This window comes from Dipodomys spectabilis, unplaced genomic scaffold, assembly GCF_019054845.1.
Source record: "Dipodomys spectabilis isolate Male_0828 unplaced genomic scaffold, ASM1905484v1 ptg000188l, whole genome shotgun sequence".
Lineage (NCBI taxonomy): Eukaryota > Metazoa > Chordata > Mammalia > Rodentia > Heteromyidae > Dipodomys > Dipodomys spectabilis.
The window spans coordinates 3,836,485-3,897,432 of record NW_024870865.1 but is presented as its reverse complement, the minus strand read 5'-3'; the positions used below and the strand labels follow the sequence as shown (position 1 = coordinate 3,897,432).

General features: G+C 53.7%; 2 protein-coding genes across 4 annotated transcripts; one reads left to right on the top strand and one right to left on the bottom strand.

Annotated features, from left to right (window-relative positions):
* Window positions 1-532: 532 nt before the first annotated feature.
* Window positions 533-34,192, bottom strand: Clcn6 (chloride voltage-gated channel 6). The gene is made up of 23 exons (XM_042695776.1): window positions 33,968-34,192; window positions 33,180-33,239; window positions 24,728-24,793; window positions 24,385-24,450; window positions 21,090-21,156; window positions 18,082-18,188; window positions 16,920-17,046; window positions 15,315-15,382; window positions 14,060-14,118; window positions 13,217-13,349; window positions 12,634-12,747; window positions 11,935-12,101; window positions 11,312-11,438; window positions 7,480-7,606; window positions 7,089-7,242; window positions 6,254-6,413; window positions 6,058-6,164; window positions 5,158-5,344; window positions 4,305-4,462; window positions 4,061-4,217; window positions 3,274-3,381; window positions 2,571-2,696; window positions 533-1,947 (listed from the first exon to the last, which is right to left on the bottom strand). Exons 1-23 carry the CDS (start codon window positions 34,052-34,054, stop codon window positions 1,867-1,869), a joined length of 2,613 nt encoding a protein of 870 aa, XP_042551710.1. The 5' UTR covers window positions 34,055-34,192; the 3' UTR covers window positions 533-1,866.
* Window positions 34,193-34,342: 150 nt separating this feature from the next.
* Window positions 34,343-51,710, top strand: Mthfr (methylenetetrahydrofolate reductase). Of its 3 annotated transcripts, none has more exons than XM_042695740.1 (12): window positions 34,343-34,426; window positions 37,429-37,677; window positions 38,883-39,121; window positions 39,831-39,941; window positions 43,522-43,715; window positions 44,698-44,948; window positions 45,141-45,275; window positions 45,404-45,584; window positions 45,790-45,972; window positions 46,945-47,046; window positions 48,400-48,519; window positions 48,751-51,710. In XM_042695740.1, exons 2-12 carry the CDS (start codon window positions 37,442-37,444, stop codon window positions 48,967-48,969), a joined length of 1,971 nt encoding a protein of 656 aa, XP_042551674.1. In that variant the 5' UTR covers window positions 34,343-34,426; window positions 37,429-37,441; the 3' UTR covers window positions 48,970-51,710. The 3 variants fall into 3 exon arrangements, with proteins under 3 accessions (XP_042551674.1, XP_042551673.1, XP_042551675.1); XM_042695739.1 differs by lacking the exon at window positions 34,343-34,426 and adding an exon at window positions 37,034-37,164; XM_042695741.1 differs by lacking the exon at window positions 34,343-34,426 and having other exon boundaries at window positions 37,513-37,677; window positions 38,866-39,121.
* The last annotated feature ends 9,238 nt before the right edge of the window (window positions 51,711-60,948 follow it).

Genomic DNA, 60,948 nt, shown 5'->3' with positions numbered 1-60,948 from the left:
CAAGTTTTGAACGTTGCCAGAAAAGCAAGAGCAGTGAGGCAAACACACTGGCTAAGTTCCATTTTGTTGGAAGTACCATCCCAAACACACACCAGGCTACCACAGAGGCCGGAAGTGGAAATGTCAGTTGTTTTGGCCAAAACAAGCAAGGGGAGAACTGGAGGTGATGCTGTGGGTCCTGAGGGCCCGGGGAGCTTCCTGGGCTGGGGGAGGGGGGAGAGTGAGCGTAAGACCCCCCAGGCCTGGCCGGGACCAGTCTCTCCCAGGCTGCATGGGGCCAGGCCCATGCACCCAGGCTCTCGGACTTCTATGGTTTGAAAAACATGAAATGAGCCGGAAGCTGGTGGCTCACACATGTAATCCTAGCTACACAGGAGGCTGAGATCTGAGGATCGAGGTTGAAAGCCAGCCCGGGCAGGAAATTCCCTGTGAGACTCTTATCTCTAATTAACCACCAGAAAACTGGAAGTGGCGCTGTGGCTCATGTGGTAGAGTGCTGGCCTCGAGAACAAAAGCTCAGGGACAGCACCCAGGCCCCAGGACTGGCAAAAAACAAAACGACAACAAACATGAAATTCAAACAAAAGCTACCGTGAGTCCCAGAGGGTGGCTGCCACAGGGGAGAGGATGGGACACGCTGACACACATGTGGAAGGGGAGGAAGATGCGTGACAGCAACCTTAACCGGACGCCACGCAGTGCCCACGCGCGGCCAGCAGCCTGAGCTGGGCTTGGCCTGTGCCAGGGCGCGGCACGCTGCACGCTCCTCAAGCTCCACACTGGCCCTCGAGGCTACTGACCAGAAGGGCGGCCTTCTTCCCTCCCTTCCCTTCCCTTCCTCCCTCCCATGGCCACCCACCCTGTCACATACCTTTGGCTCAGGACAGCCTGCTGCCGGTCTGTAAAAACGGCCCCTTCCCTGGTGCTCGCAGTTTGGTCTGGGGTGCCCAGCTCCAGTTAACTTGGGGAGCAGGGTCGAGGCTAAGCTGTGGCTGCCCTACCACGGAGGAACTGGGAACTAAGAAAGCCCAGAAGTCATGGGAGTGAGAGGGTTGGGGAGACCACGGCTGTTTGTGAATGGTGAGGGGGGGTGGTGGTGTGACTCTCGATAGGACTGGAATCTGGAGACTGAGAGTCAGATCTCCGTGCTCTGTGCTTCTGGCTGATGGTGGCTCCAGGGAGACTTGGGCCATGGGGAAGCTTGGGACGAGGGGGTTGTGGGGGTGGGAAGAGGTGGATCACTGCCCTTCATATGGATCAGAGAAGCTGCTAAGAGGCTGTGTGTGGGAGGCCTTGGGCTCAAGCCCCAGGACCACAGAGGAGGAGGAGGAGGTGGAGGAGGAGGAGGAGGAGGAAGAGGAGGAGGAGGAAGAGGAGGAAGTGGAGGAAAAGGAGTTGTTCCAAGAGAGGCCTCCCTGTTCACAGGGGCTTTCTCCAAGCCCAATTTCCAAACTCAGCAATGGACTTCATGGAAAACAGCCCCGCAATGTTCACCTGGGCCCAGGCCATCCAGGATATAAGGCAGCAGCTGGGCACTCCAGGAGAGGAGGAACGGCAGGGCAGGAAAGATACGCAGGGCCCGGCCTGCCTTCCACCCCTGACCCTGGCTCACGGGGGTTGGGCAGGCCTGTGCCGACACCGATGCAGAAGCACAGGGAGCAACGGGGGCCTGTGGAGAAGCTGGAAGAGCCCAAGCTTCCAGTTCAGGCCCATCTTCAGGATCTCTGGCCAGCGTAGTGCTTGATGATTCCAGGCTTTCTGGGCAAGGGCGTACCTGGGAACCTCCAGGCTGGAACAGCCCAGCCACCTGTGGGGCTCTCGAGTGAGCATGCGCCTGCCAGGCGGCTTGGGGAGGGGGCCGCAGACTCAGAGGGTCTGGTAATGCTGCCGCAGCCGGGCCTGCAGAAACTCGTATGTCAGGTTGTGCCGGGTAATGATCCCTACGATCTAGAACAAGAGAAAGGTCTCAAGTTGTGTAAAGTCATGTCCCACAGATGCTCTGGAGAGTGATTGCATTTTTTTTTTTTTTTTTGGTCGGTCGTGGGGCTTGAACTCTGGGCCTGGGCGCTGTCCCTCAGCTCTTCAGCTCAAGGCGAGCACTCTACCACTTGAGCTACAGCGCCACTTCCGGTTTTCTGGTGGTTTATTGGAGATAGGAGTCTCACAGTCTCTCCTGCCCGGGCTGGCTTTGAACCGCGATCCTCAGATCTCAGCCTCCTGAGTAGCTAGGATTACAGGCGTGAGCCACCAACGCCCGGCCTGAGTGATTGCATTTTTAGGACAACCAGAAATATAAGGTGCCAGGCATGGTGGCACACACCTGTAACTCAGCACTTGAGTGCTGGGCACCGTGCACCCAGCCTAAGCATTTTGTTCTAAACCCTCTTGTTAGTGCTACAAATCTCCATGAATAGGTAGGAAACAACAGGGTAGGTCCGGAGTGAGGACACTGTAACTCAGTCACAAGTCACAGTAAGGCAAGAAGGCAGCATGGCACCCTGGCGCCACCTGCTGGCCTTCTGGGACAGAGGCGGCCCAGGCAGAGGGCCAAGGGGTGTGGTTAGGCTCACCTCTCCCACTGCGTTCACTACAGGCAGGTGGCGGAGGCCCATGGTCCTGAACAGGTTGAAGACTTGGGAAACGTGAGTGTTGGGAGAGACGGTGAATGGGGAAGGGTTCATGTATGGGGTGACATCCTGCAGAAGAGACAGCAGGGGTCAGCTGCAGCCCATGGACAGCGCCTCACCACAACCATCCCAGACAGCCCACGGACAGCCCCTCAACCATCCCAGACAGCCCACGGACAGCCCCTCACCACAGCCATCCCAGACAGCCCACAGACAGCCCCTCACCACAACCATCCCAGACAGCCTACGGACAGCCCCTCAACCATCCCAGACAGCCCACAGACAGCCCCTCAACCATCCCAGACAGCCCACAGACAGTCCCTCACCACAACCATCCCAGACAGCCCACGGACAGCCCCTCAACCATCGCAGACAGCCTACGGACAGCCCCTCACCACAGCCATCCCAGACAGCCCACAGACAGTCCCTCACCACAGCCATCCCAGACAGCCCACGGACAGCCCCTCAACCATCCCAGACAGCCCATGGACAGCCCCTCAACCACAACCATCCCAGACAGTCCACAGACAGTCCCTCAACCACAGCCATCCCAGACAGCCCACAGACAGTCCCTCAACCATCCCAGACAGCCCACGGACAGTCCCTCACCACAGCCATCCCAGACAGCCCACGGACAGCCCCTCACCACAATCATCCGAGGGTTCAGCAGCGTCAGGTCCAGGTCATGGATGTCGGGGTACCGTGGGTAGTCCTCGGCCATCTCAGCATAGGAAAGGCGTGGCTGGCTGGCACTCTGCAATCCCAACCAAGACGAGTGTCCTTGCCAGGGGAGGCAGGGCTGGCGTCCCCCTTTGCCAGCCCTGCTGCACATCTCCCTCCCCATCGCCATGTGGGGATCTTCCTGGGCCACCCGTCACTGCTCTGTGCAGGCCTGTCGGACCACAGGCCTCAGGCCGGAGCCTGTGGACAACTTGCCCAGTCGCCTACTGTGGACAGCGTGGGGGCCCCAGGCAGGGGTGTGTGTGTTCCTGGGTGGCACAGGGTGTGTGTGTATGTTCCTGGGTGGCACAGGGTGTGTGTGTATGTTCCTGGGTGGCACAGGGTGTGTGTGTATGTTCCTGGGTGGCACAGGTGTGTATATGTGTGTGTGTTCCTGGGTGGCACAGGGAGGTATGTGTGTTCCTGGGTAGCCCAGGTGCATGTGTGTGCATGTGTGTGGTCTTGGGTGGCATAGGTGTGTCTATATATATTCATGAGTGGCAGGTGTGTGTGCGCACATATGCGTGGTCTTGGGCGGCATAGGTATATGTTCCTGGGGGCACAGGAATACTAAAAAGTCTACCTGTGAGAGGAGAGAGCCGGTGGAGGGGCCCCCCCTTTCTGGGAGTGAAGCACGGTGATTGGATATGCCCAGCCCATGGGCAGGCAGAGGTCCGGGAGCCCGTGCGGCCCAGGGCCTCTGGGTCACTCACCGACTGGCTTTCCGAGTAGCACACGCCCCGGACGAGCAGGGTGACGAGCTGTGAGCGCAGGACGAGGCCATGGAAGGTCAGCGGGCGGAAGCGCTCCTCCATGGTCCAGTCTTCGCTCGGGGACTGGTCAGGGTATAGGTTGGGGTAGGGGGTGTATCTGTTACACAAAAACCAGACGCTGCCTAGCACACCCTGGGCCGGGCTGCTCCCTCGGTGCTGCGGGCAGCGCGGGCGCGGGCCCCACCTGCGCTCCAGCATCTGCTGCAGCAGGTCCTCCTTCTCGGCTGGCTCCTCGGGGGCCGCGTGCTCCTCGCACATGTTGCGCAGCTCACTCGACGGGTAGGACTTCATGGACTGGCTCCGCTTGCGCTGCTCGCCCGCGCGCGTGAGGATGCTGGACTTCTGAGGAGGGGCGGGCATAGGGGCAGGCTTCGCAGGGACGCCGCATGGCTCTGCCTGGCACACACACCCAGCGGCCACTGCCCAGCCCACAGATCGGAGAACAACGGGGGTCTAATGCAGAACTGGACAGGAGCTGTCAGAGACCCAGGATGGCTGCCAACCCTGTGGCTTCTTTCCTATTCTGTACATTGCATCATACCTAGTTAAAAGGTCTCCTCAATCTATGTGCAGAGAGCTGCACTAGCTTGAGAGCCTCAAATCCTGACTAGATTTCTTTTGCTTGGGAACAATTCTTCCCAATAAGTACACATATAAAATTGTTGCGGTGCCAGTGGCTCACACCTGTAATCCAAGCTACTCAAGAGGCTGAGATCTGAGGATCATGGTTCAATGACTGCCTGGGAGGAAAGTCCCTGAGACTCTTATCTCCAATTAACCACCAGAAAACCAGAAGGGGTGCTGTGGCTTAAGTGGTAGAGCGCTGGCCTTGAGCTGAAGAGCTGAGGGACAGCGCTCAGGCCCAGAGTTCAGACCCCATGATTGACCAAAAAAAAAGATCCTGTGGGATGTCTTGGACGGATAAGGCCCATCTGTGCCGTGAATCTATGCCGTCGCAGCAGCAAGGACACAGCCAGTCAGGGTTACCCAGTGGGTGTGGCAGCATTGCGCGGGAACACCAAGGCCTCTTTTTCTACCTTGAACTTGATGTTGTTGCTGATGAGCTGGTTGCCCTTCATGAACTCCCTCTCATTGCCCCGGTTCTCTGTGACCACTGGGAAGGCGTGGTGGACCGTGGTGCGTAGGATGCTGACCAGAGACTGGATGCGAGTGTGCGGGTAGACGTATGTCAGGTTGGGCTCCATGATGTCGCTAGCTCTCAGCCTGGGGAGGGGGGGGGGGTGTGAACCAGGCAGCCTCAAGAGCAAGCCCACTGGGAACAAGCTCAGGGGGTGGTGCTGGTTCCCCCTCCCTTCTGCAGCATTCCATTCCCTTCTCACATGCTGTTCCCTGTGCCATGTTGTCATGCTGGTGGGCCGTGGGCTTTTACCCATGCCCCCCCCCTCCCCAGGAGAGCCAGAGGCCTGCGGGAGAGCTGGCCAGCCTCCTGCACACTGCACACTACCCGCTAGGTATCACCATTAAACTGCTAATGTTACTGGAACTGAAATCTTCATCTTGGGGTCTCCTTTGGATCAGGGAATGGCACACCCCAGCTCACAGATCAAATTCAGCCCTGCTCACTCAGCCACAGTATTTTCCTGCTCAGTAGTGACAGAGATGCACCAAGCTGACCATAGCTGCTTCGTGGCGCTGCGCTAGCCCATCGGGGCAGCCTGCTGTCTAGACAGGAGGCTGCAGGGTCTGTGGGATCGCCCAGGCCAACTGTGGGGCGCATGTTGGGTGTGCATGCAGCAGGCCGGCCTCATTCCCTGCCTCAGTCTCCATCCGTCACTGACCAGATCCAGACGCCTGGCTGCACCCCCTCAGCCTCGCCCAGCCTCTTAGCCCCTCTGGTCCCAACTCTGGTCCCCACCTGAGCTGCTATGCTGGAGAACAATGTGCCTTCCCACCCCAACCCCAGACATGGGCCTTACTTGTCCATCTCCACCTCGGTCTCCCACTCCAGGAGTGGCACGCCCCGCAGGCCCACATGGATGTCATAGATGCCCTTATTGAAAAAGTCCCCTGTCCATTTGGCTACCTGAAACACAAAGCAGCAGCCTGAAAGCAGGCCCTGTGCGCTGGGCTTGGCCCCGAGCCTGCAGGGAGCGTGTGTGGGGGAACACGCACCATCAGGGTGATCATGATGGGAAGCCCATAGGTGATTTCGTTGGTCGACTCGATCAGGATGACCGTCAGGCTGATGCTCATCCGGACCACGCCGCCCAAGAAGGCCGCTGCACCAATCAGGGCAAAGGTCCCTGAGTAGATGTGGCCCAGTCCGATGTAGCTGGTGAAGAAGCACACGGAGATGGGCTGAGAGTCTTAGTTGCACCTGTTTATCTACAGCCGCCACGCCTGTGCCTGTGTGCACAAATGTGTGTATTCACATATACTTATGCACATATACTCTCACACATAAACTTTTTTTTTTTTTTTGGTGCTGGCCCTGGGGCTTGAACTCAGGGCCTGGGTGCTATCCCTGAGCTTTTTTTTTGCTCAAGGTTAGTGCTCTTGAACCACAGCTCCACTTGTAGCTTTTTAGAACTGAAGATAAGAGACTCACAGATGGGCTGGGAAGGTGGTTCAGTGGTAGAGCGCTTGCCTTGCATGCATGAGGCTCTGGGTTCGATTCCTCAGCACCACATAAGCAAAGAGAAAAAAGCCGGAAGTGGCACTGTGGCTCAAGTGGTAGAGCACTAGCCTTGAGCTGAAGAGCTGAGGGACAGTGCCCAAGCCCCATGACCAGACCCCCTCCCCCCCAAAAAAAGAGACTCACAGACTCTCCTGCCTGAGCTGGCTTCAAACCTCCATATGCAGATCTCAGCTTCCTCAATAGCTAGGATTACAGGCGTGAGTCACCAGCACCTGATCCTCACACATATACTTAGACTCACATGCACCTCTGTGCACATATACACACACTCACACATATACACTCTCACAACACACATACACACTGTACCTTTTCAGGACATTGGCAACAAGGCGCCCAAAAGCTGCCCCACACAGCAGAGAGGGCACAAACAGACCACTTGGAACAGAAATGCCGTAAGTCCAACAGGCAAGCAGGAAATAGAGAATGAAAAACAAGGCCAGGGTGACGGGGCTGAAGGTCCCTGCAAGGGAAGACCAGACTGAGATGCAGGCCTCCAGGGCCACCAAGACCCAGCACGCTATCCTCCTCGCAGGCCCTTCCACAGCCTGCCCCAGGCCCCCTCCCAGCACAGGGGCAGGGGCTGCTAGTTGCTGTGTGGCTGGGATGATACAGGAAAAGCCTGAAGTCACTTGGAGGGAAGGGTGAGGCTGGCCAGTGGGAGCCCAAGCCCCGCTGGGCTGGGGCAGTGCAGACTTACCATCCTGGTGGAAAAGCTGGAGAATGGCTGACTCCTGAGGATTGAAGAAGAGTGTGGCCATGTCATTGTACGTATCATTGGGACAAAAAAACGTCTTGATACTTGAATTTACATCTTCTGATGTGACCTAGAAAGCAGGAGTTAAGAAGTCAGTCTAAGTGGATGCCGGTGGCTCACACCTGTCATCCTGGCTACTTAGGATGCTCAGATCTGAGGATCACAGTTCAAAGCCAGCCCAGGAAGGAAAGTCTGTGAGACTCTTATCTCCAATAAACTACTCAGAAAAGGATAGAAGTGGCACTGTGGCTCAAGTGGTAGAGTGCTAGCTTTGAACACAAATAAGCTCAGGGACAGTGCCCAGGCCCTGCGTCTAAGCCCCAGGACCAGCCAAGGGAAAAAAAAAAAGAGGTCAGCCTAAGGACACCTGACCAGGACTCTGTGGTCTCTAGCAAGGTCAGAAGTCAGCTGCACAGCTTTGCCTCTGCTTACACTGGCAGCAGTGAGGAGTGAACGTAGTCAATGTATTTAATACACACTATGTAAGAAGTGAACTATGTGACTTGTGGGCAGGGACGGGGGAAGGAGGAATGCAGAAAAGCAAAGGAAGGAGTAACATTGTCCAAGAAGCATTATACTCATTATCTTACTTACGGAATTGTAACCCCTTTGTACAACTCAATAATCACAATAAACAAAATTGGCTGGGCACCAGTGGCTCATGTCTGCAATCCTAGGTACTCAGGAGGCAAAGATCTGAGAATCACAGTTCAAAGCCAGCCCAGGCAGGAAGGCAGGAAAGTCAGTGAGACTCTTTTTTTTTGCCAGTCCTGGGGCTTGAATTCAAGGCCTGGGTACTGTCCCTGAGCTGCTTTTTGCACAAGGCTAGCACTCTACCACTTGAGCTTGGCTTTTTCTGTTTATGTGGTACTGAGGAATCAAACACAGGGCTTCATGCACGGTAGGCAAGCACTTTACTACTAGCCATATTCCCAGCACCAGTGAAACCCATCTCCAATGAGCTACTCAGAAAAAGCCAGAAGTGGCTCTGTACCTCAAGTGGTAGAACACTAAGCCTTGAGCACAGAGAGGCTCAGAGTTCAAGCCTTGAGTTCAAGCCCTAAGACCAGAAAAAAAAAAACTGAGCAAACCCAACAGTAGTTGACCATGATGTTGAACTCTGTATTTTGATGTAGAGTGAACTAACCATTACAAAAACCTTCTATCACAGTTCACTGTGGACATGGCCTGCTTCCTCTCTTGGGCTGATGGCTGGAACCCCCATGGGAAGAGTTCAGCAGGTGACAGACAGGTGTCCAGGCCACTGCTAAAAGGCCTTACCTAACAGCCTTTGCCTTGAACTTTCTGGGACAGAAACCCACCTTGTCACGAAACTTGGTGGCTGTGCCACACTCTGGCAACCCCTCCTCTAACCCCATCTGGAGACTGGAATCCGAAGGGAAAAAGGGAACCAACTTGCTCCCCACCCTCCCAGCCTTGGGCTCTCACCGTGGTTCATGGGAGGGCGTCTGGTTTTCTAGCAGACAGTGCTCAGGGGCCATGCGTCACACCCACGGCTGTCCACGCGAATACAGAATGGCCTTACAAAGATTAAGAACATGCATCTGACTCCACTGATGACAGCGTGGAGGCGCTCTGGGTGGGCACCGTGACACTGGGCAATGTTTTAATAGCATGACCCCAGGTGAAGCTGACTGGGCCACACAACAGGATTCAGGCTGCCACAGGGGGCAGAATGGAGCCCTGCTGGCAGAAGCTGGTGAAGGAGAAATGTGTGCCACATTCTAGCATCACAGAGCAGAGCAGAGCTGAGCCCCAGCAGCAAGGTTGCAGTGGCGGGCAGGGTTTCCCAAAGCACAACTGGAGGAACCAGTCCTGAGGACCTTCTGGAAGATCTCGTGTCAGCTGCACTGAGAAGCAGGACAGCACTTCTTGGAAAAGCCGAGCAGACTTGAAAATTACGTGGCTTTGCCACCTACTCTGCCAGGGACAGCATTTCATGTCTCATCTACACAGTGACAGCAAAGCCACCCTCATGCCACATGCTATTAGCTAAGGGACCTGGGCCAAGACCTCTCTTTGCCTTGGTTTCTTAATATGTAAAGTAGGAAGAGCTGGTCTAGCCAGTGCCTGAATGAGTCCATGTCTTTAATGGGCCCGTAGAGACTGAGGTCTGGCACACAGCCACACTTCCTGGAACAATGTGCTAAGGAGGTCTGCTTGGTCTAGGTCAGCCCACAAGACCACAGGCACAGAATGCAGCTTGATTTTTTTTTCTGTCTGATTTTGGAGACAGGTTTCACTCTGTAACCCAGGCTAGCTATGCTTTGGCCTCACGAATGCTAGGATCACCAGCAGGAGCCACTATGCCTGGCACAGAATGCTTCTGTGGTTGTTTTTGAATGTTCCAGAACAGAACACACTTGGAAAACTACTGGTCTCATGACACAGACCTAGGGAATAACTGGGGCAGGGGCCAGCAAGCTTCCCTGGAGAGCAAGGCAGTGTCCTGTACATTTTGCCACCACACAGTGTAGCCATCTCCCTTCCCCCGGCCATCTGAAATGTAAACAGCCCTCAGTTCGGGCAGCACAAGCGAGCAGCTATGAGGACTGGGTGGGGCTGTGGCCTACTGACCCCAGCTCTAACGTGTCTAGGGCTGCACGCCCTGTTCCTGGGACACTGAAGAGGCAGTTCTCCAAGACAAAGGACTGGGGGGGTCGGGACGGGGAATGTCTGAAAGACTCACATGACCAGTTAAGAGCAACAAAAAGAATGTGGAGAAGGCTTAGCAGCTGCCACCCTACAGGCTGGACACATGGCTGTTTCTCAGACCCACCAGTGGCCAAAGCACACAGGGTAGTCAGCCCCCATGCCAGCTCCTGTGCCCTGCTCCCCAAGGAAAGACCCTTGGAAAATGAAGGGGAGACAGGAACACAGGATACTTCCACAAGAGCCAGGAGACACCAGGAAAAGGTTCATGGGTCACCCGGACACCAACGTTCCTTTGTGTGTGTGTGCACACACATGTGCACACCAGTACTAAAGCTTAAACTCAGGACCTGGTGGTTTAGCTTGGCTTTTGTGCTCAAGATGGTGCTCTACTACTTGAGCCACATCTCTACTTCTGGCATTTTTTTTTTCCTGGGTCCAGTCGTGGGGCCTGAACTCTGGGCCTGGGTGCTGTCCCTCAGCTCTTCAGCTCAAGGCTAGCGCTCTACCACTTGAGCCACAGCGCCACTTCTGGCTTTTTTCTTTTTGCTTATGTGGTACTGAGGAATCGAACCCAGGGCCTCATGCATGCAAGGCAAGCATTCTGCCACTGAGCCACCTTCCCAGCCCCTACTTCTGGCATTTTTATGGCTAGTTGGAGATAAGAATCTCATGGACTTTTTTTTTTGTCTAGGCTGGCTTTGAACCTTGATCCTCAGTTCTCAGCCTCCTGAGTAACTAGGCTCACAGGCTTGTTTACCCAGTGTTAAGAGTGACTCACACTCTCAAAGGCCAGGTGGTGGGTAAGGAGGCCTGCTCAGTGGTCCTTGCAGGCCTGGAATAGGAGAGTGAGCAGTCCAGAGCCCCAGCTCGTTTCTGACAAGTGTTTCCTAGGGAACAGCTCCCTTCCCACACAGCCAGATTCATTCACAAAGGCAGACCAAGAGCCAGACTCATTCACAAAGCGGACCGGCAGAGGGTGTCTGTGTACAACCTCTCAGGTAGAAAGATGGTGCACAGTCCCCTCTCAGCCACCTGCTACCTAACACCTAGGAACAGCAGGCTCTGGTGAGGGTGAAGGCAGCAGGTGTGTCGGGGCTACCTGGAGCTGGACGGAGCCGTTGCCGATTTGACCCGCAGAGGACATCTCTCGGCATTCTCCTAATACCATTGAGGCCACAAACACCACCACGGTGGTTACCAGGGACACCAAGAGGCTCTCCAAGACTCTAGGAAGCAGAGCACAGCTGTCACAATCCATAATGACACTTGGCCGGAGGAAACACACCCTGCGGCCCCCTCCCACCAGGGCACTCCCATCAGCCCCTGGCCAGCCCACACTGGCTGCATTACTGCTGCGTCCCAGCAATCTGCAGTTCAAAATGGGCAGTCAATCAAGCAGGTGACCATATCCACATACTCTTTCCACAGAATTAACTGGCCTCCACAGTACATCCTCGGCAAGAGTGGCCTCCACAGGGCTACAATGACCCTCCTGACTTGGTCTTGTTGCCACCAAGAGATCGTAAGAGGTGGGCGTCAGCCAGCCACCCGGACATACATGAAGTGCAGGCTAGGCCTCATGTCCTGTCTGGCCAGCAAGGTGGATTTGGGAGCCTGTGTTCATTGTTGTGGGGGAGGCAGGAGCTGTCTCTTGGGAAAAGAGGGCCCCTGAGCCGGGCTCAGGGAGCTACAGCAGGCCGGGGGAGGCAACTACGCAGATACCTGACGAGCTTAGGTTTCGGGTGCACGTTTCGCATCCGGTACTTTGCAAGCCTCTTGTTCAGACAGTTGAATGTGGCTCCTAGGAGGCCCCCAATGACCCCCATCACGACGAAGAACCCCAAATCCATAGCTGTCCAGAGATGACATTTTTTATCAGAGTCAGAGCACTGAGAGAAGGGGGAAGGGAGGGAGAGAGAAAAACCAGAGTGGCCATGTGAACAAGAAGGGACAGAGAGAACACAGAAACGAGAATGGGGCTGCCGCCAGGTGCCGGTGGCTCCCGCCTGTAATCCCAGCTACTCAGGAAGCTGAGATCTGAGGATCATGGTTCAAAGCCAGCCCAGGCAGGAAAGTCTCGTCTCTAATTAACCACCAGAAAAACTGAAGTGGTGCTGTGGCTCAAGTGGTAGAGTACTCATCTTGAGCTGAAGAGCTTGTGGGATAGCACCCAGGCCCCAGAATTCAGGCCCCATGACCGACCAAACAAACAAACAAACAAACAAGAATGGGCTGCCTTCCCTTCTCTGAGAGCTGAGGCCCTGTCCGAATCCTTCCCACGCTGAGCATGGCACGTGTGGCAATACTAGACAGACGCCTCACTAGAAGCTGTACCTGGCCTCTGACCACCTGTGTGGTCCTTCACCTAAGAGCCAGTTTCATGGGTCAGGCAAGGAATACTGGGAGAAAAGACAGGCATACCTTAAACTCGCCAAAGCTCAGCAATCCTGGGAGCTGGAAGGAGCCCCAACTTCCAAACTGAACCCCAGAACGGAAGAAGTTCAGGGTGAAGGTGGCAGACATAGAGCAGAAGAGCTGGGGACAGTGACAAAAACAGGGCACAACTGTGACAGGTCTTCCTCTCTCCCTCGAAGCTCAGCCCCACAGCTCCACGGCTCCCCCCCCCCCCCCCCCGCACCGCCCCAGGCCTGCAGACACGGGGCTGGGATGGGGATGGATCCACTTTGGGAGACAATGTGGAAACAGGCCCTAAGATGGCCTCCTCCCACTAGCCTTCCATGAGAGCCCTTTGAGAGCAGATACTGTGTCAAGAGAAAGGACTGCTCAAGGGAGATGGGTTCAAGTCCTGACCCTAGATGACGGCCACTTTGTGCTTTCGTCAGATGGCTCACAAAAGACGGTGGCCATCTGCCGTGGGGCGGCAGTGCTGACACGGAAGGATGAAAGCCACGGAGGGGAGGCTCGGGCGGCTCTCACCCTCCAGCCTCCCCAGAATGATGCCCAGGTGGGTTCTGGGGTGCGGTTTCCTCTGGTATCTCCTCACCACTTTCCACGTGAGCCCTTGGTTCCAGAAGGACGAGCCCTCCTCCAGACTAAACAAGGTGCCTCCAATGGGTGCCCCGAAAGCGGCAGCCACCCCTGCGGCTGCCCCGGCTGAGACGAAGTCTCGCTTGTCTCTGAGGAAAGAAGAGAGGGTGGGTGAGGGCTGGGGATGGTTAATCCAGAAAAGAGCCCTCTGCTGCAAGCACTTCCCACCTCGCCCCGTCTGAATCACACAAACACATCTGCACGTGTCCTTTCTTGGTTGGTTAGCAATCTTAGACCAGGCTTCATGCTCTGAGATGCTTCTAGGCCTTTTGGCAAGAAACAATAAAAGCCATGATGCGCTGGGTGCTAGTGGCTCACACCTGTAATCCAAACTATTCAGAAGACCGAGAGCTCAGAGCTGTGATTCAAAGCTAGCTCAGGCAGAAAAAGTATATCAGACTCTTATCTTCAAGTAAAAACCTAGAAGGAGAGCTGTGTTTCAAGTGGTAGAGTGACAGCCCTGAACAAAAAAACTCAGGGACAGCATTCGGGCCCTGACTGGCATTAGTATTGGCGTTTCTCTCTCATTCTCTCTCTCATTCTCTCTCTCTCTCTCTCTCTCTCTCTCTCACACACACACACACACACACACACACATGAACGCGCGCATGCGCACAGACATGTGCACACACGCACATACACACAGAGCCATGATGCCAGCTTGGTATTTGGCTCCTCTGTCAGTGGGTGTGAGTGCCACTGGCTGCAGAGGCTGCTCTGAGCAAGGCTAGGGCAAGCACTGAGCCTGGCCTGACATGACCATCTTTTGCATAAACACTAAGTCCTCATGTTTCCATACCTGTCGCTTCGGAAATAAGGGAAGTTAAACTGGATCTTCCGCAAGGAGATGCTCTGAAACTAAAACAGGAAACAGAAACAAAACAAAATCAGAGCAGGCCCACCAGGATGGAAGCTGCAGGACCCCACTGCATGGGGGGGCTGCAAGAACAAGGTGACCAGAACAGCAGTGTGAAGAGAAGGAAGCCACCTCCTGCGGGAGGAGCTTATGTTTCCTGCCCTTAAATTTCTAGGCCTTTCAGAAATTGCATTTTGTACAAAGTCAACAAATCAGAAAGAAAAAGGGGAAAGAGCTGAGCAAAGGACTGGGAGGAGCCAAAAGCTGCTGCATAAGATGGAGTGAGTTCTGTTCAAGGATGTTGGGAGGGAAGGTCCCAAGACGGAGTTAGCTCTGCCCCAAGAGCCACTCCCCAATCAGCACCACACATCCTGGCCCCAAGTCTGCCTCCTTCACACTTCGGGGAGACCTGGCACTTGAAGTGTCATTGAGAGAGTTGAGAGATTTCCCCTGGAAGAACCTTCTTTTCTGCACCTCAACAACTCACGACCACAGTTAACAGTTCACATGGACTTGACTGAACTTGTAGCTCCAAAACCTAGAAAAGCCTTTCTGAATGGAAGCTTTGAAGCCCCAAGCAGGTTCTTCAACCTGTCTGAGCCCGAGTTTCCATGCCTGAGAATGGGTGGCTGTGAGGAGAGGGGCTGATCTGCACAGGATGTGGCAGCACACTGGGAGCACACGGAGGGCAGCTGTTACTGTGCAGGCACTACATCAGGTGCAATGAGTCTCCAGCAAGTCCTAGACCTCTGCAGCTCCTGCCTCCCGGTCAGTGGCACTGTGGAGATGACCCACCAAGCCGCCAGGAAGGCTTTCATTTCTTTTTTTGTTGGTTGTGGGGCTTGAACTCTGGGCCTGGGTGTTGTCCCTAAGCTCTTCAGCTCAAGGCCAGTGCTCTACTACTTGAGCCACAGCACCACTTCCATTTTTCTAGTGGTTAACTGGAGATAAGAGTCTCATGGATTTTCCTGCCCAGGCTGGCTTTGAATCGTGATCCTCAGATCTCAGCCTCCTGAGTAGATAGGATTACAGGTGTGAGCCAGCAGTGCCTGGTTTTCATTTCTTTATGTCACAGGTTTTTTTCCCTCCTAGGACTCGGCAGGGCTTTGACACCCGTTTCTGTGGGCACCCCAAGTGACATCCATGGGGTGAAGTCACACTGGGCAGCTCCTGATAGACTTGCCCTGGCAGCCCTTACCTGAGGAAGGCCAGCTCCCACCACGGCTCCGCTGTGGATCATGGGGCCCTCCTTCCCCACAAAGAGCCCTGGGAAAGTGAGAGAGAAGCAGTCAGCACTGAGCACCTGTGGCTCAGGAGACCCTTGCTTTACAACACAATTACAAAACAGATGAGCAGATGACTTTCTAAGACAATGCCAAACTCCCTTTAAATCTTGCTATGAGAGAAAATACTCTTTATTCTTGAAATTCCAGGCCAGCAAAGCATAGCCGGGGTCACAGCTACTCCATGCCTGTCTCTTTAGTCTGAGAGCTGAGAATGGCTCCCACACGTATGTGTGTACATCTGTGTAGATGTATGTGCCACTCCAGGGCTTGAACTCAGTTCCCTGAGCTTTTGTGCTCAAAATTAGCACTCTACCACTTGAGCCACAGCTCTACTCCTGGCTGTTTGGTGGTTGAGGTAAGAGTTTCACAGATTTTTCTGCACAGATTGACTTCAAACTGTGATCCTCAGATCTCAGCCTACTGAGTAGCTAGGATTATAGGCATAAGTCCTTGTCACCTGGCTTCTTATGATCTTCAATCCATACATCTTAAAATGGTTCAGATCTTGGGGCTGGGAAGGTGGCTTGGTGGTAAAGTGCTTGCCTCGCATGTATGAGTCCCTGGGTTTGATTCCTCAGCATCATATAAACAGAAAACGCTGGACTGGCGCTGTGGCTCAAGTGGTAGAGCGCTAGCCTTGAGCTGAAGAGCTGAAGGATAGAGCCCAGGCCCAGAGTTCAAGCCCCACGACCAACAACAACAAAAAAAGGTTCAGGTCTTACTGAACCATTTATTCCTTCAATTTGGCCTGTTGCCCCAGGCCTAAATTATTTACCAGCTGTCTGTTTGAACAAAAAGCTGGCAGAGCCGGGCGCTGGTGGCTCACGCCTGTAATCCTAGCTACTCAGGAGGCTGAGATCTGAGGATCGTGGTTCAAAGCCAGCCCGGGCAGGAGAGACCGTGAGACTCCTATCTCCAATAAACCACCAGAAAACCGGAAGTGGCGCTGTAGCTCAAGTGGTAGAGCGCTCGCCTTGAGCTGAAGAGCTGAGGGACAGCGCCCAGGCCCAGAGTTCAAGCCCCCACGACCGACAAAAAAAAAAAAAAAAAGCTGGCAGACTTTGCTAAGAACCAAGAGTGCAAACTAGATGGTCATTCTAGTTCAGGTATGTCCAATAGCAACACACTGACAGTGTCTGCATTTAAGAACTATATATAGGCCAGCCAGGTGCCAGTGGCTCACACCTAGTCATTCAGGAGGCTGACATTTGAGGATCACAGTTCAAAGCCAGCCCATGCAGGCAAGTCCATAAGATTCCTATCTACAATTAAGACACCTGAAAACAGGAAGTGGAGCATGTAGCTCAAAGTGGTAGACCGCTAGCCTTGAGCAAAAAGGCTCAGGGACAGTGCCCAGGCCCTAGGTTCAAGCCCTACAACCAACAAAACAAAAATCCTATCGCACCAAAGTGTGGACATCTGCTTTGGGCTGGCCAAATGGAATCAGCTTACACACAAAATGCCCTACCTTCCTCCCCCTGGACCATGCGGGAGTAAGAGGAGAAAGATTCACTCACCTCCAGCCACACTGAACAGCACTCCCAGGACTTTGCAGAGCAGGGTCCGGAGCCGGACAATTCCTGGCACCTTCACGCCATTCAGGTAGCACTTGATCTCAGGTATTCCCGAACCTGCTGCCACTGGCTGCGGGGACAGGGGGCACAGTGTCAATTCACATGCCAGCAGTTCTTCACTTTACCCTCAAGGGGCTGGACGGCTCTGCAGGGAGAGCCCACCACCTTCACTTGCCGCACTGGCTTCCCCTCACCTGAGGACTTTTCAACCACAGATCACGGTGGGTCACAGGGGGATGGGAACAGGTGCACTTCTGACATTTCCCAGGTGAGTCTGGCAGCCTGGCATCACCTGGGAGCATTCTGATCATCCCCATGGCACCCACCTCCACAGACTCTCATCTTATTTGCTTCTGGTGGTGCTGGGATTTGAATGGGAAATAGGGGTGCTCCTACTTGCTAGGCAGGTGCTGTACTGCTAAGCCAGATTCCAGTCCTGACTTAAGCCCTTTTTTTTTTTTTTTGGTTGGTCATGGGCTTGAACTCTGGGCCTGGGCGCTGTTCCTCAGCTCTTCAACTCAAGGTGAGCACTCTACCACTTGAGCCACAGCACCACTTCCGGTTTTCTGGTGGTTCATTGGAGATAAGAGTCTCATGGACTTGGGCCGGGCGCTGGTGGTCACGCCTGTAATCCTAGCTACTCAGGAGGCTGAGATCTGAGGATCGCGGTTCAAAGCCAGCCCGGGCAGGAGAGACTCCTATCTCCAATAAACCACCAGAAAACCGCAAGTGGCGCTGTATCTCAAGTGGTAGAGCGTTCGCCTTGAGCTGAAGAGCTGAGGGACAGCGCCCAGGCCCAGAGTTCAAGCCCCATGACCGACAAAAAAAAAAAAAAAAAAGGGGCTCATGGACTTTCCTGCCCAGGCTGGCTTAGAACCATGATCCTCAGATCTCAACCTCCTGAGTAGCTAGGATTACAGGTGTGATTCACCAGTGCCAGGCACCACCCCAATCTTAAACCTCAGCAGGGTTTACAATTTTTACTTCCAAATACATGTCTGAGTGAACAAGGGGCCATGTCTGTAGAACCCACTGTTTCCTGACATTGGGAGAGCCTAAGTGCAGAACCCTAGAACCTCACCAGCAAGCAGCAAGCCCTCCTCACCTCAATCAGGACAAGAAGGCTTGCCAAGAAGACAAAGGTCAAGTTAAAACCCAGGAGTTCGAGGAGGGACAGGGCGAGGCAGCCTTTCTGGCTACATTCTTCCACGGCTGCGGAAGCTGGGTCAAGGAAACACAGTTCTCAAGTATGTGCACCCCAATGGCTGGGAGCCGTGTGGCTGCCCTTCCCCTAGGTCCAGGCCTCCAGTCATAAATGTGCTGAAAAGGTGCCAAAGATGCTGCTTATAGGAAGAACCACTTCAAAATTATGGAACACCACAAACACCATAGCAAGTAATAATGAAGAACACGGGTACAATATGGGCTTAACAAACTTCAACATCATGCCTGCATGCTCCAGATTTTTTTTGTGTGTGAAAATACTGTACAGAGGGGTTACAATTACATGAGCAAGATAATGAGTACATTTCTTATCAAGCATTGTAGCCTCCTTCTTTGTTTCCCCTTCCCATCCCATCCTCCCCCCCCAGCCCCCATTCAACCCTAGATTTTATTTTTTAAACATACTTAACCTAGCTACTCAGGAGACTGAGATCCGAGAATTGCAGTTCAAAGCCAGCCCAGGCAGGAAAGTCCATGGGACTCTTATCTCCAATTAACCACCAAAAAGGCTGGAAGTGGAGCTGTGGCTCAAAGTGGTAGAGTGCTAGTCTTTAATGAAAAAGCTCAGGGATAGTGCCCAGGCCCTGAGTTTAAGCCCTAAAACCAGCAAAAAAACAAAAACAAAAAAAACAAAAAGGGCTACGAATATGGCTTAGTGGCAGAGTGCTTGCCTAGCATGCATGAAGCCCTGGGTTTGATTCCTCAGTACGACATACATAGAAAAAGCCCGAAGTGGCGCTGTGGCTCAAGTGGTAGAGTGCTAGCCTTGAGCCAAAGAAGCTCAGGGACAGTGCCCAGGCCCTGAGTTCAAGCCCCAGGACTGGCAAAAAAAAAGCCTGAACACACACACACACACACACACACACACACACACACACACACACACACACACACACACACACACACACACACACACACACACACACACACACACACACACACACACACACACACACACACACACACACACACACACACACACCAAAAAAGTCATACTCCACTCCCTCAATGACTGTGTGCCTCCATGTGTGTGTCCATACTGCTCATATGTAATCCTCAGACTTGTTCTTTTCCTCTTCCTTGACATGAGTCACCATGCTGATAAGCCACAGCTCTGCCTCATTTATTTTAACCTCTACAGAATTACGGAGTATGAACACACCATAATTTTCCCATTCTCCAACTTCATCATTTCAACTTTCTGTTGCCACAAAGCCTCAAACAACAGTTCTGGCATGCGCAGGGCCCACTTCTGCAAGAATCCACAAGTCAGATGAATGTGCACCCTCCTGAGGCCTCCCTGCACATCAGCCATTCTGTACCCTCCTCTCCACTTCCATACAAGGTCTCTGCTTTTCTTTTCTTTTTTTCGGGTTGATATTAAGGTTTGAAGTCAGGGCCTCTCACTTTCTTGCCTGCTCAGCTTGTTTCCTTGGCTGGCTCCCTGTCACTCAAGCCCCACCTTTAGCCTGGATTTTTGCTAGTTATTTTGGAGGAGTCTCATAGACTTTTCTGCTGGGTCTGGCCGTGAATAGCAATCTTCCAGATCTCAGCCTTGGGGGTAGCCAGGATTATAGGCATGAGGCACTAACACCTGCTGTGCTCATTTTCCTACTGTACCGTTTTAAGTTTTTATTTATTATGATAGTGTTTATTTTGTGTATGTGTGTCGGTTGTGGGGCCTGAACTCTGGGCCTGGGCACTGCCCCTCAGCTCTGCAGCTCAAGACTAGTGCTCAACCACTTGAGCCATAGCACCACTTTGGCTTTTTCTGCTTATGTGGTACTGAGGAACAGAACCCAGGGCCTCATGTAAGCAAGGCAAGCACTCTATTACTGAGCCACCTTCCCAGCACCTAGTGTTAATTTTTGTTGTTGTTGTTGGTCATGGGGCTTGAACTCAGGGCCTAGGTGCTGTTCCCGGCTTTTTTGCTCAAGGATAGTGCTCTACCACTTTGAGTCACAGTGCTACTTCCAGTTTTCTGGTAGTTATTGGAGATAAAAGTCTCACAGACTTTTCTGCCCTGGCTAGCTTTGAACCACAACCCTCAGATGTCAGCCTCTTGAGCAGCAAAAATTACAGGGATAAGCCACAGGCATCCAGCTTATAGTATTGATTTTTATGATGTTGCTGTTGTTGTAGGCATGAGTTCATATTACATTTTGGATAATAATTATTTGCCTGTTGAATACATAAAAAACAAAGCCAGGCACTGATGGCAAGTGTGCGTGGGTACACACACACACACAACCTTCTTCCAGGCTGGGGAATTGTTTTCATATTATCTATGTTGTTTCTCTGTGGTTACTTGGGTTTTTGGTTGCCTTTATAAGTGGAGTATTTACTTTGATATAGTCAAGTTTGTTTGCTTTTTTTTTGGTCAGTCATGGGGCTTGAACTTGGGCCTGGGCACTGTCGCTGAGCTCTTCAGCTCAAGGCAAGCACTCTACAGCTTAAGCCACAGCACCACTTCTGGTTTTCTGGTGGTTAATTGGAGATAAGAGTCTCACAGACTTTCCTGCCTGGGCTGGCTTTGAACTGCAATCCTCAGATCTCAGCCTCCTGAGTAGCTAGGATTACAAGTGTGAGCCACCTACACCCAGCTATTTGCTTTTTTCCCTTTATAATGAATACATTTTATATTGTTAAGAACAAGCAGTTCTGAGTTCCAAGATAAATTCTACTCTGCAATTCTGATTGCAGTACTGAATTTATAAACTGATAGGAAGAAGACACATCGGTGCTGTGTTGTAGCCTCCATGAACATGAATGCATCTATGAAAATCTTCTTCCCTTGTCCTTCCCTGATAATTAAAGCTGAGTGGTTAATTAGGAAGAATCTCCCCAACTTCCAGGGCTCAGGAACACCAGGAACTATGAAAAGGATACATGTCTGGACAACTCCGAACTTGAGCTGGGTGAAGAGTCGCACAAAAAAGTCTACAAAGAGACCCACCTGCAACAAGCAAAGAGCAAAGAGCAGTCACAGCCTCATCCGAGCGCAGCCCTGAGCCCACATCCTTGAACGTGGTGCCTTAGCCCAGGGGCTGCTTAAGTGACCACCAGCAACTCATGGGTGGATGAACTTTCTGTGAAGCCACTCTGGCTTTCACAAGATCCTGCCACAGCCTGGCCCCACAAGGCCCTCTACTACACAAGAGCAGGGGCACAGCGAGGTACAGTGAAGCAAAGAGAAAAAGAGAGGAAAGAACGCAGAGAAAGATAGTGAAGCGGCAGTAACACTGAGTTGTGGGGGAAACCACTGGGAAATTTGCAAAGATGGTTCCAAAAGAACAGCTGAAATGTCCCTAGTGGCGCTTAGCTATGTGAGCACATAGCTTAGTATACAAGAGTGTAGGGCACCGGCGGCTCACGCTGTAATCCTAGCAACTCAGGAGGCTGAGATCTGAGGATCGCAGTCCCAGCCAGCCTAGGGAGAAAGTCTGTGAAACTCTTCCCTCCAATTAACCACCAAAAAGACAGAAGTGGAGTCATGGCTCAAGTGACAGAGTGCCAGCACTGAGTGAATGAGCTAAGGGATTAGTGCCCAGGCTCTGACGCCAAGCCCTAGTGCCAGCACAAAACAAAATTACATTGAAAAGGAAGTACACTTACTGAGGCATGAGTGGTTGCATGTTCAGGGTTAGTGTTTTGTATTTTCCATGTCATTTCTGTGATTTAGAACCATCACACAGTTCCTCTGTGCAGGGGAAACAGCTTCCATTCCACTCTTCCACTGGTACCTCCCAGTGCTAATCCACTGGGAGGCTTTTTAACACAGAAGGAGGAGGTAGTGGCAGATCAAAGTTAAGACTCCGGCCTGTGCCGGTGGCTCACACCTTTAATCCTAGCTATTCAGGAGGCTGAGATCTACGAATAATGGCTCAAAGCCAGCCCAGGCAGGAAAGTCCATAGACTTTTTTTTTTTTTTTGCCAGTCCTGTGGCTTGAACTCAGGGCCTGGGCACTGTCACTGAGCTTCATTTTGTTCAAGACCGCTTGAACCACAGCATCACTTTTGGCTTTCCTATGTATGTGGTACTAAGGAATCGAACCCAGGGCTTCATGCATGCTAGGCAAGCACTCTACCACTAGGCCACATTTCCAGCCCCAGGTCACATTCCCAGTCTTGTGAGATGTTTATCTCCAATAACCCACCAAAAAACCAGAAGTGGTGCTGTGGCTCAAGAGCTGAGAGGCAGTGCCCAGGCACAGAGTTCAAGCTCCACAACTGACCCCACTCCCCCCACCCACCCGCAAAAGAGTCGGTAGCTAAAGCTGATGTGGTGGCAGATCAAAGGTAAGAGTAGTAGGTGAGGCTGCTGGCTGCTCCATATAAAGGTCTGCCTTCTAGCTTTGAGGATAGGATGGGGAGACACATTGTCAACACAAGTAACAGCAGTTCTAACGAGCTGGTGTGACAGCCCCAGAAAGGCAGCTGAGCTAGTGACTACAGCCCTTACAGAGAAATTTGCAACAAGAAACATGCACAGAAAAATAGCCACTTCCATTTTTAGGGTGTTTTGGGTTTTGTTTTGCAGTGCTGGAAATGGAACCTAGGACCTTGTGCGTTCTGGGCAAGTGCTTACTCCCTAGCTACATCCCAGCTTGGATGTACAGATTTTGACAAAACAATTTAGACCAACCCAGCCTCGTCCCCCGCAGAATGGTGCTGGCAGAATGTCAGCAAAGACACCTTTTGAATCTCCTTAATCTCACCCAGTAGAAGTAACCTGTGAACTTACAGAGTAGGAGCCTGATGTGTGCCATGAAGATGGACCCTTGGGTAGACCCTTGGGGTAGTCCTGTATTACCTGTTTACGCCTAGACACACAAGGCATATCATGGAGATTAAGGACCAGATTGTGGCCGGTCCTAGAGGAAGGTGCTACACAGACTGCAGCTCGGGCAGGCAGCTGTCCCTTTCCAGTCCTGAGCTGATGGGCTCCCAGTGACCCATTTGATCACGGCTTTGTCCACATCTCTCTTCAGGGTTAAGAAGTTGTTCAGGCTGCAGTGATGCTCCCAGACCTTTTGCTACCACCGCCTTTGGTCACACTTCAGTTTTCCCTGTCTGTGGTTCAACTGTGAGCCTGTGGGAGCCCTGGACATGCTGGCTCACCCTTGGCCCCACCATAGCTTCACAGACAGGTTATCAAGGAGCAGGAAGGGACCAGGACAGCGTGACTTCATTTGCAGGATAATCTACTTATTAGGTTATCTACTGGACAGATATGCTGTCTCACTTTACTGGTACATTATGCATTTTTTTCTTTCAATACTGAGGAACTCGGGATCTTGTGCTTGCTAGGCAGGCATTCTATAACCTGAGCCCTATTTTGCTTTTGTTACTTTTCTTTCTCTTTTACCAACCCTGGGGCTTGAACTTGGGGCCTGAGCTTCTTTTCCTCAAGGCTAGCCCTCTACCACTTGAGCCAAAGTGACTCTTCTGGCCTTTTCTGTTTATGTATTACTGAGGAATTGAACCCAAGGTTTCATGCATGCTAGGCAAGCACTCTACCACTAAGCCACCTTCCCAGACCTGCTCTTGTTATTTTTTGAATAGGGTCTTACTTTCTACCCAGGACTATAAGCCTCCTACTTATGCTTCTCACATAGTTGGGAAGGCAGGCAAGCTCCATCACATCCATCTTCTTATTGGTTGAGACGGGGTCTTATGAGCTTTTTTCCAGGCTGGCTTGGAACTATGATCCTCCTGATCTCAGCCTCCTGAGTAGCCAGAATTACAGTCATAAGCTACCATACCCAGCTTAAACATATGGTAAGAGGTGAGTTTGGAGCAGAACATTAGGCATTGAAAGAGCCCAGAGTTGAGTAAGTCACTTTCCTTTCACAAAGCAAAGGCAAAAAAGCTGAAAAGCAGTATGAAACGCTGGGTCAGGGCTGGGGGTGTGGCTCAAGTGCAGAGTGCTAACTTAACAAATTCCAGGCCCTGAGTTTAATCCCTAGTAACATTACCAAAGAAATTTTTTAAATTAAACTTCTAAAAGAAAAGAAAGGGCAAGATTACTTACTTTAAAAGAATAAGGAAAGAAGAAAAGGCAGTGTTAGTTATGGCAACGCTGCTAGAGTACTATAGTGATGAGTGACCAATCATTGTCCAGACCAGGCCCTTCCCTGTCCCCCGACCTCAGCTCACCCTCTCCCCACGTCCCTCTGCTCACCAGACCGGTGCAGACTCCAATGGCGAACACCGTCATCCACTTCACCGCCTCGTACCTGCGCCCCTTCTGTTCACACAGGGAAGAAACACACACACAAAGCGCTCGTGGTCAGACTCCCGTATGCAGGGTGAGGACGATGCCTGCCCGCAGGTGATTCACAATGAAAGACAAGGAACCCAGGGCACTGGGCCAGGAGCTCTGACAGTGGGCACCCTGGTGGGCAGAGAGGTTTGGGGAAACGCTAATCTCGAGTCCGAGGTAAGGCTGTGCATGTGAGACAAGGGAAGGGGCTGGCCCCCCCCCCCCCCCCCCCCGGTCCCCAGGTCGGCTCGCTGGACCCCACCTTGTTATCCATAGTCTCCAGCACCTCCAGGTAAGGGTCGTTGATACAGCGGTCGTAGTCCAGACTCTGAAAGAGGACATGGGAGAAGCGTCACCTCATGGAGGAAGAATGAGCCAAACCAAACAGGGGACCAGCCTGGCACCACTGCAGGGGCCACTGTGGTACAAATGCACAATTTTTTTGGTTTTTTGTTTTTTTGCCGGTCATGGGGCCTGAACTCTGGGTCTGGGCGCTGTCCCTCAGCTCTTCAGCTCAAGGCTAGTGCTCTACCACTGGAGCCACAGTACCACTTCTGGCTTTTTCTGTTTATGTGGTGCTGAGGAATCGAACCCAGGGCCTCATGCTTGCAAGGCATGCACTCTACCACTGAGCTACCTTCCCAGCCCCTACAATTTTTTTTTTTTGTCAGTTGTGGGGCTTGAACTCTGGGTCTGGGTGCTGTCCTTCAGCTCTTCAGCTCATGGCTAGTGCTCTACCACTTGAGCCACAGTGCCACTTCTGCCTTTTTCTTTTTTTTTTTTGGGGGGGGGGTCTGGTCGTGGGCCTGAACTCTGGGCCTGGGCGCTGTCCCTCAGCTCTTTAGCTCAAGGCTAGCTCTCTACCACTTGAGCCACAGCACCACTTCCGGCTTTTTTCTTTTTGCTTATGTGGTGCTGAGGAATCGAACCCAGGGCCTCATGCATGCAAGGCAAGCGCTCTACCACTGAGCCACCTTCCCAGCCCCCAGCCCTAGTTTTTAATTTTTAATTTTATTTATTTATTCATTTTTTTGTGGGACTTGGAGCTTGAACTCAGGGCCTGGCTTTGAACCACGATCCTCAGAGCTCAGTTTCCAGAGTAGCTAGGATTACAGGCGTGAACTACCAGCACCCAGCAGCTGTAAACTTTGGGTTTACATTTGGAAGTCTAGATTGACCCTACAACTTCTACAGCTGCTTCAAGCCAGGTTTCACAGAACTCAGACATCCTGCAAGCCATCTGCAGGGGACCATAGATACTCTGAGAAATCATTCAAGGGAATGTTTGTGTTTCTGTGTCTTGTAAGAGAACAGCAGCGTGTCAACAAGGACAGGTGGCCTGCCACATGCTCTCTCCTTCCCACAGGCAGCTCTTACTGCCACGTCACTAGTGAACAAGCTGGACATTGGCCTGGTGATGGTCTCAGGTAATGGTCTAAGTCAAACAAACAGAGCTGTGATTTATGACACTTTGGCACATCTATATGATGACTAGGAGCAAATCCAAATTAATCCTTGATAAGAGTCCTCAAGTATCAGTACAGGTGATAAGCAAAGTTAATGATGAAATATTTAACTAGCAATAAAATAATTACAATAAATCTAGACAGACAGATACGGAAAATGTTCTCAATTTATCAAACAAAAAAGCCAGACCAAACAATGTATAACAAAATCCCATTCTGATTAAATATAATTAGGATTCGTATGTCAGATGTATAACACAGAAACTGTACTTACAGCACAGTCTTTAATAATTACCTTTTATTCTCAGGGAACTGGTGGCTCATGCCTATAATCCTAGCTACTCAGGAGGCTGAGAACTATGGGTCCTGATTCAAGTCCAGCCTAGGCAGGAAAGTCCATGCGAACAGACTATTATCTCCAATAACCTACCAAAAAAGTAGTAAGTGGAGCTGTGACTCAAGTGCTAGGATGCTAGCCTGGAGCAAAAGAAGTTCAGGGACAGTGCTTAGGCTCTGAGTTCAAGCCCCAGGACTGGTTCACACACACAAAGCAAAATAAAAGGGAGATTAGAACTTTCATCCACAACCTCTAACCCAAGGGAAGCGTGAGGGGCCCACGGTTACATGGATCTCCAATGGCCAAGGATGTAACAACAAAAAAATCATGCCTAGCCGGGCGATGGTAGCTCACACCTGTAATCCTGGCTACTCAGGAGGCTGAGATCTGAGAATCTCAGTTCAAAACCAGCCCGGGCAGGAAAGTCCGTGAGACTCTTATCTCCAAAAAACCACTAGAAAACAGGAAGTGATACTGTGGCTCAAGTGGTAGAGCACTCACCTTGAGCTGAAGAGTGCAATGACAGTGCCCAAGCCCAGAGTTCAAGCCCCATGACCGACCAAAAAAAAAAAATCATGCCTAAACAATGATGCCTGGGTCTGAATGAAGAGCTTCCTGACAGCTGAACACAGGGGGATGCTGGGAGGGTGGCACCCCCAGAGAGAGGACATGGATACTCCACACTTTCACACATGCTGTGCCTTTCCATGGGGCAGGACTGTCATCTGAATCCTGGGAAGTCAGCTAAAACCAATCAGTCACCCTCAGGCAGGAGGCATGGAAGAACCCACTCGTAATTTCCATTAGTCTTGGGGGCCTAACAACCTGGGGTTGCTTAGTGCACTTCTGGGTAGTGTCAGAACAGAGGACACCCAGCTGGGGTCCCTTGGAACTGAGGAGTGGTGTGGGGAAAGCACTCCACATCTGGTGTCAGCCAAGTGTGGGGTCTTGCCTTCACACCAAATCTATATAGAAATTACTGGCCAACTGATTATTTTCTTGATGGTCTTGTCTAATGATGCTACTGTGGGGGCTCAGAAAACACCCCAAAATGTGTCTCTTCAGACTTCAGAGCCCAGAGAGGCACCTGGGACGCAAGCAGCAAATACAGATCATGACAGGTCCTCCATGTGAGTCTGCTGGAACTGACTCCAGCTTCCCATCAACAGGGAGACTGCAGGACAGGGGGGCCCGCGGCAGGACGATGACTGGAGTGTGCACTGCACACAGAGCCCAAACTCAGCCCAGGCTCCCATCCGTTCTCGGCTCGTTCGCTGCTCCTAGAAACGAATCACCATCTCTCCTCTGGAGTTGTCTCTGTCTCTATCCTTTTCTCTAGAAGAGGGCGTGTCAGCTTCGAAATCTCACTGGGTGAGGTGCTCACTCTCCCGCTACATCCGGGCACATAACTGGTGTCCGTCTTATCACCTAGCATCTCATTAATATGTCAGAGTGGGCTCATTCTTAGACTTAATCATCAAACCTGGCAGGAGGGGAATAGGGAGTCTTTTGCTCTAAACAAACATTCCATTAATAGTTAAAAGGCTTTTAGGTGTCTAGAGTGGGCAAATCCATAGAGATAAAAGGTAGGATTAGTGGTTGCATAGAGACAGGGCAAGGGGAATGAACAGTGACCAAGTGCTGGCTACAAGGGTCTCTTTCTGGAGTAATACAAATGTTCTAAAACTGACTGCTCACCCTGGTACTGATGGCTCAAGCCTGTAATTCTAGATGCACAGCAGGTTAAGATCCAGAGAATCTAGGTAGGAGGCAAGCCAGGGAAGAAAAGTCCTCAAGACTCCATCTCCAAACTAACCAGCAAAATTAGCTGGAGGTATCGCTGAAGTGGTAGAGTGTCTGCTAAGCAAGTGCAGGGCCCTGAGTTCAAGCCCCAAACTTGCCAGGCACCAGTGGCTCACGCCTGTAGTCCTAGCTACTCAAGAAGCTGAGATCTGAGGATTGTGGTTCAAAGTCAGCCCAGGCAAGAAAAGACTCTTATCTCCAACCAATCACCAGAAAGACAGAAGTGGTGCTATAGCTCAAGTGGTTGAGCATTAGCCTTGAGCTGAAGAGCCCAGGGACAGTGCCCAAGCCTAGAGCTCAAGCCCCAGGACCAACCAAAATGTATAAATAAATAAACCTGATTGCTCATAGTTTGCACAAATCTCTGACTATATTATTAGAAACCCTAAGTGGATGAATTGTGTTCTACAATTCACCATGTGCATTATAGCTTAGTCAAGCTCCTAGAAGGGCAGTTAGAAACAAGTACAAGACCAGAACAGCAGAGTTTGTTTTTGGCGGGGCATGGCACTGCAAATAGTTAACAAGACACCATGCAATCTGGTCAGCACAGGGCTGAACAGACTGCGCCTCTCAACTGCTCTAACTTTTGCTACATGTGTTGCCTTTTAGCTTGTGGAAACAAACAACTTTTCTTCTTTTACATAAAATCTTCATCTAGGGCTGGGAAGGTGGCTCAGTGGTAGAGCGCTCGCCTTGCATGCCTGAGGCCCTGGGTTTGATTCCTCAGCACCATATAAGCAAAGAGAAAAAAGCCAGAAGTGGCGCTGTGGCTCAAGTGGTAGAGCGCTAGCCTTGAGCTGAAGAGCTGAGGGACAGCACCCAGGCCCAGAGTTCAGGCCCCACGACCAGACCCAAAATAAAACAAAAAAAAATCTTCGGATATCCTGCAGGGCTGCTGCTCCTGATTGTGGGCAAATTAGTTCCTGGCCAGGGCCACTTGTGGTTAGAAGGCAGCCCAATTTCCACCAAAAAAAGGCACCTCAGTGTTCAAACAAGAAGCCCCTCAGGGGACGGTGAGCTAGGGCTGAGGGGGAGGGCTTCAAGTCTAAGTCTTCTGCCCTAGGGGGAGTCTTTTTCTAAGTCATAAGAGCAATTTCAGGCTCTGGGAGCTGCACAGACTTTACCTTTCCTACCAGCCTGAGTGACAGGATGGGGACATTTCAACTGGAACCACCCAAGACAAAGTTAGTCAAGGTAAGGTCTCTAACCTCAGGTAACACCCATCTTATCAAAGAAAGGTCTACTGCCAAATGTACTCCAAATCCCAGAGTAGGGGAGTTTGGAGAATTCCCACAGAAGTCTTCCTTTCTTAAGAGGGTGGAGGTTAAATCTCCCTTTCACCCTTAGGCTGGCCTTGAACTTATCTCTACCTCCAGAAAGGGGGAGTATAGCTATTCTTTCAACAGAGGGTTTTCGTGTGTGTGTGTGTGTGTTTTCGTGTGTGTGTGTGTGTGTGTGTGTGTGTGTCCAACTTTGCTACGGGTTAATCAGTCTCCAGGATCTTTCTAAACCAGAGGGGCTGATCTCACCCTCCTGACTTAACAGAGGATTTTCTAGTTGACACCAAAGAAAATCTGAGCAGAATTCTCTAATGGGCTCTTATACAAAGCAAATGCTCTGGAGAAGCTCTCAGGCAAAGAAGGTTAATTGGAAAATATTAACAACTCAAATCAAAGGACATTCATCCATGATATTTACATCAATATGCATGTCAGCCTAAGGTAAGTGCACTGCAAACGCAGTGTTATGTGGTGGGAGGGGGTAAGGGCTTTGGAAAAGCCTTGGTGAGCAACCGGAAGTGGGAAGAAGGCTTCAGACATCTGGCAGTCAGTCTTGGTAGCACACTCAGGATGACTGACAGGGCCCAACTGAGGGTAGAGGAATATTGTGCAACAAAAAGTACTTTATACTAATTTCCTGTGAACATCTCAACTCTATACAAGCAACTACACACTTAAGAAATATGGGGTCGGGGGCTGGGAAGGTGGCTCAGTGGTAGAGCGCTTGCCTTGCATGCATGAGGCACTGGGTTCGATTCCTCAGCACCACATAAGCAAAAAGAAAAAAGCCGGAAGTGGTGCTGTGGCTCAAGTGGTAGAGCACTAGCTTTGAGCTGAAGAGCTGAGAGACAGCGCCCAGGCCCAGAGTTCAGGCCCCACGACTGGACCCAAGAACAAAAAACAAACAAAGAAATATGGGGTCAGGCACCTGGTGGCTCAGACCTGAAATCCTAGCTGTTCTAGAGGCTTAGAGCTGAAGATCCAGGTTTAAAGCCAGCACAAGCAGACAAGCCATCCTAAGCAGACAAATCCAAGAGACTTATCTCCAATTAACCAGCAAAAAGCTCAAACTGGAGGCTTGATTTAAGCAGTAGAGCACCAACCATGACGAGAAAAGTCAAGAAAAGGAGTGTGAGGCCCTGAGTTCAAGGCCTAATACCAGGAACAAAACAAAATAAAAAAGACAAATGCTTTTATTTTTTGGTCATGGGGTTTGAACTCTGGGCCTGGGCCCTGTCCCTCAGCTCTTCAGCTCAAGACTAGTGTTCTACAACTTAAGCCACAGCGCCATTTCCATCTTCTTTGAATAGTTCATTGGTGTTCAGAGTCTCACAGACTTTCCTGCCCAGGCTGGCTTTGAACCTTGATCCTCAGATCTCAGCCTCCTGAATAGCTAGGATTACAGGTGTGAGCCACAGATGCCCAGCTAGCACTTGTTTTAAGCCAGGCACAGGTGGCTCACTCCTTTAATCCTAGCTACTCGGGAGGCTGAGATCTGAGGATCAAGGTTCAGAGCCAGCCTGGGCAGGAAAGTCTGTGAGACTCTTATCTCCTATAAGCCACCAGAAAACCGGAAATGGCGCTGTGGCTCAAGTCGTAGAGCACTCGCCTTGAGCTGCAGAGCTGAGGGACAGTGCCCAGGCCCAGAGTTCAAAATCCATGACTGACCAAAAAAAAAAAAAAACAGGTAAAATCATTTCTACAGGCATAAAGGCTGCTAAAGCTATAGAACAGGAGGGCTCTATATCATTCTGTCCATTTGGTGTACCTATCTGAAGTTCTTCATGATTAAAAAGTTTAAAAATTCTATGGTATGCTACAAATCCAAAATTCTACAGCAAAAGGAAGGTGAAACCCAGGCGCCAGTGATTTATGCCTGTAGTCTCAGCTATTTAGGAAGCTGAGATCTGAGGATTGTGGTTCAAAGCCAGGGAAAATCTAGTTGAGACTTTTATCTCCAATTAATCATCAAAAAGCTGGAAGTGGCACTATGGCTAGATTAGTAGTGCACTAGCTTTGAGCAAAAAGAGCTCAGAGACAGCACACGGGCCTTGAGTTCAAGGCCTAGGACTGGCACCAAAAGAATTTTTAAAAATTTTTTTTACAGGTCATGGGGCTTGAACTCCAGGGCCTGGGTGCTGTCCCTGAGCTTTTTTGCTCAAGGATAGCACTCTACCACTTTGAGCCACAGCACCACTTCCGGTTTTCTGGTGGTTAATTGGAGATAAGAGCATCCCAGCCTTTGCTGTTGGGACTGGCTTTGAACTGCAATCCTCAGATTCTAGCTAGGATTACAGGCATGAGCCACCAGTGCCTAGCAAAAATTGAGATATTAAGAAAACAAACAGGGCTGGGAAGGTGGCTCAGTGGTAGAGTGCTTGCCTTGCATGCATGAGGCCCTGGGTTCGATTCCTCAGCACCACATAAGCAAAAAGAAAAAAGCCGGAAGTGGCGCTGTGGCTCAAGTGGTAGAGTGCTAGCCTTAAGCTGAAGAGCTGAGGGACAGTGTCCAGGCACAGAGTTCAGGCCCCACGACCGACAAAAAAAAAGAAAAATAGAAAACAAACAGAATGAATTCTACTTCTCAGAATTCACCCTAAAGAAAAACTTGAGGACAGACAAGGTAGAATGGACATTCACCACAATGCAGTTCATTTCAGAAAAGTTGAACAAACACTAAAGAATGATCAAATAAATTATGGCACAATAAAATACTATTCTTTAAAATCTTGTAGCACCAGGTGTATGCTAGCATATACCTTTAATCCCAGCAGATGGGAGGCATAGGCGGGAGGATTGAGAGTTTTAGGCCAGCCTAAGCTACATAATGATACTCTATTTCAAAAACAAAAACAAAATAGACACTGTATTGTTATTAAGTTGGACTAGAACTGGGTCATTCACTATTTTCTTTTTTGTCGGTCATGGGACTTGAACTCTGGGCCTGGGAGCTGTCCCTCAGCTCTTCAGCTCCAGGCTAATGCTTTACCACTTGAGCCACAGCACCACTTCTGGTTTTCTGGTGGTTTATCAGAGATATGAGTTTCATGGACTTTCCTGTCCAGGCTGATTTTGAATCATGATCCTCAGATCTCAGCCTTCTGAGTAGCTAGGATTACAAGCATGAGCCACCTGTGCCTGGCTTCTATCTTCTTTTCATAAGTAGTTTAATAATTCTTTATATAATCATGGCTTGTATATATCATTTCAAAATTCAAACAAAAACTCATGATGGCTAGAGGCAGAGTAAAATGCCACCAATAAAAGAAGTTTCATCATGAACTGATTAAATGATAAGTCAGTTTCCCTCTGACAGCCTTACTGAACACACATGTATTCTTTTGCTTGAGAAATCTTTGGCCAGGCTGATCTGGAACGCCTCGACTCAAGGGATCCTCCTATCTCAGGCTCTGGAGGACTCCGACTAGAATGTTGTGTCACAACACCATCTAGCTCCACAGTACTGGAGTTTGTACTCTGTGCCACTTTCTTGTTGGGGGAAGTATTCTACCAGAGAAAGAGCACCAGCCTTGGACAAAAAAGAAAGGGGCTGAGCCCAGGCCCTTCTTTTAAAGCCCATTACTTGTGCAACAAACAAATGAACAAAAATCCACAAAAATAAAAACAACAAAACTCATCAACCTTGGGGGATTAAGATGACAGAAGTATTTATTGAACAGATCCTGGGTAGGCCAAATTCTGTTATCACTTACTTTCAGGGATAGAAGGTCAAAGAGCAACTCTGGCTGGAATCAACTGCTTCAGTCTGAAGTGACCAGGCCACTTACTACTTTAGTTATCCAAGAAAGCATCTAAGGATCTCACCTCATAGTCTTTCCTTGGAAGGATCTCATCTTCCTCTTCCTGTGTCTCCCCAAGGATGGTCTAGAAAAACAGATCCACAGAAGGGAGACTTGTTTACTGGTTAGGAGTGTAAGGATGCAGAGGTATTTATTGAAATGTTATTAGCTAGCTTCTAATTAAACTGGAGCCATCACCAGAGGGGAACACGAGCAAAAACAAAAAACCAAAAACAACCCTGTGTGTGTGTGGGGGGGGGGGGGTTGATATGGGTGGAGAACTAGGCATTTCTATAAACTGACACGTTCTCCACAAAACCACTCTCATCTCCGTGTTCAAAGATGCCCAACGCCAGCTTAAGGAAGAGGAAGAAAATGCAGGTTCCACCTGACGTACCACCAATCTAAAATCAGAAGGGACCTGTCAACTCTGGGGACAGCACAACTCAAGTTTTCCCAGATTGCTTTGCAGGAGAAAGCTGGATTGTCAGTGACCCAGAAAGGATGCGAAAAGCCGGGGAGGGACTAAGCACGGTGAGGACTCTTTCGGAAAAGACGCCCGTTCCCGGTCTCACTCCCTTCGGATGGAGAGAAAGAGAATGGACGCAGCCAGCCCGGATCCTCGCCCCCCGACTCCGGGCCCTGGGCTCGCGGAGCGGGGCGGCGGCTTCCCCAGCCCGCGCCGCGGCCGCCAGGCCCCACCCCGGCCACCTGCCGGCGCAGCCGCGCCCGGCCCCACCCCCGGCAACGCCCCTCGCCGTCTCTTAGCAACCGCCCCCCCACCCCGCGCGGCCCGGCGCGCCCGCGCCTCACCAGCTCCTCCGGGGTGCGGGTCTCGCGCTCGCCGCAACAGCAGCACCACCGGCAGCAGCAGCACGGGGATCCCCTGCACCCCGCCATCTTCCTCTTTTTACTGCCACTTCGGACCCCTCAGCCAAACCCCTCCTCCCTAGGATGCGTGCTTCACGTGACTGGCCCCAGAAGGACCACGTGACCCTCTCCAGCCCGGCGACCCAGACCGGGAGTGGCTGCCGACGGGTGGGGCGAGGGCCCGCGTCACATGACGAGAAGACGGCATCCCACAGGACCTGCGGGCGCGGCCATGCTGGAGGCGGGACTTCCGGTCGCCCGCACGGTAGCCCCGCCCCCCGTCCTGCCTCCCTAGGCAACCACCGCCCCGCCCCGCCGCGCGCGCGCTCCCCCGCGCGCGAGGCCTCCTCCCGCGTGCGGCTCGCGGGCGGGCGAGCCTTCGGAGTCACCTGGGACGGGAGGGTGAGTGGCGACGAGGTTTGGGGTCACCGGGGAGGGATCTTCGGAGCCCGAGGTTGCCCACCGAGGGCGAGGAGCGCTGGCGATCCGGCCGCCTGCGAGCCGGACCCTCCCGCGCCTCCCAGCGGGCCCAGGGTAACCCCCAGGGCCTGCCGCCAGGGGTCCCCAATCCTGAGGCGTAGACTCGCTTTCCGAGGCCCCCGGGGATCAAGGGGCCTGGGCCCGTGCGCCCGCCCCTTCATGACCCGGTGACCTGATGACCCGGTGACCGGATCCCCCTCCCTCCTGCCGCCTGGCGCCCAAGGTGACTTCCTGCCCTGATCTTAAACCTGCCCCTCCGACGAGCCCCCAGAGAAGAGTGGGGCTCCGGGCCTGCCACCGCAGCGCCTGCTGCACACTGATGACCCCGGTGACCCTTCCGGGAGTGGTGGGCTTAGTGTCCCCGAGCTGGACACAGCCCGAGGCAATGACCCGTATTCGGCAGGGGGGTATTTTGGCACCGCCTGGCCTGTTGGCTCTCAGGAAGAGTTGACTGTTACCACATGGACAAGAGCAGGACACAGCCAGGATACCTGGGCCTGAGCTCAGTCAGCTTGGTCAGTAGTGGGGCTTGAACTCTGGGCCTGGGCGCTGTCCCTCAGCTCTGCAGCTCAAGGATAGCGCTCTACTGCTTGAGCTACAGCGCCATTTCCGGTTTTCTAGTGGTTTATTGGAGATAAGAATCTCACGGACTTTCCTGCCCGGGCTGGCTTTGAACTGGCTTTGAGCTCAGCCTCCTGAGTAGCTAGGATTACATGCAGGAGTCATTGACCCCCAGCTGAGACAAATCTCTTAACCCACGGGTTACAGCCCTGGGAGTTGTGGCAGCCCAACCTAAAATGGCTAAACGGTGGGTGTTACTTGAAGTATGGCACAGGCTAGTATGCAGGGAGTTCAGTCTCCTGCAGTCCTGGACGTTTTGTTCCAGCAGGTAACTAATGTGACATTCCCTTGAATTCAGGAGGGGGCCCTGGCTACTGGGCCTTTTTTCCCTTCCTCTCCCCCCCCCCCCCCCCAGGAATCTGGGGCTGTAGGTCAGAATCTGAACAGACATCCTAGGGAGAGACAGCCTTGGCACAAAACTTCTTAGTGTAAATCAGTTTGACTTGGGATGCATCCAGATGTATTGGGTGTACAGGTGTCTTAGAGGATCTCTGGGTTTCCTCGGGTTCCAAAAGAGTCTAGGACCCCAGATGTTAAAATACACAATCTTCCCATAGAAGATCCTGGAGGGGATGAGCCAGGCTGGTGTTGCCTGGTTGTGATCTTTACACCACATGCTGACTTTTCACCACTGTGTGTTTACCTGCTTGTGTGCAAGAGGTTGTTTTTGGTTTGGTTTGGTTCAGTTTACAGGGCTTGAACTCAGAGCCTGGGTGCTGTCCCTGAGCTCTTCTATTCAAGGCTAGTGCTCTAGCAGCAGTTCCAGTTTTCTGGTGGTTAATTAGAGATAAGAGTCTCATGGGGGCTGGGAAGGTGGCTCAGTGGTAGAGCGCTTGCCTTGCATGCCCGAGGCCCTGGGTTCAATTCCTCAGCACCACATAAGCAAAAAGAAAAAAGCCGGAAATGGTGCTGTGGCTCAAGTGGTAGAGTGCTAGCCTTGAGCTGAAGAGCTGAGGGACAGCACCCAGGCCCAGAGTTCAGGCCCCATGACTGGACCCCCAAAAAAAAAAAAAAAAAGAGTCTCATGGACTTCCTTGCCTGGTTAGGCTTTGAACCTTTGTCCTCAGACCTCAGCCTCCTGAGTAGCTAGGATTACAGGGGTGAGTCACCAGCATCCGACTAAGAGCTGTGTGTTGTTTTGCTTTCAGTATTTGTCTTAATTTCTCCGGACTGCCAGATGGTGTCTTGCCCAGTTGGCCAGCCTGTAGTTATAATGGCCAGGGCCCTTTTTCTTTCTTTCTTTTTCAATATAGTCCTAGGGGTCAAATCTAGGACTTTATACTTTCTAGCCTACCACTTGGGCTATGTCCTCCCCAGCCTCCCTAGGCCTTTGTTTTTAGTTTGAGGCAGGGGTCTTGCTACCTTTTGGCCCCGGCTGGCTTTGAAGTCTGAATCATCTTGCCCCCATCTCCTGATTAGCTGGTATCACAGGCATACTGCACCATGCCTGGCAGGCCTCCTCTGGGGTAACTGCAATTGCTGAGATGACTTTAACTTCAGTAGCCCATGTAAGGAAAGTCCTGCAGGGCAGGCTCGGAGGGGACAGCTTTTATTCTGAGTTGGGCATGAATCCAGGCTCTCCTTAAACTTGAATCTGTCTGGTTCTGGAAACCCAGTCAGTGTTAAGTTCTAACCCACCACACCACAGCACACAAACTAATAGGAGATGTTCCTAGCCGAGCTTGCTGCCGGATCCGGTGACCCTGAAAGACTAGTGGCCTTATCTCCACCCACTGCTGCAGCGCCCCGCCCGCATCCCCCTATCCCCCCCCCCTTCTACTTCCCTGTGGCCTGGAGGCCTTGCTCCCGCCCCCGTGCTGCTGTTAAGCTCTAGCTTGGGGCTCTTTGTTTCAGCTCCGCCCAGCTGGGCACACCCGCTGGAGAAGGTTCCTCGGTTTTATCCTCATTCTGGGTCTAAGCTGGCAAGCGATGGACCATCGGAAAGCCAGGGTCCTCTCAGCTGGCCACTGCTGCCCCTCCCTGCGAAAGTGGGCCTCGCAGGCTGGCAGCATGGGGCTCTCTGTGCCGCCCTGCATCAGGTAGCTGTCGCCGAGGATCTGTGGGCGGAAGGCGCATGTGTCAGGGCCCGGGAGGGGTTGTCCTGCGAGGAGGCAGCGCAGGCTGGCGCAGGCTGTCGTAGTAGCTGTGGCGCTTGGAGCCGCTGTGCCGGGGCCGTGTGAGCGACACTGGCTTTTTTCCTGTTAAACGCAGCGTCCCTTGCTGGAGCCTTCTACGTAGCTGTCTGGATGTGCCTGGGGCTTAGCTGCCTGCTCTCTGATGCCCCCTGCCCCCACCCTGTGCAGCAGGAGCTCAGCCATGGTGAATGAGGTGGGCAGGAGTGATGGCCCCAACCCCCGCTCCGAGGGCAGCAGCAGCAGTGGCAGCGAGAGCTCCAGAAACAGTTCAAGATGTTCTACACCAGGCCTGGACCCCGATCGGTACGAGAAACTCCGGGACAAGATGAAGCGGAGGATGGACTCTGGTGACAAATGGTTCTCCCTGGAATTCTTCCCTCCCCGAACCGCTCAGGGAGCTGTCAACCTGATCTCAAGGTGAGCTGGTATATGGTAAGAAGGGTGAGCTGGACACCATCTGTCAGCCCTGTCAGGCTTTTGATGCTTAATTGGAGATTAGTGTCTCACAGACTTTCTGCTTGGGCTGGATTTGAACTGTGATCCTCAGCTCAAGGTGAGCGCTCTATCACTTGAGCTACAGCACCACTTCCCAGATATTTCTAGACAAACGCTTGTTTTTGTTTTTGTCAGTCATGGGGCTTGAATTCTGGGCCTACGTGCTGTCCCTCAGCTTTTCAACTCAAGGCTAGTGCTCTACCACTTGAATCACAGTGCCACTTCTGGTTTTTTGGTGGTTCATTGGAGATGAGTCTCACAGAATTTCCTGCCTGGGCTGGCTTTGAACCTCGATCCTCAGATCTCAGCTTCCTGAGTAGCTAGGATTACAGGTGTAAGCCACCGATGCCCAGCTCTAGACAAACACTTGTAAGGGTTAAATATGTTGATTCCCACATAACATTCCTTGGCAGAACTTGAGGCTGGATCGTGGGAGTTTAGGAAGTCACCGAATAGCAGCTTAGAGAATGTGTTGAGCAAATTGGGAATTGGGGTTATGCTTCTCAAAATCTAGAAATGCCAACTGAGTTAGGTTAGCAAACTTGGTGAATTTCAGTTCCTTTTCTTTTAAAAAAGCTTATGCTTTTTCCTGTCCAAACTCCTCACGTGTTGCTCTCAAGTTGCTCAAAGTTTAAAGGCACCGGACATTTAAATAAATGGTCACAACCCTGAACGCCAATGCTCTTGCCCACGCAGGCTTTGGAGACTACTTCAGGAACTGGCCTGCCTGTGCCCAAAATGACTGCCAGTCCCTGGGGAGTCCTCTCACCCTCACCATGTTGGGAGGTGTGCATGCACGTCACAAACCAGTGGCACCTCTGTGATGACGTTTTCTCTGCGATCTTAGGCATGTGTGTGTGTGCCCCAGGCTCGGTTCTAAGTGCTGTGGACCGTTTCAGACCGTGTTCTCCTGGTTGATATGGACTAGATAAGAAACTCAGATAAGTCTCAGAGAGTTCAATGAATTTTCCTGAGATCACACAGCTAGTCAGCGAAGCCAGGCGATGAACATGGTTGCTGACCTGATTTTGCATGTATACTTTCTTAGTCTCCCTGCCCTGCCCTCAGAAGGGTGAAGGGCAGCGTCCCCCGACAGGGGCCCATCATCAGAAAGAAACCCCCTACAGGTTTGACCGGATGGCCACAGGTGGCCCCCTCTTCATCGATGTGACCTGGCACCCTGCAGGGGACCCTGGCTCAGACAAGGAGACCTCCTCCATGATGATTGCCAGCACGGCAGTGAACTACTGCGGCCTGGAGACCATCCTGCACATGACCTGCTGCCGCCAGCGCCAGGAGGAGATCACCCGCCATCTGCACAAAGCCAAGCAGCTAGGCCTGAAGAACATCTTGGCACTGAGGGGAGGTATGCCGTAGCACCCCTCCCCTTTGGGGAACCATTCTTTACTTGCCGGAGGCTGCAACTGAGCATGCTCAGGGTCCTCTCTCATCCTGTCGTCAGTGAGCATTGTGGGGAGCACTACCCAGATGGGGCTGCCTCTTTCCACCTCAAAACCCAGACATAAGAGTTCAGCCAGGATGCGGACAGTGCTTGCTAATCTTTGTCCCAGCGGCACAGATGTATAAATGTCAGCCTGTGCTTGGCCTGATCTGTTGCAGAGCACAGCCTGGTGTTCACCCAGGGGCATCTTGGTGCCTGGTGCCATTGGGCCACCCAGGATTGGGCTGAGGGAGACTGATGGGCGGGAGGGGTCTGTGGACCTCCACAAAACTTGAGACTAGTGGAAAACTCCATGAGGCAGGAACTCAGGCCCGTGGGAGGGCAGGGAGAGAGGGCTGCTGAGCCCCAGGGCCCAGCCGGGGGCGGGGGTGACCAGGTCCTGCAAATTCATTGGAGAGCCACTTCACCTCTCCGCCATTAGCACCATGCCCACCAAGTTGCCCTTGGTACACATCTGACAGCTGGCTTATGTCTTCTACTTATCAGCTGTGAGGTCAGACTTACACAGTGTGAAGTCCCAACCTTTGAGGTGCCTACAGCCCTGAGTCTAGAGGTACAAAAAGGCTCGAGATCAGGTGAGACCCAGTAGCCATGACCTCTAGCCACCCTGCAGACCCCATAGGTGACCGGTGGGAGGCAGAGGAAGGAGGTTTCAACTGTGCAGCAGACCTGGTGAGGCACATCCGAAGCGAGTTTGGGGACTACTTTGACATCTGCGTGGCAGGTGAGTGGCCAGCACATCCGCCCCGGAGGGTGGGGAGGAAGAGGAGGAAAAGAGGCCTGGAAAACCTGCCTGTATTGTTCTGGGACATGAGGATCGGGGATGCCAGTGGCCGCTGAGAAGATTCAAGGTGAATCACACGCTGTCTTTGAACCCGCCTACTGCCCCTCACATTCCCAGCAGCTTCCCAGCCCTCTCCTGTCCAGCAGAGGGCCAGAATTTACTAAGGAAACTCCAAAAGACAGGGAATCCCCAAGCCAAAGTGAGAAGATGGCATCAGATGCCAGTAGGCACTGGCCTGAGAGGAACCAAGGCCCTTCCTCCTCCCCTTTCCATATCACACCTGCCCCCTCTGGCAGGCCCCAAGGGCATGCTTTCCTGTACTACCTACTTCCATTCCTGTGTCCGTGGTATCAATCGTGGTATCAGTCGCAGCTGGAAGCCTAGATTGATTGGCAGTTCTGAGTGTCAGTTCCAAATTCCCAGCAGAGAGAATTGAATTGGCTTTACTGTACCTCTGGCAGCCCAGGCAGGGGGCCAAGTTCACCTGACAGAAATGGCTGGCTGGGAATGGGGAAGCCAAGCATTCCAGGGACTGGAGGTTGAGTGCCTGGGCTGATCTGTCTTCTTGGAGTGATCCTTTTTCAGGAAAGCATCTATGTTTGGTGGTACTGGGGTTTGACTTGGGGCCTTGGCTTGCTAAGCAGACACTATCACTCGTGCTACTCCACTAGCTCCTTTTTGTGTTGGGTGTTTTCAGGACAGGGTCTCCAATGAACCACCAGAAAATAGAAGTGGCGCTGTGGCTCAAGTGGTAGAGCACTCACCTTGAGCTGAAGAGCTCAGGGACAGTGCCCAGGCTCAGAGTTCAAGCCCCACGACCGACCAAAAAAAAAAAAGAATTTGAGTCCTGGTCTCAAACAACAACAAAAAATTTAAATGGCTTAACGGAAATAATTTGTAATTATTCGTTGTGGATAACGTTGGTCCTTTCCTTAGCCCCTTGTGTCCACGTCTGCTCTTCTCAGCAGGGCTGCCTAGGTGTCTGACACTGAGACAGGGCTAGGAGTCAGGAAGAGAACAGGTGTGGCTCCACCTGGCTATCACTAATGCAGTCCTGGGAGACCATGAAGGAAGTATCTTGTAGTTGTGCTTTGCTTAAGGAGGATGATAAGACCAATGAGGGGCTGGGAATGTGGCCTAGTGGCAGAGTGCTTGCCTAGCATGCATGAAGCCCTGGGTTCAATTCCTCACCACCACATAAACAGAAAAAGCCAAAAGTGGCAGTATGGCTCGAGTGGTGGAGCACTAGCCTTGAACACAGAGAGGCTCTGGGACAGAGCCCAGGCCTTGAGTTCAAGCCCCCCACTACTGGCAGAAAAAAAAAAAAAAAGATGACCAGTGAGTTACACCCAGCTGGCCATAAACAAACTCAGCAAAATCCAGGGGTAGCCTTGTTTTGCTGGTGTTTATAAATGTGTCATTTCAGAACTTCCTGTTAAAAGAAGAATAGCTTCATTGTTGAAAGTTCCCCTGCTCCTGAAATAAGAGTTTTATATCCTTTTTTTTTTTTTTTTTTTTGGTGTTGGTACTGGGGCTTGCTGGTACTCAGGGCCAGGGACTATCCCTTAGCATTTTTACTCAAGGCTAGTGCTCTACCACTTTGAGCCAGCGTTCCGTTTCTGGTTTTCTGGTGGTTCATTGGAGATAAGAGTCTTACAGACTTTTCTGCATGGGCTGGCTTTGAACCACAGTCCTCAGATCTCAGCCTCATGAATCGCTAGGATCATAGGTGTGACTGACCAGACCTGGCTTTTCCTACTCCCAGCAGCTCTGGCCTTGGGTCTGCTCCCCACTGAACTCAGGGTCTTCCTTGGGTGCAGGCAGGAGAAACCAGCTACCTCCTGGGCTGATGTTAAGATCACCGTCTTCCTGCCCTCCTGGCTTCGTGTGGCTGCCAGTAGTTGGGTCAGGGAAGAGGTGAGAGTGCCCAGAGCTGGTCAGGGCTAGAGGACTCGCCCCTCTCTCAGGAATCATGGGGCTCCATTCCTTTCACGCCCAGCGCAAGGTCATCCCACTGCCTCGTGTTTAGACCCCACGACTTTGTTTTGTGGGGTTTGGACCTGACACCAGAAGCAACACAAATTTAACCAGGGTGAGTCTTTTTTTTACTCCATGACAGACTGATGTTTGAAAGTGGCAATTGTATTATCTCCATCTTTTTTGGGGGGGGGGGGTGTCAGTCTTGGGGCTTGAACTCTGGGCCTGAGCACTGTCCCTCAGCTCAAGGCGAGTGCTCTACCACTTGAGCTACAGTGCCACTTCTGGTTTTCTGGTGGTTTTTTGGAGATATGAGTTTCATGGCCTTTCCTGCCAGGCTGGCTTTGAACCTCGATCCTCAGATCTCAGCCTCCTGAGTAGCTAGGATTACAGGCGTGAGCCACTGGCGCCCGGCTCCATCTATTTCTTGAAGCAAAGCCCCACTTTGTTCTAACCTTCCTATGTGATGTAGATCCTAGCTTTTCAGTCTTGGACTCTATTAAAAATATTTAAGTACTGGGTCCTGATCACAAAAGGCCAGAAATAGAGATGTGGCTCAAGTGGTAGCGTGCCAGTCTTGAGCAGAAAAAGCTACAAGACAGTACATAGTCCTTAAGTTCAAGCCCCAATACCTACACATATACATAAAAATAATATTGAGCCCGGCGCCGGTTGGCTCTAGCTACTCAGGAGGCTGAGATCTGAGGATCACGGTTCAAAGCCAGCCCAGGCAGGAAAGTCTGTGAGACTCTTATCTCCAATAAAAACCACCAGAAAACTGGAAGTGGTGCTGCAGCTCAAACCGTAGAGTGCTTGCCTTGAGCTGAAGAGCTGAGGGAGAGCGCTCAGGCCCAGGGTTCAAGCCCCATGAAAATAAAAATAAAAATAGAAATAATATTGAATCTAGATAGAGTTGTACTCCTGTGATCCTAGCTGCAGAGGAAGCAGAGGTCAGGAGGATCATGGCAAAAACACGAAACTTTCTCTGAAAAGCAAGCAAAAAGGGTCGGGTGTGTGGTTCAACTGTAGAGCACTTGACTAGCAACAGAATTAAATAAGAGCCAGGCACCTGTGGCTTATGCCTACTATAATCCTAGCTACTCAGGAGGCTGAGATCGGAGGATCCCAGTTTGAAACCATCTTGGGCAGACAAATCCTGAAGACTCTTTCCAATCCATTACTAAAGAGCTGGGAGTAGAGCTATGACTCAGATGGTAGAACACCAGCCTAGTGCCCAGGCCCTGAATTCAAGCCCCAGTAAGGGTACAATACATAAATACCACGGTATGCCAGAAGCTGCCTGCCGGGGCCAGGGCGTGCATGTTCCACTCAGTGGTCCTCCAGGTGCAGCCCTATCTGACTGGCTGGATGAGGCAGGACGGGGTGGGACATCTGGAACTCTCCACCCCCACACCAAGGGAGCAGCTCCAGCCTCCACCCAGGAGGCTCCCGTGTTCAACCATCTGTGCTGTGCTGGGGTGCAGGCATGGGGACTGCGGCTGGGCGGCCCTCCTCCCCACTCGATTGTGCTCCCTACTGTCAGGTTACCCCAAAGGCCACCCTGAGGCAGCGAGCTTTGAGGATGACCTAAGGCACCTGAAGGAGAAGGTGTCTGCGGGCGCCGACTTCATCATCACGCAGCTCTTCTTCGAGGCTGACACCTTCTTCCGCTTCATCAAGGCCTGCACGGACATGGGCATCACCTGCCCCATTCTCCCTGGCATCTTTCCCATCCAGGTGAGGGGTCGCATGGCTGAGGCCTCCCCTACCAGTTCCCAGCCCACCATCCCAGCCCCAGGCCGGGGCTCAGGAAAAGTGCTGAGCTCAGAGTTGTTCTCTCATGCTTGGTAAGTTTCCCATCAGACAGACAGGCCACCTCCAGCTTCCTAAAATAGCAACAGTGTTTGCTGAGGTTGTTGTATATTAGCCGGCTGCCAAGTGTCACCCAAAGGGACGCTTAGCACAATAAGTTGTAGTTAAAGACAGTATTTCCCCAACTTAGCTGTTGGCAGGACTGTTAAACTTGTCCCAAGGCTGGATCTGCAGGCCCACCTCAAGAAATTCTGCTGCATGCAGGCCTAATGCAGGGCTTAGGGTCTGTATTTTACCCTTAAGTCAACCAGAATAGCCAGGCTCACACTTATACACTAGATACTCAGGAAGACTGAGTTCTGAGGACCTTTGAAGCCAGCTCAGACAGAAAAGTCTGTGTGAGACTCTTATCTCTAGTTAATAACTAAAAAGCCAGAAGTGAGTCAGGCGCTGATGGCTCACACCTATAATCCCAGCAACTGAGGAGGCTGCGATCTAAGAATCTCAGCGTGAAGCCAGCCTGGGCAGGAAAATGGGTGAGACTCTTACCTCCAATTAGCCACCAAAAATAAAAGTGAAGCTGTGGCTCAAGTGGTAGACAGCATCCAGGCCCGGCAAAAAAAAAAGAAAAAAAAAAAAAGATTGACAGGTGAACCTGGTGGCCTGGGTGGAAGAGCACGCTGTTCCCAGCAAGTACATGTGAGCCAAAGGGCAGGCAGGGCTGATGTCAGAGGTACTGCGGGCAGCTCCTGGACCCTGCCGACCCCCAGACACGATCTGACTTTCCCCGTCTCACCATGTGGCGCCGTGCACCAGACAGAGCATGAGAGCAGTGGCATGTATTCAGAGTGGCAGACGGGCCAGCTGACCCCGCATGACCCCACGGCCTCCTCTGTGTCTTGGGCAGGGCTACTCCTCCCTTCGGCAGCTGGTGAAGCTGTCCAAGCTGCAAGTGCCCCAGAAGATCAAGGACGTGATTGAGCCCATCAAGGACAATGACGCTGCCATTCGCAACTATGGCATTGAGTTGGCGGTGAGCCTGTGCCGGGAGCTGCTGGCCAGTGGCCTGGTGCCAGGCCTCCACTTCTACACCCTCAACCGCGAGATGGCCACCACCGAGGTGCTAAGGCGCCTGGGCATGTGGAATGAGGACCCCAGGTGAGGAGCCCTCCTCCCCCAGGGAAGACAGTGCAGCCAGGGGGCCGCGCTGGCTGGCACTGGTAAGGGCGCTGTCCTGTGCCATGGTGGGCTGGGTCCCTCACAGGGCTGCCCCGTGGGGACCTGGAGGTGTAGTCAGGGCCCCAGCTCCCCCCACCAGGCTGTGGTCCTCTGTCTCCATCCTGTCTCCAGGCGCCCCCTGCCCTGGGCTGTCAGCGCCCACCCTAAGCGCCGGGAGGAGGATGTGCGCCCCATTTTCTGGGCCTCCAGACCAAAGAGCTACATCTACCGCACCCAGGACTGGGATGAGTTTCCCAATGGCCGTTGGTGAGGAAGTCGGTGTCTGGGGAAAGGGGGTACAGGAATGGCTCCCCTGCCTTCCAGCAGGAGCCCAGGGTCAGGAGTGTACCCCAACACCTTCCCCCTCCCCCCCGCCCCCCCATGCTCCCTGCCAGGGGTAACTCCTCCTCACCAGCCTTCGGGGAGCTGAAGGATTACTACCTCTTCTACCTGAAAAGCAAGTCCCCCGCCGAGGAGCTGCTGAAAATGTGGGGGGAGGAGCTCACCAGCGAAGAGAGCGTCTTCCAAGTCTTTGCACACTACCTGTCAGGAGAGCCCAACCAGCAGGGCCACAGGGTGAGTGGGCTGGCTGTGGGTTCTGGACCCCCTGCCCAGTGTCTAGCTGTGGGTCAGCCTGGGGGGGGGGAGGGGGGCTGTGGCCAGAGCTCCTTAGCAAGGAGAGGGAGGGTGAGAGGAGCAATTGAGGCAGACGGTCTGCATCTCCCACGGGAAAGTGGCTGGGACCCCAGTCCAGACCCATGGCTCCCCCCCGCCGCCCCAGGTGACATGTCTGCCCTGGAATGACGAGCCCCTGGCTGCCGAGACCAGCCTGATGAAGGAAGAACTGCTACGCGTGAACCGCCAGGGCATCCTCACCATCAACTCCCAGCCCAACATCAACGGAAAGCCATCTTCTGACCCCATCGTGGGCTGGGGTCCCAGCGGGGGCTATGTCTTCCAGAAGGTGAGAGGGGGCTCCTGGAGGATGCCCCGGATTGGGAGTGAGAGGAACATGGGGGTGGACAGGAGCTGGCACTTTAAGTGACGTAGACTTGGCCCGAGGCTCAGTTTTGTCTTCGGTGAAATGGGGGTAAAGCATGAAGGATGCAGGAAGCAGTGTACGGATGGGAGCTGTTGCCATTCTGGCTCACACCGCTCCCCAGAGCTGCTGGAGGTGGATGGTGTTCAGAACCAAAGCCTCTGGGCTCTGGCTATAGAAAGATCTGTGTTCAGCCAGTCACCAGTAGCTCATGCCTGTAATACTAGCTACTCAAGAGGCTGAGATCTGAGGATCACCATTCAAAGCCAGCCCAGGCAAGAAAGTCCTTGAGACTCTTATATCCAATGACCCACTAGAAAACCAGAAGTGGCGCTGTGGCTCAAGTGGTAGAGCACTCACCTTGAGCTGAAGAGCTGAGGGACAGCACCCAGGTCCAGAGTTCAAGCCCCATGACAAACAAAAAAGAAAAAGAAAGATCTGTGTGCATTTCCCAGTTGGCTTGACTACTCCCAGCCTGGTCACCTCCTCTGTATACCTAGCACCAGCCCTGCAGTGCTGGGAACAGTTAACTGCCAAATGTAAATAAACCCAGCTCAGCCCTACTGGCTGTGGCACTAGAGGAAATGTCATCCAGTGACTGGGGATGCTGGATCACCCCAGGCCTCGCTTCCTCAACCTGTCAGACCCACATGGGCCTGTGTCCAGTGCCCAGCATGCCCTCTCCCCAGTGGCTGGGAAAGGGGTCCAGACAGAAACCTCACATGCCCACCCCTGGTGTATTCACCAGCTCAGGCTGTCTCCGGTCCTGCTGCCCTCAGGGTCTTGGGCCTGTGGGGGCCCTTTGGGAGGGCGGAGGGCATCTGACTGGGCCTGGAGCTCACCATGCAGTGGGGAAGGAGCTGGGGTAGATATGTGACAGGTGCCTGTCTCCCCCAGGCTTACCTAGAGTTCTTCACTTCCCGAGAGACAGTGGAGGCGCTTCTGCAAGTGCTGAAGAAGTACGAGCTCCGGGTCAATTACCATATCGTGGATGTGAAGGTGAGCTAGCTCCCACAGTTCAGATGGGACTTAGCAGGGCCAGAGCATCTGAGCCTGAGAACACCCACATTCATTCCTTCAACAGTCACCTGCCCAGGCCAGGCAGGTCAGGCCAGACAGACAGACAAAACCAGGCCCCACACTGAGTGCTGGTGGGTCATATCTATAATTCTAGCTACTCAGGAGGCTGAGATCTGAGGATCATGGTTCAAAGCCAGCCCTGGCAGGAAAGTCCACAAAGACTTTTGGGGGGGGGTCCGGTCGTGGGGCCTGAACTCTGGGCCTGGGCGCTGTCCCTCAGCTCTTCAGCTCAAGGCTAGTGCTCTACCACTTGAGCCACAGCGCCACTTCTGGCTTTTTTCTTTTTGCTTATGTGGTGCTGAGGAACCGAACCCAGGGCCTCATGCATGCAAGGCAAGTGCTCTACCACTGAGCCACCTTCCCAGCCCCTCCACAAAGACTCTTATCTCCAATTAGCCACCAGAAAACCAAAAGTGGCATTGTGGCTCAAAGTGGTAGAACCCAGGCCCTGAGTTCAAGTCCTATGACTGACAAAAAAAAAAAAAAAAAAAGCAGGTCCCTGCTCTCTCAAGAGCTCCCAGCCTAGTGAAAGAGATTGGTCAGCGTGAGTGGGAAAATCGGGAAGAGATCCTGTGTACACAGAACCTTCCAAGGGCACAGAGGCGGGGAGAAGGGCTTCGGAGCAAGGGCATGGACGTGCGGAGGCACCACAGTGTCTCTGGGGACCCTGGGAATGGGAGATGTCAGTCTTCAGTGGATCCTTCAGGGGTCCTGATTGTCCTGCTTGAAGTTTGAGATTCCAGTAGTGGAGTCACTTGGCTCTGTTTCATTTTAGGCAGATCACGGTAACAGGCAGGGAGGGCTGGAGCCAAGGAGGCCCAGCAGGCCTGCAGAAGGTCAGATGAGGGGCTGACCAGATTAGGTAGGTCTGCATTCTGAGTTTTCAGTGGTAGTGGTCGTCATGGGGCTTGGACTCAGGACCTGGGTGCTATACCTGAGCTTTTTCACTCAAGGCTACTACTGCTCTAGCACTCAGCCACAGGACCACTTCTTGTTTTCTGGTAGTTAATTGGAGCTAAGATTCTCAGGCTTTTCTGTCCAGGCTGGCTTTGAACCACAATCTTCAGATCTCAACCTCCTCAGTAGCTAGGATTATAGGTGTGAGCCACTAGCACCTAGTTTGGATTTCGGGTTTTAATGGAGACCAAACAATGCCATTGTCAGAGACACAGGCCTGGGAGGGTATTGGAGGTAGGAAATGCTGAGTTAGAGGTCATTGAAAGACTGTGGGTGTCTCTGGTCTATTCTGCCCAACCCTCCTTCCCCGCTCAGGGTGAGAACATAACCAACGCCCCTGAGCTGCAGCCCAATGCCGTCACATGGGGCATCTTCCCTGGCCGGGAGATCATCCAACCCACCGTGGTGGATCCTGTCAGCTTCATGTTCTGGAAGGTAAGGGAGCTGGGAAGGGGCCTATTCTGCCACCTCAGGACGGTAGGGAAACCCCTGTGCTGTAGACCACAGACTTGGCCTGCAGAGCCACATGGTAATGTGGCGGTTCCTCGTGGGCTGGGCGGGATGGCAGTGGCCATGGGACCCGTGCTGTACCTGTAGGGCACATAGAAACCTGACCCAGAGGCAACCCTGGTGTCTTGGCCTGTGTGTATATGTGTGTGCGTGTAGGATGAGGCCTTCGCCTTGTGGATTGAGCAGTGGGGAAAGCTGTACGATGAGGAGTCCCCGTCCCGCGCCATCATCCAGTACATCCACGACAACTACTTCCTGGTCAACCTGGTGGACAACGAGTTCCCACTGGACAACTGCCTGTGGCAGGTAGTAGAAGACACATTCGAGCTGCTCACCAGGCCCCCCAAGCGCGACGGGGATGTGGAGGCCCCCTGAGCCTGACATCCTTCACTGTGCCCACCCACCTTTCCCACTGTCCTCCGGGCCTGGTTCTCCCCAGGGGGTAATGGCAGCGAGGCCAGCAGGAGGCGTCTGGGCTCTGGCTGGACCAGAGTCAGCCCCACGTGGGAGCCTGGCGCTCTCTCTGAGAGAGCGTGCTCGGGGTCGGGAGCACACTGCCCTCCCTGCCTCACAGCAGGGCAGCCTCCGGAGCTAACAAAGGACCCTGGTGAACTTGCACTTGGAGCCCTCATGGGACGGGCAGTGAACTCGATGAACTCAACGGGGACTCGCAGCACTGACGACGACATGGCAGAGTGAAGGTGCCACATCGTCCCACTGAGGTGGGAGGGGCAGGCCACTGCCCGCCTCCCTGCGTGGCTGACAGGCGCCAGACCTCATCACCCAAGCGTTCCCTCAGCTGCCGTCCCCCCAGCCCCAGGCCTGCCCCTTAACGTGGCTTCTCTGTTCCGATGGCTGCATGGAAAAGCACCCCTGTGGTGAAAGGCCAGCCCAGCCCTCCTGCTTCCCTCCACCCCTCAGCTCTCAGGCAGGTCCCGGCCATGTCCCAGCTGGCCTTCCTAATGCCAGCTGCCGGCCCTCCTCTCAGTCCCGCACTCCTCCCAGGACCCAGCCCTCAGGTCCTGCTGCCCGGGGCAGTGGCCAGCAAGTGCATCCGGCTGCTCTTCCTTGGCTCCTGGCCTGCTGGCCTTGGCAGGAAGGAGCCCCGCACACGGACGCGGGTGTCAGGACGGCTGAGTCACGCAGCCTTCAGGGGACACAGCAGAAGCAGCCTTTTATTGTCCCCCAGAGCCGTCCCTCTCCCGCTGCACTCGTGGGGTAGGAGTCTTTGGGGGGCCCTGAGGGACCTGGGCCTCAGTGCTGCGCATCACTCCACAGGCACCAGTCACGGGCTGCAGCCCGGCCCTTTGTTCTGCCCCATGCTCACCACAGCCGGGGGCCTGGGCACTCAGGGAGCGGCTGCGGCTGCGTCTCCTGGCTGTCACACACTGGTACCACTGTTTAAAGGCCTGGTACCCAGGGAGGGACAGAAAAGGCTATTTGGCCCCCCTCAAGGCCTGGCATTGGCCTGCCAGGGTGCCACCTGTGCCCAGCTCATGTCCCCCCCAGAGGCCGCTCCCCCCGCCCGGGCAGCCTGCCTGCCCTTCCCCAGGGAAAATGCAGAGTCTCAGAATAGATCTGACTTGTGACCTGGAAGCTGTGCCTGCAGAGCCCCAAACAAGGGGACCCAGCCCCCCGGGGCTGCGATGAGAGGCCAGGGATCCGAGCCGAGCCTTCCTGCTCCTAGATGGAGCAGCACCAGTCACAGCCAAGGCTCAACATCTGCCTGTTCTGTAATCCAACTGATCCCCTCCCTGGGGTGGCCACCGCGGAGACCCCTGACCCAGGAACCAGAGGCGGCGGGGGACAAGATGGGGTGACGGAGCTGGTACCTGGGAGAGGACCCAGCGCTCCTCTTCCTGCCGCAGCCGCTGAGCCACGCGCAGGCGCACCACGCTCCGCCGCCACGTCCTCCAGGCTGGCCACAGGTGCCACTGCCTGAGCTAGGGGCACGGGCGACAGGTGAGGGGGAGGTGCTGTCGGCAGGGTTAGGCTGAGGGGTGATGTGCCCGGGGGCCTCCAAGCCCACTCACCAGGGCCCGGGACAGCTGCTCCACCCCTCTAGCGTCCACCCAGCGCTGCCATGTCAGTGCCAGGCGCCTGGCCTGCCGCGAAGCCTGGAACCTGTGAAGCAGAGTCTCCAGACGCCAGCGCGGCACGGCCTTCCTCCTGGGGGCAAGGGCATCGGGACCTCTTCAAGGCCAAGGGGAGGGGCGGTGCTCCAGCACTGACCAGGGAGTGCTCCCCCCCCCACCCGTTCTTACCCCAGTCGCCTCCAGGGGCCCTGGCCATGGAGAGCCCTGCCTGCAGAGCTGCAGAGCCCGCCTGGGCCAGAAGGGGGCAGCTCAGGGGCGCTGCTGTCCCATCCAGGCCGCTCCAGCCAGAGCTGGGAGGCGGGGCAGAGGGGCAGCTCTCTGCCACCTGGAACGGAAGGGGTTGGGTTGGGAGAGGGCCGCCTCCCCCCCTCACACACACACCCTGAGTGATAATACACGAGAGAGGAATTGTCTGCAAACCCCCAGAAAGAAGAGGCAGTGGGTGGGAGCACGTTGGGCTCACCTGAGAGCGGGCGGCTGCTCTCAGCCCGGGACCTGCCCCTCCGGGGCCTCTGTCCAGCACAGGGAGGCTGCTGGGTTGGCCAGGGCAGTGCAGGCGCTGTGGCCCGTGTCCAGCAGCTGTGGGTCTGCAGGGAGAGCCAGCAGGGGAGATCTGAACCTCCCAGGGCTTGCTGACCACTTAGAGCCCAAGGGGGGGGGGCTTTGCCCTGCCTGCCCCCTCCCCCCACCCCCAGCTTTACAAAGCTGGCTTTGCTGAGGCTTCTCCTCAAAAATGGTGGAGCCTCAGCCCCCCCCCCCCCCCAGCACCTACAACACACAGGCCAGGGGCTCTAGGGGACTCAGTGACATGAACTGCCAAGCAAGGGTGGGCACGTGGGCCTGTGGTAGAGCAGGAGCAAGAATTAAGTAATATGTATATGTGTGTTGTGTATGTTTGTGTATATATGTATATAGACGTGGCACATGGGCATAGCAATACAGAACTATAATCCTGGCACAGAAAAGGCTGAAACAGGTTTGTGAGTTTTGAGGCCAACTTGGGCTACCCAGTCAGATCCTGTCTCTCAAAAAAAAAAAAAGTTGCTAGGCCCTGGTGACTCATATCCATAATCCTAGCAAATTAGGAGGCTGAGATCTGAGGATCACAATTGAAGGCCAACGCAGGCAGGAAAAGTTTACATGACTCCATCTCCAGTTAACCAGCAAAAAGCCAGAACTGCAGGCATAGCTCAAGTGATAGAGTGAACAAGCCCAGTGAGCGCAAGGCTTCTGGGCTTGAGCCTCATACAGGCTCACACACACACAGTGCCCTGAAGCTGGGCACTGGTAGCACATGCCCGTCAATGAAGCACCCTGCGCCTGCAGAGTCAGCCGTTACTGTGACCCTATATATGTGAATTTTGCAAACCACCACAATTGTCTCAGTTCTATTTTAAAGACATGACAACCACTCGTGTACCTGTCTAGTCTATTAGGTTCTTCCTGGCATTCTGAAACCAAATTCCTGGTGATGCCAAGTGATACTTAGAAACACTACTTGCCCAGTCAGCGTCTCTGGGCCTGGTCCCTCAGCCAATGTCCCCAGACCACTGTGTGGTGTCACACTTCCCAGTGGCTTTCCCTCCTCCTAGGCCCTCAGCCGCTCATCACCACTTAGACCTGTCAGAACTAATGAATTCTGGGCTGGAGAGAGACTGATCTTTGGAGAAAATTATGAAAACGTTTTTTCTATTTTGTATTTTATAATTTTTTCCATAATGGAGATACTTCATTTTTATAATAAAGAAAATAACAAAAAAGGTGTGACTGTCTCCATGTATCCATCTTGTTCCTTAACTGCCCCATGATAAATGGCTAAGAGCTGGGAGCTGATGGCTCATGCCTGTAATCCTAGCTACTCAGGAGGCTGAGATCTGAAGCCAGCCCAGGCAGGAAAGTCCACAAGAGACTTTTGTTCAATTAAACACCCCCCCCTCCCCTTGGGCTGGGAAGGTGGCTCAGTGGTAGAGCGCTTGCCTTGCATGCATGAGGCCCTGGGTTCAATTCCTCAGTACCACATAAGCAGAAAAAAAAAAAGCCAGAAGTAGTGCTGTGGCTCAAGAGGTAAAGCATTAGCTTTGAGCAAAAGAAGTTCAGGAACAGAACCCAGGCCCAGAGTTCAAGCCCCAGGACCAGCACAGGTAAAAGCAGGGCTGGAGGTGTGTGTCAGGTGGTAGAGGGCCAGCCAGATAGAAGTGAGGCACCCTGAGTTCAAACCCCCAGTAATACCAAAAAAGAAAAAGGATTTGTCTGTCTTTATAACAGACTGGGGCCCAGGCAGACAGACCTGCACAGAGCTAGCAGCCAGGAGAGGCCCAATTACATTTGTTGATGGTTTCTGTGTTGTCCAGAGTCAGGACAGCAAAGAGGACCAGGGTCCTGGAGGGCAAAACAGCGTCTGGCTGTGGGGCTGAATGAAATAAGCTGGACTCCACCTCACCTGCTTCCAAGGGACAGGGGCGTCCAGCAACAGCAGGAGGCGCCCTCTGCTGGCCAGGCTGGGCCAGTGCGTGGGGCCAGCTCCCTGGACTCCCCAGGTCCAGAGGAGGCGTCTGACCGCAGCCTGCTGGAGCCAGATGATAGCAGCTCTCTGGACATGGCTCCCGGCGGAGGCCTCTGGAGCCCTGGTGAAGGAGGAGACACCCACTCTTCAGCTATTGGCACCATGGTTCTTTAAAGAAGCCCTGCAGGAGGCCTTTCCCAGAGTTCTTTGGGAAGGGCTCAGGGCATACCCGACTGAGCCCCACCCTCTTCTGGAATCCTATTAAATGGGCATGGCAGGGCTGAATGGCCACAGCAAGAAGGGCAAGCATTCTGCTTCAGGGATGGACAGGATGGTTGGGTTATCTTTTTCCTCCTTTTGCCTAGCAAGAACACTGGTGCTCTGCCCACCTGCTATGAGTCTGGTCCTGTGCCCAGTGCTCACCCACCCTGCCACACTGATGGCACGGAGTGGGGTGAGGGAGAGGCAGTGTATTGCCTGAAGCCGGTGGCTCAGGCCTGTCATCCTAGCTACTCAGGAGGCTGAGATCTGAGGGTCTCAGGTCAAAGGCAGCCCGGGCAGGAAAGGCCATGAGACTCTTCTCTCCAATTAACTACTCAGGAAACCAGAAATGGTGCCATGGCTCAAGTGGTAGAGCACTTGCCTTGAGCTGAAGAGCTGAGGGACAGCGCCCAGGCCCAGAGTTCAAGCCCCACCACTGACAAAAGACAAAAACCAAAAACAAAAACTGTCAGGCGCTGGTGGCTCACGCTTGTCATCTTAGCTATATGATAGCAGTTCAAAGCCAGCCTGGACAGGAAAGTCCATGAAACTCTTATTTCCATTAAACCACTAGAAAACTGAGCTGAAGAGCTCAGGGACAGCGCCCAGGCCCAGAGTTCAAGCCCCACAACCGACAGAAAAAAAACAAAAAACTATTAAATATTGGGCTAATTGTTTCAAAGCAATGACTCAGCCCCTGGCGCTGTGACTGTAGCATAGCTGGACCGCAAGAAAAACACTCCCCGGAGGGAGGGTCCCTTCTCCCTCCCAGAGCCCTCCCCTCCCAAGCTGCAGCTCCCGAGCCTGGCAAGCAGAGTCCTTCCTGCCTCCCACCTTGGCCTCTGTCTCTGTCCCTCACACACACCTGCACACACATACACACGTGTATGTGTGTGTGTGTGTATACCTGCTTCTCCTCCTCTGCCTCAATTTCCTCTCTTCTGCTCTGGGACTAATTCTGCTGGGCCCTAAGAGAACCGTGGCAATGCCCTGCACCGGGCGGGTGAGCAGGGTGCAGGCAAGGGGGCCACTCAGGGCCCGTGGGCGTGAAGAAGGAAGGGGCCACGCCGAGATTCAGGGAGGGCAGCAGCCAGGGGGTGGGAAAGCTGGGACCCCAGCACTGCAGAATTCTGGCCCCCAGATCCTGCCCAACCACCCCGTGCTGGGGGCCGCCACGGGGGCCCCCTCGGCCACGCTGGGACCGTGGCACTGGCTGTCGGGGATGGACGGCCGCCGACCCCCCCCCCCGCCCCTGTGCCCCACACCCAGTCCCCGGCTCACTCTGCCAGCAGGAGCAGCAGCGGCACAGGGCAGCCCGCGCCCGTCCCTGGTTCTGTCGCTCTGCCTCCTGCCGCCGTGCCAGCCACGGGAGCCGGGCAGCTGCAAACCCAGGCCTGGCGGGCAGCCAGCTCTCTCCGGGCACCTTGCACTGCCGTCCAGCGGCTCCAACTGTGGAAGATGCTGGAAGGGGAGCGTCCACCCTGAGGATGCCGTGTCCCCCAGCCCTCTTCAGTCCACCCCTGGGTGGCAGGGAGGAACTGGGGGGGTCTTTCCTCTGCTTCCCTTACTAGGGACAGGAGGGATCAAAGGTCATCATGACAGGTGGCAGGGACAGGAAGGGACCATCAGCTTCCAGTGCTCAGTCCTGGGCTCAGCTGCTGCTCGGGTTTTGAGCATGAGCCGGGTACTGTGTCAGGGGATGTTTGCACGCCACTCTGATGCTATCCCAGAGGGGTGAGCACTTTGTATGGCCTCCCTTTTACAGATAGGAAAGAGGAAGCCCAGAGAAGTCAAGCAACTTGCCCAATATCACACAGCCAGTGAGGTACAATGCTGGGCTGAGAAGCCAGGCAGAAAACTGTCATCACCATCAACACCATGCTAAGGAAGAGGAAGTGAGGAGCCAGGTGCCGGTGGCTCACACCTGTCATCCTAGCTACTCAGGAGGCTGAGATCTGAGCATCACAGTTCAATGCCAGCCTGGGCAGAAAAGTGCATGAGACTCATCTCCAATGAACACCAGAAAAAGCCAGAGGTGGCGCTGTGGCTCCAGTGGTAGAGTGCTAGCCTTGGCCCTGAGATCAAGTCCCAGGACTGGTGCGCATGCATGTGCACGCGCGCACACGCACACACACACACAGAATCAAGCGAGAGACCCCTTCCGAGCCCCTCCCTATGCTGCCCCTCATAGTGGGAAGAGTGGGGGGGGCCTGAGCCTGGGGCCAAGCCCCCTGGGGAGGGGCAGGGGATCCTGAGGGATGCCAGCCCCCAGGGGACATGGCTGGAACGCAAGGAGTGATGGGAAAAGCTGCTGGGAAGGAGCAAATGCCCTGTGCAGTGGGCAGCGTGGCTGTCCCTGTTGGGGGGGAGGGGGTCCCTACCGCCTGTGGAGGGCCCGCCGGCACCACACTGCTGCACCCCAAGAACACTGGTCCTGCACCTGTCAGCAGAAGAAACCCTTCCCTCGTGAGTGCCCCTCAGGGCCCACAGGGTAGGGAGCGGGGAGGATGGGGGAGTCCTGCCCCCCCTTACCTCCTCCAGAGCGCCTTGGGCTGTGCGGCAGCCCAGCCCAGCCCCCTCTCCTCTTGGGCCCCCCCACAGCTCCGGGACTGATTTGGTCTTGCTGCCGTCTGACTGAGGGTCGGGGCCCCATGCCCTCCTCCGCCACCAGCTCAGGACGCCCCGCAGCAGGCGCCGCTCAGCACCCTGGGAGAAGGCGCTGCGGACAGGATGAAGGGACGGAGGGGTGGGTGAGTTCCGGTCCCCCTGGCCCCGGCCCAGCCACAGCCCGGAGTCCTGAACCCACCCGCAAGACACGCAGGGGAGTCAGGCTAGCTCAGAGCGTGTGCACTTACCTAGCATGCGGGGAAGGGGGGAGACCCCAGGTTCCAACCCCAGCACCCTCCCCCCAAAAAACAAAGGAAATTTTGATGTACAGTCTAAGCCCCAGAGTAAGACGTGTGTGTGTGTGTGTGTGTGTGTATGTGTGTGTGTGTGTGTGTGTGTGCTCATGAGCACGCGCACGCACCAGTACTGGGACTTGAACTCAGAGCCTGGGCATTGTCTCCACTTTTTTTTTTTGTCAGTCATGGGGCTTGAACTCTGGGCCTGGGTCCTGTCCCTGAGCTCTTCAGCTCAAGGCAAGCACTTGCACTTGCTGTGTGTCAATGGCTCATGCCTATAATCCTAGCTACTCAGGAGGCTGAGATCTGAGGATCACGGTTCAAAGCCAGCCCGGGCAGAAAAGTCCATGAGACTCTTATCGCCAATAAACAACCAGAAAACCAGAAGTGCTGCTATGGCTCAAGTGGTAGAGCGCTCGCCTTGAGCTGAAGAGCTGAGGGACAGCGCCCAGGCCCAGAGTTAAGCCCCACAACTGTCCAAAAAAAAAAAAAAAGTCAAGGCGAGCACTCTACCACTTGAGCCACAGCGCCACTTCCAGTTTCCTGAGTGGTTTATTGGAGATAAGAGTCTCACAGACTTTCCTGCCCATCCAGTTCCTAACTGTGATCCTCAGATCTCAGCCTCCTGAGCAGCTAGGATTATAGGTGTGAGCCAAGCACCAGGGGCTCACAGCCTACAGATAGAATTTTTAGCCCTGTATGTGCTGGTGTGGTCTCTCTGGGGTGGGCAGGGTTGCCAGGCCCCCCTGTCCCTCGGCCCCAGCCTGGGCTCTGGGTCCTGGCGGTCACCATCCTTGTCAGAGTGGCACAGATGCGTCGGCTCGGTCTGCCAGCAGCTCGCTGCTCGGCCCCATGCAGAGGCCTGGCATCCTCCGGGCACCAGCGTGCCAGGACCCGTGCTGGGGCTGCAGGAATAGGGAGATGGCCCGGCCCATGCGTGACCAGACACGGCCCTTGGCACCCAGGACTGCTGTGTGCCCACCCTGCGGCGCGGGCCAACCAGAAATGGCGAGTTCCTGGACACCTACGTGGCTTGCTGGTACTGGCGGAGCCGATTCCTCCACAGCAGCAGTGCACGCTGCAGGGCCAGGCTCCGGCAGCCTTCCTGCAGCCAGCCCTGCTTGCGCTTCCGCCGCTCAGCCTGGACCTCCTCCCCCAGGCCAGGGGCCCGGGGGGCTCCTGAGGCTGAGTCACCACCTGAAAGCCGTCATAAGACAGTGAGCTGTCACCAAGGCCTCCGGCTACCCCAAACCCACGGCCTCTGCCCCTCACGGGCCTGGCCCCTCGTGGACAACAGCCCCTTCCGGCCACTATCAAACCTTCCCCTCTGGGGTACCCCCAACACCCCAGCTTCCTCAACATGGGGGGCTGTGTGTCCCTCATCAGACCGGGAACTCCGATCGTTGAGTGGGAGTGAGGTACCCCAGGACCTCAGGAGGCTGAGATCTGAGGATCATGGTTCAAAATCAGCCTGGGCAGGAAAGTCCGTGAGACTCTCATCTCCAATGAACCACCAGAAAGCCACAAGTGGCGCTGTGGCTCAAGTGGCAGAGCCTGGAGCTGAAGAGCTCAGAGACAGCGCCCAGGCCCTGAGTTCAGACACACACAGAAACAGACAGACCTGCCCCCCCCCCCAGGTGAAGCCTCCATTAGGTGGCAGTATTTGCTGAGGCGGCACCTGGGGGCACCGGCTGGGCGGGAAGGGGCGCTCTGCCCCCCACCCGCTCACCTGTCCTCTGCCTGGCCCCACCCAGGGCCCGGAGCCGCTTCATCTGCACCCACCGCTGCAGACACAACGTCAACACGCTCCGGCACCGCGCCCTTCCTCGCGTGAGCTGACGCCAGGCCCCAAAGCACCTGGAGAGAAAGTGTCTCCATCTGTGAAATGGCCGAGCCAGAGGGGTTCTGAGTATGTTACCTGCCCAGACCATGCCACCAGAAGGCCCCAGCAGCTTCCCATCAGGCCTCCCACACCCCCTGCACCCCTCAAACCAGTTCCCACCCAGAGACCAGAGCGCAGCACACACTCCTCTAAGTCCCAGCCTCCTGGCTCTTAGGATCCGATGGCCCTGGGTGATCGTTCCTCTCCCCCCATCTCAAAACACCTGTCCCCTCCCTGGACCAATGAAGGTCCAGCAGGACTCTGCTGCTCGCGAGTTTCCCTGTCTCCCTTAGGAGACATGGTCATCACTTATCTAGGAAAACTCCCAGCTTAACCTGGAAGGCAGGGCCCTGTGGCTCATGCCTATAATCCTAGCTACTCAGGAGGCTGAGATCTGAGGACTGAGGTTCAAAGGCAGCCCGGGCAGGAAGCTCCTTGAAACTTATCTCCATCGACAACTAGAAAACCGTAAGTGGTGCTATGGCTCAAAGTGGTAGAGCACTAGCCTTGAGCAAAAGAGCAGCAACCAGGCCCTGAGTTCAAACCCCATGACCAACCAAAAAACTTGTAGACCTGTGCCCTCCCTGGCCAGCTGGCACTCGGTGGCATCTCCCTCGGTCTGTCCCCTCACTGTGCTGGCTCCCCGGGGATGTGGGCCGGGTGGGAGGCTGGGACAAAGCCCTGGGCCTGCAGCTCCGGGTGCTGAGTCCTCCACGGCTTCCTACCTGCCGAGCCAGGCTCTCTGGGGCTGGGGGGCCGCTGGGGCCTCTGTAGCGCGCAAGCACCGGGTCTGCGGGGAGCCCCCTGTCCTCCGAGTCCCTGCGGTGGCCCCGGGGGCCTCCCCCAGGGTCCCCTTCTCCCGCCTGGCCCGGTCCTTCTGATAGCACCAGAGGAGGAAAGCTGTGGAGGGAGGGAGGAGAGGGAAGGAGCGGGGTCCAGGCCAGGAGGGGCCTCTGACTCCTGGTCTGCCACACCCCCTCACCCAGCACCCTCACTTAGGCCTCTGGCCAGCATCAAAGGCCCACAATACACAGCACGTGCACCTCCCATTGCTGTGTGTCCTCAAGCTGACCACTTAACTTCTCTGGGCCGCAGTTCTCCATCAGTAACAGGGACACACTACTGGAGGAAGGTCACCATGATGCTCCAACTTGCATTACCAACAGTGCTCTACACATGTGAACAAGCTCAGGCCCTGCTCTCCCCCCCTACCCCCCCCCCCAGCCCTGCCTGCATGATTTTTGGGTTTTTTTTTGTCGGTCATGGTGCTTGAACTCTGGGCCTGGGCACTATATCTCAGCTCTTTAGCTCAGGGCTAGTGCTCTACCATTTGAGCCACAGCACCATTTCCAGATTTCTGGTGGTTCATTGGAGATGAGGTTCATGGACTTTCCTGCCCAGGCTGGCTTTGAACCTCGATCCTCAGGTCTCAGCCTCCTAAGTAGCTAGGATGACAGGCGTGAGCCACCAGCGCCCGGCTTGCATGGTTTTTTTCCCCAGCACCCACCACCTTACCTGCCAGGTGATGCAAGGCCTGCAAGATCTGGACTCTTCTGTCTCCCTCACCTGGTCTCTGCCCAGGCCGCCGTGGCACAGGCCTGGTCCCCTCCGTGGGCCCCAGCTTCCCTGGACTGAGAGGGAAGATGCCCGGAGAACCTAGTGCCCCAGCTGATGGCTGGTTCCCTCACCCCCATACCCTCACCCCGTCCTCTGAGCTCAGGGTGCTGGGCCAGGGCCCCCTGCTCTATTCCAGTTTATTTTATTCCTGATTATCCAAGGTGCTTGGGGGGGGGGGAGGAGGGGCAGGGAGACACATCTGCTTTTGCTTTATTTCCTTCAGTCTTGTTCAGACATTTTATTTTCTTGTGATGTTGAAGATGAGACCCAGGGGCTTGCGTGGGTCACGCATGCACTCTACCCCCAGCTACGCCGCCAGCTCCTACTTAACATTTCTTTTGGTTTTTAACAATAAAGATGTGTTAGTGGCGCTGTGGCTCAAGCGGTAGAGCACTCGCCTTGAGCTGAAGAGCACAGGGACAGCGCCCAAGCCCAGAGTTCAAGCCCCATGACCAACAAAACAAACAAACAAAAATAACAATGAAGATGTGTTTAAATAACACTTAAATAATTATTCAATTTACAAATAAGACTCAGAACATGCTGGGTGCCAGTGGCTCATGCCTGGAATCCTAGCTACTCAGGAGGCTGAGATTTGAGGATCTCAGTTCAAAACCAGCCCGGGCAAGGAAAGGCTGTGAAACTCTTATCTCCAATAAACCACCAGAAAACCGCAAGTGACGCTGTGGCTTCAGTGGTAGAGTGCTAGCCTTGAGCTGAAGAGCTGAGGGACAGCGCCCAGGCCCAGAGTTCAAGCCCCACGACTAACCAAAAAAAACAAAAAACCACCGGGCGCTGGTGGCTCACGCCTGTAATCCTAGCTACTCAGGAGGCTGAGATCTGAGGATCGCGGTTCAAAGCCAGCCCAGGCAGGAGAGACCGTGAGACTCCTATCTCCAATAAACCACCAGAAAACCGGAAGTGGCGCTGTAGCTCAAGTGGTAGAGCGCTCGCCTTGAGCTGAAGAGCTGAGGGACAGTGCCCAGGCCCAGAGTTCAAGCCCCACGACCGACAAAAAAAAAAAAAAAACAAGAACACACAGCTATAGTGGAAATACCAAAGCAGGGCACTGGTGGCTCATGCCTGTAACCT

Bases quoted from the DNA above. Each gene is read 5' to 3' on its own strand.
- Mthfr (XM_042695739.1), top strand. From the start codon at position 37,055: ATGGACCATCGGAAAGCCAGGGTCCTCTCAGCTGGCCACTGCTGCCCC. The intron at 45,585-45,789 runs GTGAGTGGGCTG...CCGCCGCCCCAG, and splicing joins CCAACCAGCAGGGCCACAGG to GTGACATGTCTGCCCTGGAA. The intron at 47,047-48,399 runs GTGAGCTAGCTC...TTCCCCGCTCAG, and splicing joins ACCATATCGTGGATGTGAAG to GGTGAGAACATAACCAACGC.
- Clcn6 (XM_042695776.1), bottom strand. From the start codon at position 34,054: ATGGCGGGGTGCAGGGGATCCCCGTGCTGCTGCTGCCGGTGGTGCTGC. The intron at 24,451-24,727 runs GTGGGGTCCAGC...CTGTGTGAACAG, and splicing joins TGGAGACTATGGATAACAAG to AAGGGGCGCAGGTACGAGGC. The intron at 13,350-14,059 runs GTATGGAAACAT...TTCTTTCCTCAG, and splicing joins CCTTATTTCCGAAGCGACAG to AGACAAGCGAGACTTCGTCT.